The 72,089-nt window shown below is 37.7% G+C and overlaps 3 protein-coding genes, 1 long non-coding RNA gene and 1 other non-coding gene across 6 annotated transcripts; 3 read left to right on the top strand and 2 right to left on the bottom strand.

Annotated features, from left to right (window-relative positions):
- Positions 1–35,064: 35,064 nt before the first annotated feature.
- LOC103724004 (F-box protein At5g07610-like) lies at positions 35,065–43,150 on the top strand. Its single transcript, XM_008815120.4, has 2 exons — positions 35,065–35,194; positions 36,495–43,150. The coding sequence occupies exon 2, from the start codon at positions 36,501–36,503 to the stop codon at positions 37,608–37,610; it is 1,110 nt and encodes a 369-aa protein (XP_008813342.2). The 5' UTR covers positions 35,065–35,194; positions 36,495–36,500; the 3' UTR covers positions 37,611–43,150.
- LOC103724003 (UPF0426 protein At1g28150, chloroplastic) lies at positions 43,106–44,243 on the bottom strand. The gene is made up of 3 exons (XM_008815119.3): positions 43,987–44,243; positions 43,724–43,888; positions 43,106–43,504 (listed from the first exon to the last, which is right to left on the bottom strand). The coding sequence occupies exons 1-3, from the start codon at positions 44,020–44,022 to the stop codon at positions 43,316–43,318; spliced, it is 390 nt and encodes a 129-aa protein (XP_008813341.1). The 5' UTR covers positions 44,023–44,243; the 3' UTR covers positions 43,106–43,315.
- Positions 44,244–44,620: 377 nt separating this feature from the next.
- Positions 44,621–50,071, top strand: LOC120104944. Of its 2 annotated transcripts, XR_005507326.1 has the most exons (4): positions 44,621–44,991; positions 45,129–45,212; positions 47,020–49,861; positions 49,961–50,071. It is a non-coding gene; the product is annotated as an uncharacterized LOC120104944 (long non-coding RNA). The 2 variants fall into 2 exon arrangements; XR_005507325.1 differs by having other exon boundaries at positions 44,634–44,991; positions 47,020–50,071.
- Positions 50,072–57,107: 7,036 nt separating this feature from the next.
- Positions 57,108–58,586, top strand: LOC103724001 (probable sulfate transporter 4.2). The gene is made up of 3 exons (XM_039116916.1): positions 57,108–57,652; positions 57,751–57,905; positions 57,977–58,586. Exons 1-3 carry the CDS (start codon positions 57,583–57,585, stop codon positions 57,998–58,000), a joined length of 249 nt encoding a protein of 82 aa, XP_038972844.1. The 5' UTR covers positions 57,108–57,582; the 3' UTR covers positions 58,001–58,586.
- A 4,720-nt stretch (positions 58,587–63,306) lies between these two features.
- On the bottom strand, positions 63,307–63,380 carry TRNAD-GUC. Its single transcript has one exon. It is a non-coding gene; the product is annotated as a tRNA-Asp (tRNA).
- Positions 63,381–72,089: the final 8,709 nt, after the last annotated feature.

Genomic DNA, 72,089 nt, shown 5'->3' with positions numbered 1-72,089 from the left:
CCTCCAAACTCACCGTTGGACTCACTAGACCTAGTCTCAGTTTGGCCCGACTTGGCCTCAATTCAGTCAAGTCGGCTGAGTAAACCCAGCGACGAAACTTTCTAGTTGAGGAATTTTGAACACTTAGCTGAGTAATATGATTTCCACATGGCCAGGTTGGGTAGGCCGGCACAAGTACTTATAATGGTAGGGAGTGACCTTGCGAAAGAATTTTGAACACTTAGCTGAGTAATATGATTTCCACATGGCCAGGTTGGGTAGGCCGGCACAAGTACTTATAATGGTAGGGAGTGACCTTGCGGAAGATCCCTGCATATAAGTAGAACAGCGAGAGCGATTAGTAATGCCTTAAAGCCTCACCATTTTCTTTTTTTTCTCTGTCTCTCTCTCTCTCTCTCTTTGATAAAAAATAGGAGGGAGGGAGGAATCCATCCGCGTAGCAGCCCTCACTGAGCCCCCTCTTCCACCAAAGAATGTTTGATGCGGGTTACAAGTTTCCACATGCCCTGCCCAACCAATGGGTTCCCCATGTGTGAGTATGTCACCCTAGTGCCACTTCGGTACTGGCATACTAGATGGCGACTCCACCAGGCAAACCAGGCAGGGGACATCCGGTCTTCACATTTAATCGATGTCCATGTGTTTCGAACCTAAGTCTCTCTCTGTCTCTCTTTTGATTTTCTTCTCATCACCATGGTCCACCATCGATCCACCACCCATTCATGCTCTCTGTGTGCTCTAGAACCAGTCCTTGAAGCTTCTCCATGTCGATATTGGTGAGTAATCTGTGATCATATCCCCTTGTTTCATTTTTCCAAGCCTCTTATTTTCCAAGGTTTGGCAACTTTGCCGGAAACCCCTTCTGCTCTCCTCTCCTTGGGTCTCTCTCTCTGTGACCTATAGTGGCTTGCTACCGGCATGTTTGCCAAATCCTACAGCTCGACTGACGATCAATCCCAAGCTTAGCTCAGCGATTTTACTCCAAAATAGGGCATCCCCTATCTTAGCTAATTTAATGCTTTCTCTGGTCCTCGTTTTCTCCTCCTAGCTACACGTCTCGCCAGCATGGTGTCCGACTTTGCCCTCAACTAGGCAACAAACGGATCCTAGCCATTAATGGGACCAATTTCACCAGCTACTCGTCTCTCTTCTATCTCTCTAAACTAATTTGTCATTCTTACAGATCAAGGAGTGACTAAATCATCTGATCTTGGGGGCACCTATGATTTAGGGGGTAGAATCCCCAACCAAAATAATCATGAACCCTCTTTCTTTTTGTTTAGGTGATAGATGATACCTCCTAGAGGCTAGTTTGGGCTTGCAATCACAACCCCTGACCTAGATGGATCTTGGGTTGTGGAGTTCAGAGTGGGTCCTGCAAATTCGGGAACCCCTAGTATATCCAAGATTATAAAATAGAGTAAATTATAAAAACTCTCTCGAGGTTTACATCTATTATACTTACATCCAATTGTTTGTAAAACTTACATTTACACCCAGTTAAATTAATGGCGTTAGTGAATTCGTTTACCTTATATGAAAAGTCAAAATTATCCATGAGTGATGAGTAAATTACAAAAAGACTCTAAGATTAGCGATGAAATATACTTACATCCAATAGCTTAAAAAAACATTCATTTAACCTCCTGAGGTTTATTTTTATCTAATACTTTAACCTATAACTTAACAAAATGTTAGTCAAATCGTTAACTTAAATTGGACTTAAACGCCACATCAGAAAAAATTTAGAAAATGACCAAACTAGCCTTAAGTGATATAACATCCACCTAAGAAGGAGAACAACTGTGAGGCACCAATTTAGAACAACCGTCTAGAGCTTGATCTTGATGAATCATCAAAAAAGAGTTATGTGCCAAGAAAAAATAATCTAGATCTCTCAGGCAAGTAGATGCTTTTAAAATTTTCTATTATAGAAAACTGGTATCAAGAGTTCTGTTGCTTGAGCCAGCCTGTTCATGGTCCAGGCTAGGCCATGGAGCAGCAACTAATGCACCCTCCAAAAAGAAAAGTTCTTACATACTTACTGATTTGGATTCTTTTGATGATAGGTTGCTAGAGCTATCATAATTCTATATGTAGACATAGAAATCCTCATTCACAATGATAGTGTTAAGAAATCATATTTATGGTATTGGACAAGTAGAACTCGGAATCAGCAAATGATATTGGCATCCTTAATCTTTATGACATGGTGACTGAAGAGGTGAGAATAAAATCTAATCAGAAAGAATACTCATTGCCGAATGCTGGTCAGAAATTAAGGATGCTCGTTGCCTAGCTATGCAGCCCAAGAGAAAGGATGAATTATTTTAAAAAACTTTAGCTAATTAATGCATCGAAATTAAATGCTTAATAGATGAATATTTAAATCGGCCAATAAGCACAAGTAATATGCAAGGAATTAAAGCAAGAAAAAACAAACAAAGTAAACACAAGAAATTTATAGTAGTTTGGTGCCAATCCTGCACCTACATCCACTCTCCAAGACTTCTTAAAAATTTTACTGAAATCTATAACCCAAATTGTTGGCCCAAGTAGGTGATAGCCCAGTAATTTTTTAGGTTCACAACAAGAGCCAATTGCTTTTTTCAGATCAATCAACCAAACCCTTTACTGATTGTTTTTCGGGTTCACAACCAACCTAATTGATTTTTCAGATAATTAACCAAAAAACCTATTCTGAGCCTATCCCAAGCTCAACACAATCCAATTACAAGTTTGGATGGACCATTTTTCCATGTTTCAATCTCTGAACTTGTTACAGCAAAGAATAGAAAGAAATAAATGTTGTTATAATGAATACAACTCAAAGACAATAAATACAAAATAATAAATAGTACTATTCTCTGTTGGTTGACTTAAATGCTCTTGAAGGCATTTCACCAACTCTCTGATGTTGAAGATAAGATCTTTCAGCTTACAATGAAAGATTTTGAATGATTTGCATGTTGAAGCTCTCTCTTTTTTTCTCTTTTTCTGGCTCTAATGGATTTATCTTCTTAGTGCTTGAGCTCGCATCTTTCTTTAGTGTTTCCATGCATTTATACTCTTTGGAGAAGGATGGGATACTTTTCTAGTTATTAGACAGTTAATAGAGCCATTGTGAGATAAAAACAGCCATTTGGACTATAAAAAAACTAGTCGTTATAGTTGTCAGGTATAGAGGATCAACTCGATGTTTTTTGGCTTCGACTCATAATCTTCAGGAGTCATCTCGAGCTTGCTTCTATTTTTGCTGCACTCTGTCTTTCTTTTGTTGAATTTGTCGAGTTATCTCTTTAGGTTCAAGGGTCGACTCAAGATTTTTAGGAGTCGACTTGTTGGTTTCAGGGGTCGACTCTTCAACTAACTATCTTTTGTTACTTTCTGTCTTTCCACTGTGGCCATTCTAGGGTCGACTCTCATTTGACTATAGTCAGTTCGTGAATTTCGTGGGTCGACTTGCCATTGCAGTAATTTTCTCGGCTCTCTATCTTTTTTCTATAGCCATTTTGGGGTCGACTCACTTTTGTCTCGGGTCGACTCGTGCTAAGCTGGAGTCGGCTCGAGTACTTCACGGATCAACTCATCAATAAAACAAAATTCTTGTCTTTTTGTCTGTCCTCTGGGACTGTTCTGAGGTCGACTCACGATCTGTTAGAGTCGGCTCGTAAAGGTGTATTAGTCAGCGACAGTGTATCGGAGTTGACTCATTACAAGCTTGGGGTCGACTGTTGAGATAGCTGAAGATAAAATTTTTAGTGCTTGTCTATAAGCTTCCAAAAAATGCCTTATGGCCTTTTTAAATTAGTTTCGTAATGTGGTACTTCAGATGGATGATCTTCATTTGAGAGTAGCCGAAGGCTTTCTTCTTGCTTTCTGAAATTAATTACTTAAACTTAAAGTAAATAGATTAGCCAAGTTTTAACTCAACTGTTTTGCATCATCATAATAAACCTTTCAAGTTCAACAATCTATCCCTTTTGATGATGACAAAACTCTTGAGTTCCAAAAGAAAATAATGTAAATGATGATAACATCTTTTAGAATAAGGTGTATATTTTCAGAATTCAAATAAAAGGAATAATTATGAATAACATCTGAATTTAAGTTCACAAAACTTATGAAGTAAAAAAGATTTTATATTACTCGATACCATTCACTCTTTATGCTTGATTAAAATTTTACCAAATAATTTAAAATATTATTTTCTTCCCCTTTTTGATGTAATAACAAGCTTATTTAGAAAGAATTTCAAATTATTATTTGCAAAAAGTTTAAGTCATTCATTCTCGTTTTATTTTGCTTTTTGCAATCTTTTAGAACTTTTCTTTAGTTTCTTTCTTTTTCCCTTTTTACATTTCTCAAACTTTTCTTTAGAACTACCATCTGATGTCGTTGATCTTTTATCATTGATCATTTTTCTTTCTCATTTTTTCTTTTTCTACATATTTTTCTTCTAATATCTTCCCTCTTTTTTTTTCTCCCCCCTTTTATCATTATCAATAAGGAGGGCACAAAAGGGAGGGACCATTTCACAAGATAAGTATGATAAACATTGAAGAATACTTAAATATTCAAAATTACAAACTTGAAGCATTTTGAGGTACATGTTATAGAAACTAGATAGAGAAGCACTTATCCTTTTAAATGAAGCACAAATCCTTTGAATTTAAACTCTGATATTCATTAGATATAATTGCTAAACATATGTCACTTGAATTCAAACTATAATCTTCCAAACAAATATTACTTGAAGTAAAATGGTAACTTTTCTTAAAGAATGAAAGTTCAAATACGAGTGTGAAACTTTCAGATTGTGAGAATAAAGATGGGTTAGATATAGTTCAAAATGGCTTAGGGATCTATGCAAAAGATGTCAAAGAAAGATCCTAAGCTCTAGATTTATTGGAAGAGCCAGATGATGATGATGATGATAAATAAGATGGGCCTTGATATGGGCAATGAATAGTAGATCTTCTTTCTCTAAACCCAGGAGGAGGTTGAGGTGGATGAGATGGACGAACTTGATGGGCTTGATTGGCTCTAAACTTCCTAGTAAGCTGCCAATTTTATCGACAAGATCAGAAGCCGAGGTAGTGAGATTCTCTCAAGTGCATTATTTCACATTATACTTCTCTGAGTATTTTCATTATTTTTTCACTGATTCTTTGTACACTTGCAATAAATTCACTGATATCTCTTCTGATGGATGCTTGCAAGTATCTAGTCTCCTCCTCAATGTCTTCCATCCTTCTGTATTGACTAGTCACCAAGAATCTAATGTGAGAGACAGTATGCCTCAATTCTACTACTATATGAGATAATGATGAAACATGAAGCTCCAATCTCTGATCAGTCGGTAGAGTGCCATGCAATGACTTAGGGGGTTGCTTTCTCTTTGACCGATGAATCCAAAGCTTATCAGTCCAGCCAATACTTTTTCAATTATTGTCTTCATCTGATCCTCGTCCAACCTGAAGGTGTGAATTGAGTAACTTTGTGGAAATGGTGGCTAGAAATCAAAAGAAGCCATGAAGTCATCACCTTCAAGCTCCTCAGTAGTGTGCATCTCCATAAGAGCAGGTGGCTTAGCATGTTCTTCTGTAGGGGCTGCAGGCTCACTTGGTCCAGCCTCTGCAGCCTCATCATGTTTGCTAGCAATAATCCTTCGCACCCAATGACCGTCGATCTTAGAGTAACCCATTTGACTCATAGACCGATCATTGTAAGTGTAAGTGTGCAGCAGCACTCTCGAGGTTTTCCTTTCAAGTAGTACTTCCGGTTCCATGAATATGAAAGACTGAATCATGTCGTAAGGTAGGAAAGTCTTCAACCTGGTTGCCACCTCATGTATATGCCGGAACATAAGAGAAGCCAGGCTCAAGAGACATTACTAGAATGTCTCTTTCTGAGATAAAAATCAGATCTTCTCATCTTGGGGAGGAATATCTGGCGGATCAAATGGTGAAGAAATCTTATTTTTATTGAGAGCTGGATTGCATTGACTTCTTCTACCTCATTCACTTCTTCTCTTCTCAACATGAGTTGCAATCCTGTCTGACGATCTTCAAGAAAATCATTCGAGGGTCTAGTGGTTGGCACATGCAGCATTCTCCCCAAATTCGAAATACCAACTAAATGTGAGTACCATTAACAATGACTCCAAATTTTCAACCCCAAACCTCACATTCTTATAAAACTCTCTAACCAGGTTGGGGTACATAGTAATGTCAAGTGAATACATGAACTCCCAATCCATCCCTTTCAACTTGCTTCCAATCGAGAAATTCTTGCTCCAAAAGTTCAAAATCATCTTTCTGTCTGGTAGTGACCACTCTAGTGGAGAGACGTACCCGCGTTGGAGTGGCTTAAGGAGGCATTCTGCCCATTCTAGCTTTTGTTCTTCTCTCTGACGGAACTAGGGTTTCCGTTCTCTTTGACTTTTGTGCAACCTGCATTTTGGGAGCCATTGAGAGACCAATCAACCCTAAAAGGACGAAAATTTAGGTCGTGGGTGAATGAATTTTGGAGGAGGAAGAGGTAGAATAGAGTGTCGAATAAAATGGAGAGACGAAATGAAATGGAATAGGGAACATGCGGATTTATCATCCATCTCCCAATGCATGGGTCGACACAAACTCATTTTCGAGTCAGCTCCTGAGAGAGGGGATCGTCTCCTCAAATTTTAGGAGTCGACTCGACCATTGCCACAGAGTTTCGAATTAACTTTCGAGTCAACTCGAAGCTCCCCCTTACTCCTAGGGGTTGGCTCCTCATAATCTGGAGTCAGCTCCTCAAGCTAAGGGTTGGCATCCAAGGGAAGGAAATTCAAGATCTTTTTAATCAAAATTGAGTAGATTCAAAAAGAATAATTAGGAGTTTAGTAGCAGATTATAACAAAAAGATTTATAAATACAAGTTCATTTCCAATCAACCAGAATTTATTTTCTTTCAAAAGTTTTGTAAAGATATCAGCAAGTAGATTTTCAGAGCAAGCAAATTCAATAATAACATCATTGTTTTAAGTATCATTGTTCTATTTAAATATTTAAATATTCTTTTAATAGCAGTTAAGAGTGATTCCTAAGGATTAGGCTTATGATTTGCATATAAGCAAAAATAAAGCATGATATCTGATGCCGCACAAGTGCGGGGAAAGAGGAGAAGAAGGAAAAACAAGAGAGGGAGAAGGAAGAAGAGGTTCTAGGGACGCAGGAAGAAGAGAAGGGGAGGAGGAGGAAGAAGAAGAATAAGATGTGGGGAAAAATAATTCTTAATCATTCATTAACCCTAATCAACATAAAAGTTTCCTATAAATAGAGCCCAATAAGAACAATAAAAATAAAACCCCTTACACAAAATAATTCTCAATAAGCCCAAACTACACAAATAAAGTCCAACAATAATAAAATTGCAAGCAAGCCTAGAAATAAAAGAAAATATAAAATGCAAATAAAATTGGGGACTAAATGACAGGGTGGTCAGCTCTGATGTCCCCATCAACTCCTCCCGGATGGGAGAAGCTCGACCCCGTCGAGTGCAGGTCTGGCCGGCTGTCTACTGCTCCGGACGGTCAAGGTCAAGGCGCTGCAACTCGGCTCGCGAAATCCATATCACATCCGATTCGGGTCGACCTTTCCATCGAACAAGGTAACGTTGGTAGCTTCCTCTCCTGGTAGATGGAACCTGCTCATCTAATATATGTTCTATGTATTCTTTGCATGCATGAAACTTTGGAGGTGGAGGTTCAATAGCAGGTGATGGGTCAAGGTGATCAACAGAGGCGGGTGTAGCAACAAAAGGGTCAGAATGAATGAATGTGGATATTTTGTATGTGACTAAATCTTCAATATTAAATATCGCACTAATCCCATAGGCTTCAGAAAAATCTACAACATAAGCATTCGAACTGATTTTCTTTAGGATTTTGAACGTCCCGCACTACGGAATTGCAACTTTTTGAATGTTTACGAAGAAAGCCGTTCAAATCTAATTCTCACCATGACAGAATCTCCTACATTCAACTCTTTATAACGTCCGTGCAAATCAGCAAGAGATTTATATTTTAAGTTATTAGAATGAATACGTTTGCTGATTTCCTGATGCAATGAATGCAGGTGTGATGCAAATGATTGTGCAGACTCAGAGACTTTATGTTAATGAGACATGGGAATCAAGTCTATGGGTTGTTTAGGTTTATATCCATTCACCACTTCGAAGGAACTCATGCCTAAGGACCTATTGACCGAACTATTATATGCAAACTCGACGGTCGGTAACACTAAATCCAAAGTCCTAACAAGCCGACGAAAATTTTAATTTAGTGCCAATCATGTGCCTAAGAATTTTCCTAAAGAAGCTCACGAATCTAACATCTCTATCATATATAATAGATTTTGGAAGGTCAGGAGGTCTAACGACTTCATTGAAATAAAGTTTAGCAAATCTAGAAGCGTTAGAAGTCCTAAGACATAGGAGAAAGGGAGCCATATTTGAAAAATGGTCCACAACCATAAATATGGAATCATGCTTGATATAGGTACTAGGAAGTCCTAACACGAAGTCCATATTGACATCTTGCCATGGGATCGTAGCACTAGACATAAAATCTAAGAGGTCGTCCAGCCTAAGAATGGAAAAATGATACTTAATTGTGATTTTATCAATGGCACGGCTATCAATGCACATCCTCCAAGAGTCATCTTTCTTGGGAGTGAAGAGTGCAGGTACAACATAGGGGCTCAAACTCTCACGAATATACCATCGGGTGTGGAGTTCGTCAACTTGGCGTTGCAATTCAGTGTGCTCGTTTGGGTTGAGCCTATGATGGGAAAGATTTGGCAAGGGTGCTCCGGGAACGAGGTCAGTCGCGTGCTGGATGTCACGCATCGAAAGAAGTGTATCTGAAAGATTCTTAGGAAAAACAGAGTGGAACTCCTCCAACAGGGGAACTACTGCTAGTGGGTGCTCAAGGTTCGACTCCATACTGATGGCTCTAGCCACAAGGGCAAACACAGATGATTGGCTTTCAATATCTTTCATTATCTCTTTTGAAGTAATGATGTGAAATGGTTCATCTTTTCATAGAGTAGCACTCTTCTTTTCAGGGACGGACTCTCTAGGAGGCAATGAGTTCAGTATAATTTTTCGATCCTGGAACATAAAACTACACGAATTCGAACGCCCATGAAGTGTGACGTCCATATCGTATAGCCAAGGCCTCCCTAGGATGACTTGACCTACATCCATCAGAATGCAATCGCACCAGATTTCATCTTTATAGGATAGAAATTGAATCGGGACGAGGCATCTTTCCGACACCGAAAGAGATGTCTTATCTACCCAAGCTACTTTATATGGATTGGGATGAGGGGTAGATTTCAGGCCGAGGCGGGAGACAACTCCGGAAGCAATGGTATTAATACAACTTCCGCTATCAAATAGGATTTTGCATGTTTTATCATTGATCTTAATGAGTGTGTAAAATAGGAAGATCCTACGCCAATCTTGTTCGGTCTTTGTCTGAGTTAGAGTGCAGCTAACCACATGAAGCCTAGGGTTTTGGTTATTTGGATCAGTGGGCTCCTTTTGGGGTTCAGCCTGGAGAAACTCTAACCCGATCTGTTCGTCTCCCAAGTCTTCTACAAAATCCTCAATGTTTGGCTCATAGACTTCTTCAACACATTTATTCGCTTGAGTCCCAACTTCTAGTTCAGTCATGAGATAAGTCTTGGAATTACACTGGGATGCTATATGGCCAAATTTTTGGCACCTAAAATATTGGGTTTGGCTTCTAGAAGGAGGATTGGGACCTAGTATGCCCTTTTATTTATCATTTGAATGGTTCTGGACAGGTATCGGGGATGTCCTAATCGGTGCTTGGCTAGGGCCGGGCTGGTTAGAAGGATTGGAAAATTGCCTGGGTTGTGGGAGGTAGTTTTGATTAGGTCGGGCTCCTGGGGCCATGGGTCGAGGGTCGGTACGCCTCACTACAGAGGCTTGTAAGAAACTATCTACATCTTGAGCCAACTGGTATGCTTGGCCAAGAGTAGTAATCTCTCGAAGGATTAGTTCTTTCTGGATCTCCTCGCGGAGTCCTGCCCGAAACCTAGAGAGAGTAACAGTCTCCTCTTCGATTACACCGCACCTCATATGAAACTCCTCAAATCGTGCAATGTAATCAGCAACGGTTGATGTCCCTTGAGTTAGTTTCTGCCACCTATCCATAAGGCGTTGTCGGTAAGAGAATGGCAGATACTTCTCATTCAGCTTTTTCTTCATATTCTCCCAGGTAGTGATACGAGGAAGCCTTTGGGTCTCACGCATATGTTCAACATTATGCCAGTACCAGTGAACTTGCCCAATAAGCTTTATTTTAGCAAATTGTACTTTTCTATCGTCAGTCATTTCGTACCACTCAAAATAGTTATCCATGGCTGCTCTCCAATCAAGGTACACACTCGGCTCTAATTGACCAGCAAATGTGGGGGCATCTACTCGTACGGTACGAAGTAGTCGCTCATCAAGATCGCGCTGGTGATCAGGAGGAGGTTGGTTCCTAGGGAAATGGGAAAAAGCTACAGGTGGTGTGGTCAAACCAAACTCGGGATAAGCTGCAATTGGGGTTGACGGTTCAGGAGTCCTAGGGTGTTGCACTAGAGCACGGATCTTTCGTTTGAATTCGTCTCGATCAGCTCGTAATGCAGCTAATTGTCCCAAAATATCTTGTAGAATGCTGGGGTCCATGGTGGGTAAAGGGGCCTGAGAGTCAGTGAGGAGGTACTCTCTACCACTACTGGTTGGCATGCAGGGACTACTCTAGTTGGTGATATGATATGCAATGCTACTAATGAACCCTAACTTACCAAATGCAATGTAAGACAACCTACTACTGCAATCTACTATAAATTTGGAAATCAGCAAATTTTCACAAAGATAACTTAAAATTAAATATTACTAATTTGTACTTTAGTTATTTTAGAGTTAAAGTAGAAAATTAATCACTATGAGAAATTAGGTTGCAAGCACGTATTATAGTCGTTCTAATCCTAAAGTAATCTGATCGACGGATGTTGAGAATTATCCTGTTGCTAAAGTATGCTAATTTAATATTTAGATTTAAATGGTGGGTATGATGGGTGTGGTAGTAAATGTTCTAGATTTTGCAATTTGACAAGAAAGTAAGTTTTCAAAATAGGATCGTCATGCACGAGAACTAGAACATAATTAGATAAACAAGCCCAAAAGAAAGAACAACCTGTTACCTGTGGTGGATATAGTCAACCGGAAGCGTCCGTTGTAGAGTCTCAAGCACGAAGTTGGCGCCGAGCGAAACTAGCTAGAGCTGTGGTCCTGGATCTGCAGCACAAGGGGCTCCTGGGCTTCTGGAATGGACTGAAAAATGGCTGGATCGGGCCTGAAACAGGGTCTGCGGTCGATTGGGCTTGGATCGCGCTACAGTACGGCGCACGGGCTGGGCTGGCGGCCTGCTGAGGACAACAGGGCCAGGCTGGTCGGGCTCGGATGTGGCCTGATGCCACCTCTCGGCTGGCAGCCTGGCACACAGGGTGTCCCTGATCGTGGATGAGAGCTGGATGGGAGCGGCTCGGACGAAGGCTCGGCGATGGGCACTGCAAGCGGTCCGTCCGGAGTAGGCAGCGGCCGACGGCGCACGGCAGCAGTGGTGGAGCATGCGGGCGTGGGGAAGGATGCAGCAGTGGTGGCAATCGGGTGGTCGCGGGAGCGGCGAGGACGGCGGAGGCGGATCTCGTCGGCGGCAGGAGGCGTCACGGGCGGAGGTAGCAAAGGCGGAGCGGCACGGGCGGAGGCGGCGAAGGGTACGCAGGTGGTGCGGCTTGGCGGGGAGGGCGTCGTCGGGGCTCGGTGGCGGTTGGCTTCGATCGTCGGCGGTCGACCGTGGGAAAGAGGCACCCGAAGGAGGCGTCGCACGGTGGCGGGCGTGGTGGCACAGCTCGGCGGAGACGCGGTGAGGGACAGCCGATCGGAGAAGATGAACAGGTAGTTTTTTTTTTTTTTATGCACGTGCAGTCACGTGCAAAGGTTTTCTTTTTTTTTCTTTTTTTTGGCGGCACGTGCGGTCACGTGCATCTTCTTTTTTTCTTTTTTTTCTCCAAAACGGATCCAGGCTAGTGGGACGGGCTAACGGGTCTGAGACTTACCCGTTGCCCCAACCTTCTTCAACCTCCCGACGGATTCGGGAGGGCGTCGATCTTCGCGGCGGCGGCTGCGGGCCGTGGCAGGGATCACGGCGGTGGCTCCGCGATCTGCGGCAGCGGCGAGATCACGGCCACGGCTTCGTGGCCTGCGGCGAAGGTCGGCGGCGGTCCCCTCTATGGACCCGACTCCGACAGTTGGTGGCAGATGCGAAGCACTCGGGGCAGCAGCGCTCTCGTGGGGATGCGACGATCTCCGGTGGCGAGTCGGTGGCGCTGCGAGGTGGGACGGCAGTTGGCGCAGACACGACGATGGACAGAAGGGGAAATCTCTGGCGGGGCCCTTCCTTTGTTCTTTGTGACAACCGAGAGGGAGGATGGGGACCTGACCTCACTTTGAGGTGGTGACCGCAGGTGGCCTGCGGCGACGAGCGGTAGTGATGGTGGTCGCGGGTGTGTCGGGCGGTGGAGGATCCCGCTGTAGGGGTTTCTTCTTTTTTTTTCTCTGGTGAATATCGATAGAGGGGAGGGAGGGGGGTTGCTGGTGAAAACCGAGAGAGAGAGTGCCTGGTGAAAACCGAGAAAGAGGGAAGAAAGGGAACGCTGGATCGTGGCTTTGGCAGCAGTGACAAAGCCGAAGCTCTGATACCAAGTTGATGCCGCACAAGTGTGGGGAAAGAGGAGAAGAAGGAAGAACAAGAGAGGGAGAAGGAAGAAGAGGTTCTAGGGACGTAGGAAGAAGAGAAGGGGAGGAGGAGGAAGAAGAAGAATAAGATGTAGGAGAAAAGAAATTCTTAATCATTCATTAACCCTAATCAACATAAAAGTCCCCTATAAATAGGGCCCAATAAGAACAATTAAAATAAAACCCCTTACACAAAATAATTTCCAATAAGCCCAAACTACACAAATAAAGTCCAACAATAATAAAATTGCAAGCAAGCCCAGAAATAAAAGAAAATATAAAATGCAAATAAAATTGGGGACTAAACGACAGGGTGGTCAGCTCTGATGTCCCCATCAATATCAGGTATACTTGGTGAAGTTTAATAAGGATCCCATATCTCAATAAATTTTACCATGCACATATTTATTTAATTTTCCAGAGGAGTTCATAGGGGTACCGATATGCTTTACATTTTTCATACCAAACTTCTTCAAAATTCTCTCTTGTATACTTGCTTTGGCTAAGAAAGGTCTCTTCTCTTATTTGTTTGGTTTGGAGACTGAGAATGAATGTAAGTTCACCCATCATGCTTATCTCAAATTCTTTCCGTATGAGTTTAGCAAAATCTTGACATAAAACTTCATAGTTGCATCAAATACAATGTTATCATTATGTTTTCCTTTTACAGACAAAGTTTTCTAAAAAGAATTTGCTTTAAACTTTCATACCAAGCTAGTCATGCAAAGTCTCATTTTTGTTTAATTTGAAGACAAGATTTGGAATTTTATAATTTTCAAACTCCACATAAACTTTCTTAGTAACAAAACTATTCAGAAAGGTACTTTTGACAATCAATGAAATATTTTAAGGTTCATTGCTGCTGGTACAAAAGTTTTATCAAAGTTAATGCCTTCCTCTTGGTTATGTCTTGCAACAACGAATCTGTCTTTGTTTCATATTACATTTTTATTTTCATTCAGATTGTTCTTGTAAACCCATTTAATTTCAAAAACAAGATAGTTCTTAGGTCTACAAACACTATTTCTCCCAAATTAGTTCAGTTCTACTTGCATAGCATTCAACTAATTATGATTTTATTCAGCTTCTTCTATTATTTTAGATTCAATTTGAGAAACAAAATCTAAATAATTATAAGTATCTCTAATGGATGATTGAGTTCTTATCTCTTATGAAGGATCACCGATAATAATTTTTTTAGAATGACTATAAACATATCTCCATTCTTTAGGTAAGCCACATCCACCTTGAGATTGCTGTTGTAGCTGTCCTTTAGGGTGAGGTCCTTTATTTCTTTACTCAGTGAACCCACATCATCATCAAAATCCATTTCCTTTCTTGAAGGTAGATTATTAGTTTCAACAAATATGACATAAGTGGACTCTTCTATAATTAAAGTTTTTTTATTGAATACTCTATATGCTTCGCTAGATGAAGAGTATCTAAGAAAAATGGCTTCATCAGATTTGGCGTCAAATTTACTTAGATTATCTTTTCCATTATTAAGCACAAGGCATTTACACCCAAAAATATGAAATATCTAATTTTAGGTTTAAAGTTTATAGGGTATTTTTTTTACTAATAGTCATATAGAAACTCTATTTAAAATATGGCATGCTGTATTGGTTGCCTCAACCCAAAAGTATTTTGATAGATGGCTTTCACACAACATAATGCTAGCCATTTTTTCAAAGGTTCTATTCTTCTTTTCTACCATCCCATTCTATTGAGGTATCTTAAGTGCAGAAAAGTTGTAGTCTATTCCATTTTTATTACAAAATTTTTCAAACTTATGATTTTCAAATTCAGTACCATGATCACTTCTTATTTTAAGAGCTTGTAAACCTTTTTCATTTGAAATTATTTTGTATAATTTCAAAAAGATAAAAAATATTTTTATTTTTGTGTGAAAGAAATAAGATCTATGTAAATCTTGAAAAATTATCAATAATAACAAAACCAAAAAGTTTACCACCAAGACTTAAAGTTCTTGTTGGCCTAAATAAATCCATATGTAACAATTCTAAAGGTCTAGATGTTGAAATTATATTTTTAGATTTAAAAAAAAAAACTTTAGTCTATTTTTTTAGTTGGCAAGCATCATAGATTTTATCTTTTTCAAAACTCAATTTCAGTAGACCTATAACTAGATCTTTTCTGGCTAATTTTGAAATCAGATCCATACTTGCATGTGCTAGTCTACGATGCCATAACCAACTAGTCTCACTGATTTTGGCATTTATGACTACCAAGTATTGCATTATTTTTATGGATAAATGGTCAAGATTGACCAAGTATACATTGCCATGCTTACTGCCTAAGAATTTAATGCTACTATCAGTGGAACTAGACACAAGGTATATAGAGGACTCAAAAGGTACTTTGAAGTCTTTATCGCACAGTTGATGAATACTAAGTAAGTTATGTTAAAGGTTATCAACTAATAGAATATTATCAACAAATGAAGAGGGAGTGATACAAATTTTATCAACTCTAACAACCTTTCTTTTGCTTTGTCACCAAAGGTGACCACTCCTTCTTCTCTTTCAAGAAATATGAATTAAGATTCATCTCCAGTTATGTGTCTAAAGCACCTACTATCCAAATGCCATTTTTTATTTGCTCTATGGGTTGCTGGACACACATGCATCATAGAAATTAAGTTTTCATTTTAGATACCCAAGCTCTTTTGATTCCTTGTAGGTTAGCAATAATAGTTTCTTTTGGAACCCATATTTTTTTAATAGTATCTTTATCATTCAAGATATTTGTTCTATGATTATAGATAAAGTACTTGTGCCCAGTGTTACTACATTTGAAATATGTTATCTTTCTTGTTTGATAGCTAGAAGGTTTGGAAAACATTTTCTTTAAGGATTTCTATTTTAATAGAAGATTATAGCCAGGTCTTGCTCTATCAAAAATAGTTTGTTGGCTATCTAAAATCATGCTTTATTTTTTAGAACTCATGGTGAATTTATCTACAATTGGTTTTAACTTATTCACTTCTTTACTTAGATTCGGATTTTGTTCTAGTAATGTTTGTTTATCTTTTAATGTATCTTTATTTTTATTTATAAGAGATTGTTTTCTTAGTTTGAGTTCTCTATTCTTTTGGCTAAGCTTTATACGTTCCTCTAATAATTTATATACATTCATCTAATAAATTATAAAAAGCATCCTGAAGTTTATCAAAAGCAAAATCATTTAATGTTTCAGGATTTACTTCATCCTCATAAACTATGAGATATAAGTTGGATGTTTCTCGGGTTTCTTCATCCAAGCTTGATTCATCGCTGTTACTCCAAGTAGTACCCATTGCTTTTTTTTAATCTTTTTTAGGATTTTCTTCAACAAAGGGCAGTCTGTTCTGAAATGCCCTGGTTTCTTACATTCATAACATACTAGCAGCTGCTCTTTATATTTCTCTCTACTCGGCTCCTCCTTAGCCAAAGGTTTTATTCCTTGCCATTTTTTTCTTATAAACCTTCTGAACTTCCTTGTTATCAAAGCCATCCTCTCGTCACCTTATGTAATGTCAGAATCCTCGTTCTTATCTTCTTCTTGAGCATTTGACTGGAGAATGATAATCCTTCTTTTCTTTGACTCATTCTTTTTCAGGTTCTATTTCATAGTTAACCTGTGAGTCATTACTAAACCCAGCATTCTTCTAGAGGAAGGGTATTAAAGTTCTTTGCTTCTTGGATGGTAGTGACTTTGGCTTTTCACACTCTTGGTAATGATCTAAGAATCTTTCTCACTAAATAACTATTAGAATATGATTTACTAAAGCTTTTGAGACCATTTATGATATTTGTAAAGTGAATAAACATATCAAAAATAGATTCACCAAATTTCATTTTAAAAAACTCATAGTTATGTATGTGCATATTTATTTTAGATTCTTTAATCTGATTAGTGCCTTCGTAGTTATCTCCAGCCTATCTCAGATTTCTTTAGTAGATAAACAGGTTAAAATCTAATTAAATTCATTAGAATCTAATGAGCAATATAAAATATTCATAGCCTTAGCATTCAGCTGAGCCATCTTTTTGTCTAATTCATCCCATTCTCCTTCAAGTTTGACAAGAGATACACCATCAATAATCTTTATGAGTGTGTGAGGTCCATCAACTGTGACTCTCCACATGTCATAATCTAGTGCTTGAATAAAGATGCCTATGCGAACATTTCAAAAAGTATAGTTGGTGTCATTAAACAAAGAAGCTCTGTTTGTGGACTGAGCCTCGAGAAGAGAGTTACCAACAGAGGCTGCTAGAGATCTTTAACTCTTGACGGTTAGGCCAATGAGTGACTTGGGTATCAGGCTCTAATTTCACTTGTTGCCCAGGTATACAGCCCAAGAGAAGAGGTGAATTGGGCTTTTCAAAAACTTTAACTAATTAATGCATCGAAACTAAATGCTTAATAGAAGAATATTTAAATCAACAGATAAGAACTAAGTAATATGCAAGAAATTAAAGCAAGAAAAAACAAACAAAGCAAACACAAGAAATTTATAGGGTTCGGTACTAATCCGACACCTACATTCACTCTCCAAGACTTCTTGAATATTTCACTGCAATCAATAACCTAGATGATAGCCTTGTTATTTTTTAGGTTTACAACAAATCTAGTTGATTTTTTAAGATCAATTAACCAAAATCTTTATCGATTGTTTTTCGGGTTCACAACCAATCAAGCTGATTTTTTAGGCAATTAACCAAAATCTACCCCGAGCCTATCCCAAGCTAGCACAATCCAATTACAAGATTGGATGGATCATTATCCCATGTTTCAATTCGTAAAACTTGTTATAGCAAAGAATAAAAAGAAGTAAATGTTGTTACAATAAATACAGCTCCAAGATAATAAATACAAAATAATAAATAGAACTACACTCTGTTGGTTGACTTGAATGCTTTTGAAAGTGCTTCACCAACTCTCTAATATTGAAGATGTGATCTTTCAGTTCACAATAAAAGCTTTTGAATAATTTGCTTACTGAAGCTCTGTCTTTTTTTTCTTTTTTGGCTACAATAGATTTGTCTTTGTAGTGCTTGAGCTCGCATCTTTATTTAGTATTTCAATATATTTATACTCTTTGGAGAAGATTGAAATATTTTTCTAGTCGTTAGATAATTAATAGAGCCATTGTGAGATGAGAACAATCATTTAGATTTGGAGAAAAACTAGTTGTTATAGTTGTCAGACATAGAGGGGTTGTTTTGCCATTTTTTTGGGGTCGATTCAAGATTTTCAGAAGTCAACTTGGGATCTTCAGTAGTCATCTTGTGCTTGCTTTTATTTCTGTTGCGCTCTATCTTTCTTCTATAGCACTTGGAGAGTCGGCTCTTTTATGACACTCGAGATTTTCAAGAGTCAACAGGATTACCTTAACTATTGGCGGGGGATCATTTCGTTAGTATTAGGGGTCGACTCTTTAACAGACTATCTTTTACTACTTTGTTTCTTTCTACTATTCCTATTCTGGGGTCGACTCGACTGTTTTTAGGGCCAACTCTAGTTTGACTGGACTTAGTTCGTGAATTTTATGGGTCGACTCGCTAATACAATAATTTTTTTATATCTCTATCTTTTCTCTATATCCATTCTGAGTTTGACCACTTTTGTCTGGGGTCAACTCATACTAAGCTGGAGTTAGCTCTAGTGCTTCATTAGTCGACTTGTCAATGAAATATTCTTTTTTGGCTTTTTGTCTGACCTCTGAGACTGTTATGGGGTCGACTCGTAATCTATTAGAGTTAGCTTGTGAAGGTGTATTAGTCAGCGACAGAGTATTGACATCGACTCGTTGCAAGCTTAGGGTTGACTCTTGCTGTAGCGTAGGATGAAATTTTTAGTGCTTGTTTGTTAGCTTCTAAGAAATGTATCCATGGTTTTTGAGAGTTAGCTTCTTGATATGGTGCTTTAGATGGATGATGTTCATTTAAGAGTGGCTAAAAACTTTCTTCTTACTTTCTGAAATTAATTACTTAAACTCAAAGCACATAGATTAGTCAACTTTTGACTCAACAATTTTGCATCATCAAAATCAACCATTTAGGTTCAACAATGCTCATCGCCGAGTGCCGATTAGGAAGAAAGCTTATCGTTGGCCTCTCATTGGGAAGGGATGCTTATGGTGGGGTGGCGAAGCGAGAAAAAAACTCTACCCACTCAATCTCAAAGGAAAGAAGATATTTTAAAGACGAAAGACTTCGAAGAGATCAAGTAGTTAGAAAAGTGAAAGAGAAGCCTTATTATTTTTATAGGGATAATTTTGACTTTTTATAATAGATAAATAGTTTTACTAATTTTATCAATTTAACTATGTATAATTATAGATTTTATAGAATATTGGGTGTAAGTGTAATAAACATAAACTTTGAAGGGTTTTGTAGGTTATTTTGGTCATTTTAAAAAAATTTCTGATGTGGCACTTGGGTTCTCATTAAAAGTTAACGGTTTCACCATCGTTTTGTTAAATTATGGGCTAAAGTATTGGATAAAAATAAATCTTAAGGGGTAAGCTTGGTTTTTCATACTATTAGGTATAATAAATATAATTTACCCCTAATCTCCATAAGGTTTTTGTAATTTGCTCTAGAAAATAATTACCAAGTTGCTTTAGTTCGGTTCAAGAGATTTTTGTTTTCATGAGTTGAGATGTGAGCATCTTTACTTTTAGGTTTTTATTATGCATGCCTCATGATTTGTGTGGAAATATAATTTGTGTAGATATAATTTATGAAAATGAATACTTAATTTGTAGAAAAATTATAAAAATAATTGCTAGATTTTTACATGTTATTGATAAAGATTTTAATTTATTTGAAATAAAAAAATATGAAACTTATTTATGGATAACTATATTTATGTTCAGCATAACTACTATAACTTATTGCATGAAAATAAATTTTAAATTATGGATCAAGCATAAAATACCTTACTTGAGCATGTCACTGAATTATACTGTGTCAAAATTTGTGATGGTCTATTTTGCCATGACTATACTGTTGGGAACCCGCCCATGCCGCTGATATTTCAAAAATTTTTCAGATGGCAGCGGAATCGGCATGCACGGGTTCGACGTTCATCGCATGAATGCTTGTTTCGAGACCTTTCGTAATTAGGTAAGAATTAAAACTTTTAAAACTATTAGGAAGATCAAATCTTCACCTTGCGCGGGTAGATGATCACCGCAAATCTGAATTCGTGGTTTTGGAAGAGGGTTCGCTTGAAGCCGTTCAAACGTCCGGCCTCTACGGGTATCCACACGAAGCAGAGGACCGATCCAATCGCTCTAATCTCCCCGGGGTGCTAGCTCCCTTGCAGAGATATGTTTTGATGGATGAAATTCTTTCTCCTTGCAGCAAACAACACCTTGATTGCTCTCTCTTGAGGAAGAAGAATAGGAGAAAGAAGGATCAAAAGAAGCACGCTTGCTGCCTTTTGATTTGGTGGAAGAATGATGAATGAAAGATGCCAACACCACTCCCTTATTTTTGTTTTCCCTTGCGGCTGAAAGACAAGGAGGGAGAGAGAGGTTGCTTGCAGCTTCCAAGAGGGAGTTAATGCTCCTTTACGGCTGGGAGAGGGGAAAAAAAATAATCACCTAGGGCGTACCCCCTAGGTCTCCTTTTATAAAACCGTGTGGAGCTCCTTTTAGGAAAGGGGAGGGGCCCTCTTATTTCTCACGCCGAGAGTTAAGGGCCCCCCTCCTTTTTCTTTAGCCGAGAGCCAAGGGAGGGGCGTACGCCCCTCCCCTATTTTCCTATTTTCCCTCTTATCTCATACCCCCCACTTAATCATATTAAGTAAGGGGGATGTAGCCACATGGATGGGAACCCAATCCTTTTCTAAAGAGGATTAGGTGAACCCAATCTATCTTTCATTCAAAATCCCAATCTAATTAGGATTTAATTGAATCATGACTCAATTGAACTCTTCAATCCTAATCCAATTAGGAGTCATGTTGATTCATTAGATTATTAATTAATTTAGACTTAAGGAATCCTAATCCAATTAGGATTTTAGTCCTAATCCAATTAGGATTCTATTTGAATCCGAAGTCCTAATCCAATTAGGATTTCTAGGAATCCTACTCCAAGTAGGAATCCGATTTTGATTCAAAATTTCTAATCTTATTAGGATTGTAGGAATCCTATTCCAAGTAGGAATCCTAGTCCTACTCCAACTAGGATTCCTAGTCCTAATCCAATTAGGACTCTAGGGATCCTACCCGAAGTAGGACTCTTGTTTCAAGTCCAATTATTTAATCCCCTTTGTTCCTTCTTCAACTTCTTATCAATCAAATTGATTACTCGTGATTCATAATCACTTTTCAACCATCGGATCGGTCAATACTTCTAGTGTGTGTGACCCCATAGGTTCTATTCTGACTGGTAGTGAGATATATTGTGATCTCTATCACTATATCATTGAAAACTCCTTTCAATGGATTGGAACGATTCCAACTCAACTCATTAGGGTTTATCGATCATCAAGATAATCCCTATGAGTCCCACCATCCACCAGTGACACCTAGCAGCATGTAGTGGCTACCCAGTAGAATAGAAAGATGAACCTCTAGGTGCAGTTAACGTGTGATACAGTCCTACTATCGTGGATCCCTACAGGACGGAGGTCATGGACAACTCGTCAAACCCCATCGTCTGTCATATGTCAAGATTTATTCGACTCGAGTTCGATAGTGAAAAACTCTTTCTCCACTGTGTATACTGCCCCGGCCGAGGTCTTACGAACTCAGTTTTATAAATCACATAGGATCTCTCCTTATCTATCAAGGTCGATAGATTCCATATAGGTGCATACCCTACTCCTACAGTGAACTTACTGCAGCCAATCTACACTGCATGGACCCATATGGCTAGAGACCATGTATGTGTGCAGTCAAACTACAATAACCTCACTGTGAGTAGCCGAAGCACCGCAGGTCAAAGGACCAGTCACACTACTGCAACATCAAGCAAGTCACTGACGAGTGGATAGACATCCAAGTGACTTCTTGTATTGGTCACGCTCAGTACCCTTGTTCTCTAACAAGCACCTGCACTATCACTTCAGTGTCCCTACACTGTGGACTCAAGTCTCGTCCATCCAGAAGAAAAGTGATCTGTGCACTGATCGGATCGATCACCGTCCTCGTGATGATCCATTGATCAGGAGCATTTAGAAATTAATCACCAATGATACATAGCTCAAATTCTCAACTCTTGAGAATATGTATCATCATCTTATTAATTTCTTGGACGATTCATAGACACATAAACAATATGAATGAAAAGATGCCTTTTATTTATTCAATAATAAATAGTCAAGTACAAAATTATGTCCCTAGAATCAACAATGTGTCAGCCAAATTGGCTTCTAGGGCATACATCTAACAATCTCCCACTTGCACTAAAGCCAATTGGTCATATATCTTAGGCCCATCTTCTCAAGGTGGGCTTCAGTCTTTTGCTGACTCAGCTGCTTAGTGAAAGGGTCTGCCACGTTATCCGCGGAGTCTACTCTCTGCACCTCTACATATTTCTTCTCCACATAGTCGCGTATGAGGTGAAAGCGCCGCTCTATATGCTTAGACTTCTGATGAGACCTTGGCTCCTTAGCAAGGGCTATGGCGCCATTGTTATCGCAGTAGAGTGTTATGGCATCTGATGTCATCACATCCAGCTCTGCAATGAATTTCTTGAACCAGAAGCCTTCCTTAGCAGCTTCAGAGGCGGCGATGTATTCGGCTTCCATAGTCGAATCAGCAATGATCGGTTGTTTAGAACTCTTCCAATTCACCGTACCACCATTGCACAAGAACACGTATCCAGATGTTGACTTCCTGTCATCGACATCAGTCATGAAGTCTGAATCTGTGTACCCTTCTACCTTTAACTCTGATGATCCTCCAAAAACCAAGAATAAATCTTTAGTTCTTCTCAAGTACTTAAGAATATTCTTCACAGCTGTCCAGTGTTCTTCACCTGGATTCGACTGATATCTGCTTGTGACACTCACAGCAAGAGCTATATCAGGTCGTGTACATAGCATGGCATACATGAGGCTTCCTATTGCCGATGCATAAGGAATCTTGCTCATGCGTTGAATCTCCTCAGGTGTGTTGGGGCACATCTTCTTGGAGAGATGAATTCCATGCCTTAGGGGTAAGAGACCCCTCTTGGAGTTTTCCATGCTGAACCTCTTCAGCACCTCCTCTATGTACATTTTCTGTGACAGGCCAAGCATCCTTTTAGATCTATCTCTATAGACCTTTATTCCCAAAATATAGGATGCTTCCCCAAGGTCTTTCATGGAGAATTCTTTTGACAACCAGACCTTGACCGAGGTTAGCATGGGAATATCATTCCCAATCAGGAGAATGTCATCTACGTACAGTACGAGAAAAACGACAGCACTCCCACTAACCTTTTTATAAACACATGGTTCCTCCTCGTTTTTGATGAAATCAAACGTTTTGATTGCATCATCGAAACGAGTGTTCCAACTCCGAGAGGCTTGCTTTAGTCCATAGATGGATCTTTGCAGCTTGCAGACCTTGTGATCTCCATCACTGGAAGTGAAACCCAAAGGCTGTTTCATATAGATATCTTCATCAAGATATCCATTCAGGAAAGCAGTTTTCACATCCATCTGCCAGATTTCATAATCATGAAATGCTGCAATGGCAAGCAATGTTCGGATGGATTTTAGCATGGCTACCGGTGAAAAGGTCTCCTGATAGTCAATGCCTTCGCGCTGACTATACCCTTTCGCCACAAGCCTTGCCTTATAGGTCTCTACCTCTCCATCCGAACCTATCTTCCTTTTGTAGATCCATTTGCATCCAATAGGTACAATACCTTCTGGTGGATCTACTAAGGTCCAGACTTGGTTGGAATGCATGGAGTCTATCTCTGACTTCATAGCTTCCAGCCATTTCTCGGAATCGATATCAGATATCGCCTCCAGGGCCTAGTTAGTTGGAGCTGATATCTGGCTTCTAGGGCATGTTTTTCGTGTTACTTAGAGCTAGTCTCCTTTTGGGCCTAGTTAGTTGGAGCTGATATCTGGCATATGCTGATTGAGGGAATGTTTTACATTTAGGAGCTACTCTCTTTCGGAACTTGTTAAGAAACCAATTGTAGCCGTAGTTGCAAAGACTAAGCGAGAGCATATGAATTTTATCTTTTTTAATTGGATATTTATTTCTTCACTAGATGCATTAAGTATTTTGAAAATTTTGTTGGTACGTACATTTTTATAAAAAATTTATTCCATGTTGACAAGGTATCTCATTCATGGTTGAAAGTTTCTATTCCATAAAAAATTAGTAATTTTTTGGATATGATATGCTTGATCAAACTAGAGGTTGGAGGTGATTTGCTGGGCTTTAGCACACTCTTCTTCTTTTGGTTCTTTGTCCGATGCCAGGGAGCAGCTTGGATGGGATTCATAGTCCAAGGGGAAAGAAAATTGGGGCTAGTTGATTTCTTATGTATCCAGCTCGAATAAATAAACTGATAAGAGATATGTAAGGTTTTCTTAGTTTACTGTTAGAATAATTTAAAATATTATGCTAAGTTTAGTGTTGTCGTGCCACTGTCTGAAATTTATATATATATATATATATATATATATATATATATATATATATATATATATATATATATATATATAAAGGTAGGCCTTGCATGTCGTATAAGAAGAAAACCTATGGAAGGGTAGTTGTCTGTCACATGCTTAGCTCTTGCCTTCAAAGTTGGGGCGTGATAGGTAAAACGACTGAGCTCCATCTATTGCCGAGGGCAAGGTCGGCCACAATGCTGGTGAGACGAGGAACAGCCGGGTGGAGAAAAGAGGATTAGAGAAGGCCTCAAATTAGCTGAAATAGAGTTTCCTGTCTTCGAGAAGTCGAAAGAGTGAGAAAGACCAGGCGAAAAGGATGAAAGAGGGGAGGGTTTCGAGGGTTACCACCCAGCCTCGCCGTTACGAGCACATTCGTTGTCTTTCCTTTCCCAGCTTGGCCGAGCGAAAATCATGTTGCCGTTCAAACTCTCCCAACTCGATTGACTCGAGGCGAGTCGAGTGGAGTTAAGGCCGGGTCTGGACTCTGGAGAGTCTAACCACCGAGTTCCATTGCAGAAGAGACGAGTGCAGTGACAACTTTTAGATGCAGTAACGTAGGGGGCTACACTCTAGCCACCGATTTCCATGCAGACGAGTGTTGAGACAACTTACAGATGCTTCGCAATTGCAACTCATGTGACGAACTATGTTTTTTTTTTCTTTTTTCTGGTAACTACGCGACGAATTTTGTTGACACATAATGCGGTAGAGCCGAAGTACGTACAAGTGTCATTCTCACTTCATTGCCGTCGTCTCCAGTAGGTTATTAAAGGGGGAAGGAGTGAAGAACGCTACCACAACCTGCACTTCCGATTCAGGTGACGGACGGAGGAGTTCAATTCCAATGAGGAGCAACGTTGTGGTGGTCGTCCTGGCTCTCTTGGCCTCGGTGGTGGGCCTTGCCTCTGCCCATGCGAAGCCCCACGGACGCCTCCTTACACTAGATAGTAACCTCAACAGCCACACACTTCTCTACCTCTCTATAGCATCATATACATAGATTTTTCATTTCATTTTGATTAGAAGTTAAGGCTTAAAAGCTAGTTTTGATGCTCTCTCCTTCTACGTGGAACATTGCTTGCATGTGGTTAGGCTACTACAATGGAGGGATGGTTGAGAAGAGGCCGTGGGCATGCTGCGATAAGTGCAAGTGCATCTTGTCCATCCCGCTGCGGTACTGCAGGTGCCAGGACGTGATGAGATCGCCATGCCATCCCAACTGCAAGAGCTGTGCGAGGTTATCGCAGGACGAGACGGATCGGCCATTCTACCGGTGCGATGATGTGATCCTGTTCAACTGTGGCCCGCTCTGCCATCCGGGGCAGGCTTAAGAATAATATAAATGGCAGCAGGAAATAATAAGAGCGAAATGTAGTGAAGCTTTCTATCTATCTACCCTTCTGCTTGTCGATCTGAATGGCTTTTCAAATGTTATTGTGTTTGGTTTGATGGTTGCCTCTGGTCAGTCGTGCCTGAATGGTCTGATGCACTTCGTTTGCTTCACCCACCATTTTTCGCCCAGGGTACATGGTTAGCAGCTTCAAATACTGTGCAACATTCGATGGCAGCAATTAATAGAAGGATAGCCATAAAAAAACGTATCATATATACGACATGTAATAATATCTTGTCTGATGGATGTCCAGTACTGCATCGTATTCTTTGCCGTACCTATTATTTTGGGTCACGTCATGAAGGTTTATTTTTTTTATAATGCTACCAGACGTCACGAAGCCTTGTTTTCTTTGTAAGGCTACCAGAACGGGGCATGTCATGCACGGGCTCAGTTTTTTTAATAACGCTACCAGAACTGGGCATGTCATGCGCGCAGAGCCCAGCAAATTCTGGGGCCCACATGACCGTTTCCCTCATGAAAAAGTACAAGAAAAGCTAGTATATATCCTTTGCTACCCCCTTTATATTATCGCCAGCTGTTATACTCTACAGCGCCATCCTATGCCAGCCGAAGATCGTGGTACAAATGGTCGTATGACCGGGTCAAACCCTTTTCTAGACTTAATTTTGAACCGAGGCCCAATCTAATAAAAAAATCAAACCGAATCGGATCGTTATAATTTTTGACCCAACAGATCATTCGGATCGAATTGGATCCATATATAACTCGGATCCAACCTAAAAAATTCGAATTTGGTTCAAATCCGAGTTGGATCCAGTTTATATCAATCCATCCATAGCTTCAGAACTTGTTTGCACTGTCGTTGACCTAAATAATTTTGCAGATTCGGATCAAGTCGCACAGGTCGGGTTGTAAGATTAAAAATTCGAAATTATCAAAATTTCAAATGAATCGGGTTAGATCGGATCTGAATTCAATAAACCTAGATCTGGCCTAGAAAATAGAACTAGTTCAATTTTAGGATCTGACTCGTCTCCACAAGTCTTCCAAAATAGACCGGATCAAATCTAAGAGGGTCATAAATCAATGTGAACAAGAATTTGTTTGTTATATATGATAAGAGTAGCATGCAATTAATCTATCCATCCATCTACATTCATATTTTAATAGTCATCGATTTATAAAGAGTTGTTGGCCTTGGTTTGTCGATTATGACTACTTACGATTCACAATTGCATGGAAGTGGCTTGACTAACGTCAAAGCATTTCAACTTGTAATGGTGCTGGAACTAACTCATACTAGTAGAGGCAATATTAGTAATAAATAGACGTTACAAATTAAAAGTTAGAAATATTTAACAACAAAAATACATAAAATAATTTATAATATTAAACAACATAATTGCAACTCGTGATTCGTAATGTAGATCATTAGTTAGTTGAACCGAATGTCTCTAAAAGGTTCTTTCTTTTTTTTTTCTCTTGAGCTAATAATTTTTATCATATTTTACAAAAAATTATAATAATTCATATATATTCTCTTACAATTATGGTTGTAATGTTATAATTTTATTTAAAATATTTTTGTACATATAATATGCAACGATTCCTCCCATAATATCTCATACACCAAAGTTTCTAAAAAATAAAAATAAAAAAACACCGTCCAACAATCAATGCCTAAACCCCGTGACTTTGGCATTTAATGCATGAAGGGGTTTGGGCACAGAGTATTACTCATAATTGATCCCGTTTTTTGCTAGGTGCAACCAAACATATTTGACCATTGTTGACTCAGAGGTTAAGTTGACCATCACGACGCACTTTAGCGTCGTCTGCTCTTCATACCTTAAAGCATCGGCAAAATTTGGCACCTGAGCCAAAATTGCCAACGCTTCTATCTAGCACCAGCAACGAAAAGTCGAAAAAAACTTCTTTTATTGTAGTGCCATAACTTCCTTCCATCCTTGATCCAACTTTCACTTATCACCAAGCGAATGCAGATTCATCACAGAAATCGTTGATATTTATATTTTAATTTCTAAAGTACTATATCTCACTGTTTATAAATTCATCACGTTAATTTTAATTTGAGTTAAAAATAATCATCTATAATTAAAATTCTGAATTCTTGCATGACCAGCGCTTGTTTTAGGGCTCCACCAAGTTTGAAGGTTTTTGATTGGAGGATTGGACCGTGACTCCCTGCTTGCTAAGCAAAGTCCTCTCTTGGGCATCAAGTGAAGGTTAGGGTGTTGATGATATTAAATACAAAATAGAACTTACATATAAAAATGAAAGGTTTGAATTTGCAAAATAGAAAAACCTAACAAAATATTTTGATAATTTTTTCTTATTAGAAAGAGAAGAACAAGATGAGATACTAGCAGCTCTCCCGTCTTATAAAGATAATAAAGTGTTACAAAACCAAGATGCACAAAAGAAGTAAAGTGGAGGGTAAAGGGAAAGGGCAACATGATTGTTTCTTCCGCTCAATCATTGTGGTCAGGTAGGCCAATGGTCGCATATGCTTTGAGATATGTGCAGATGCAATCCAACAATCCACGTTGCGGAGAAAAAAAAACATCAATTATTCTTTCGTGTCTAGGGTGCAAATGGATCAGGTTGGACCAGGTCATACGTAACCCTGATCAAACCTAGTTGCTTGTTCGAATCCTAATGTTGGACCCAAATCCAACCCAATAGAAGATCGGGTTGGGTCGGGTTAGGTTGGATCCACGGCTAAAATTGTTGACCCAATGGGTCATTTGGGTCGGGTCGGGTTCACGTATAACCTGGATCTAACCTAAAAAAATCGGGTTCGTGTCGAGTCTGGTTAGGTCTAGATCGAATTTCTATACTTTTCATTTTTTGTCCTTGATTTCTTTTGTAATGAGTGAACAAGGCCGGTTTGAGTCTTAGGTGACCGAGGCAGTCGCTTAAAGCCTCGGGCCAATAAAAGGCCTCCAGAAGATGAAGGAAGCAAAGAGTTAGAGAGAGAGAACTTTCTTGTGTCCCACCGTGACCAAAAGGAAGGAAAGGCCTCATATAAAAGGGGAACAGGAGCTGGCTACGAGCCTTCCTCCTTGATGGAAGGGAGGTGGAGGGTTTCCTAGCCTGCAGAGGGGCAATTTGGGAAGTTGGGGATAGTAGTTCTGTTTTGGGTGGAGAGAGAGAGAGAGAGAGAGAGAGAGGAGGGATTTGGTTGGCTTGATACACGCCTGAAGCCACCCTTATCTTTCATCCCTTCTCTTTTTTGGTTTTGGTCTTGGTTTTCCTTCCCCCACATTACTCCTGATCCAGCTGGGCCATCAGGAAGAAAGGGGGATTGGAAATAGACTCCTTGGAGGGTGGAGACTCTTTTAATTTTATCCTCTTGGTTTCTTCTCCCCTCCTGGGTGGTAGAGAGAGAAAAGGAGAGAGGGGGTTGAATGGTCGCTGTGCTGTGATGTTGCAGTTGCTGCTTGGGTACTCACTTGAAGGGGGAGATGGTGGGATGGGACTTTTATTAATTAGATGGAGTAAATTTTCCATAATGCCCCTACTTTCTCTTATAGCGAGGTTCCTTCTGGACAAATTCTTTTTTTTTTACCTTCACCATGAAGTGCCGTGGGATGACCTTTTCCTATTCTGCTCTTGCTTGACATGGTAAACAGTATTGCCAAGCATTATCTCAGTTATTTAATCAGTTTCATAGCCCTAATTTTAGGGTAATTATTTTTATGTGCTTCCATTCAAAAATTGTATTAAATTGAAAAAACTTCTTATCTATCTTTGTTAGATTCATGCATCTTTGTTGAAATAATGTACTTGATAGCTACCTATTTTCATATCATTTTTTTAAATATTTTATATTTATTAAAAAAAATTATTATTATAAAAAAAGCCCTCATTTATTGGATTCGCCTTGGCCCCCGAATGTATTGGGCCGCCCCTATGAGTGAAAACTATAGAAAGTAGGTTATGTAAGACCATACAAGTGAAAGTGCGCGAGCATCAAAGATTTTTGCCATTACAAACTAACCTAATAATGATAGACTCAACCTTGTTAGCTACAAGAAAAAATTTCTGCTCATGCATGCAATACTTTTTTTTGAGTAGAAAAGAATTACATCCATTTTAATCCTTTTTATTCAGTAGTGATATCCCGTGAATTTATTAGAATGCATTTACTACTATTTTTTCTTAATATACTACTAGAAAAGCATACATGAGTTAAAACGAGAAATATAGTTTTGCTAATGGCACATAAAAAAAATTCAGCAGCTGCAAATGGCTCATTAAGAACTTTTTCCACACGGCAAAATTATACTATATTTTAGCTTCATTAGTCTGAACTTTTTTCTTAAGAAACAGTATTTTCATTTAATGTAGCCAACCTAAGTCGTAATATAAAATTAATGGCATTCGATAGTACGATAGTTTCTTCCAACGCCCTCTCTCTCAGCTCTTTCCCTCCCTCGGACTCCATCAACCACCTCACCTTCTTCTCCACCTCCGCCGCCCTAACCACCCCCTCCTCGTACCCCTTCACCGCCACGGCCGGCCTCATTTCTTCTACCAAGAAAACTTTATTCATCCTCTGCTCACTGTACAGCGGCCACCCGATCATCGGCACACCGGCGGCAGCATCGAGTTCCACCGCAGTGCGTCACGAACCCGCCGACAGCCGGGTGAGCCAGCATCTCCACCTGTGGAAGGTGCAGAAGAAATCGAGGATGACAGCGCAGGGGGAGGCGAAGCGGACGAAGTCGGGGTTGGAGCAGCGGCGAGGGCATCAACGTTAACGGCGACGAGGGGAGGCGGTGCAAGGTGAGAGAGGGGAGGACGGCCGAGACGCGGGCGATGAAGGGGTCCGTGGCGCCGGTGCTGTAAGGGGGCTCGACGATGATGACCGTGACGGCGAGGCCGTGGTGGAGGAAGAGCATGCCCAGCTGATCCGTCCTCGACCATCTTTTTGGTGGGCCCCTGTTTAGATGATCCACAACTGCGGCTGGTTTTCATGGGGATTCCATGTGCATGCCTTTCTTGCCGAACTTTTATTTTATTTTATTTTATTTTATTTTAGAGTTAGAGATACAGAGGTACACCCGGCAATGTATCACTGTAGATTCAAGATGAAATAAAACTATCTAAATAATTTTACTTTAAGGGCACGTTGAATAGGACCAGCTCAACTCTTAGGCGATCGCCTAAAGCTCTGGCCTAAAGAAGGCCCCTGGGCGTGCCACGAGTTTGGGGACGCCGGCAAGATTTTCCCTGCAGAAGGGGATGGTGGACGAGGAAAGGATGTGGGGAAAGAATCGATGGGCGGGGAAAGGAGATGGGGAGGAGGTGGACGAGAAGGAAGATGCGGAGATGGAGGAGGATTGTGTCTGGCGGTGGATTAGATAGAGAGATCTGGCTGCTGAATCTACCGAAGTCATGGGAGGCGGCACTGTCGTTTCCTTCATCACTCGGATCTCCCATGCTTTTCTATTTTTATTTTTATTTTTATTTTTATTTTTTTGATACAATGGTTGCTCACAATAATCTAGTGTGAGTGTAACCAGCAACATCAAAAAAAATAAAATGGCTCAGAGGTGGGGGCGCAGTATCAAACCTTGTCCATAGGACCTCTCCTGAATGATAAGTAGCGAAAGAGGCAATTCAGTCTGCAGCCTTATTCGCCTCCCAGTATGCATGGGTAGCCGGAAAGGAATGGCAATCTCTCACCAGACTCTGGATATCCTAAGCAAAGAGTGCTTGTCGCCCTGCCATTCTACATCCTGGATCCACTCGATCACCATGGCTGAATCACCTTTCAGAAGGATATTGTTAGCCTCTAGGGTACTCCTCATATATATGATGCCCTCTCATGTTGTCTTGAGCTCCACTCCTATAACGGTTATGTCACAGGTGCGCTACCCACATGTAGCAACCAACCTAGAGTGGTGATTCTAGATCACAAAGCATGTCCCTCCTCTGTCTCCTCCTACCGAGACATTGTAATCGAAGTTCACCTTAAGAAAACTAGGGGATGGGGGCTCCCAAATGACAAAAGTAACTCTGAGCGCTATGACAGCGATATGGGAACCCCATATGTCCCTAGACCTCCTAGGTAAAGTCTCTCTGGTAGATGTGATGATCTTGGTCACTTGACTGATGGCTTTGTCCATTACGACCCTCAAAAGTGCCCTCCTACCTTCAAAGATGCAAGCATTCTTATCCAGCCAAATATAATACGCCAAGTAGGATTTATTGGCTTGGTGCACCGCACCTGTTCGATAAAATTTTTTGTAGTGAATATTATTTAAGGGGTCATCTGATTTTATTTTTCAGATGGTTATCTAGATACTCTTGGTTAATAGAAAATAAGTACTCTAAATTTCTAACAGATTATTAGTTTTAATGATGCTAACTTTGGCGAGTGAAATATTGTGAAAGCATTATTTCTATAATTACTGATATTATTTGTATATTGTGCAGGAGGAATTCAAGTACCATCATGCAGAGCAAACATATGTAATATTAACATATTGGATTCCTGAAGGACCTTGCTTGCTTCCTGCCAACGCATCACATCAGGTTTGGGTTGGGGATTTTGTAATCAATGATAAAAATGAGGAAACCTTAGTATAAGGATTAATGTAAGATTTATAATTCCAAAATAATGTAACCCAAGCTTCTTTCATCTAAAATGTTAGAAAAAGTATTGCAATTCGTATGTGTGTGTATTGCTTTATATTGCACGTTTAGCACGCAGTCTGCTAATCTATTCTTTGATTCATTGTACTTATTGATCTAAATACTATAGTTTGTACAAGGGCTTATACATACCTTTTTCAGTAGGTTGGCCTGTTTATAGGGTGGAAATGCTCTGAAACTGTACATATCTGGCCTACATATAACATATGTCAGGAGTGCAAATGTTTTTAACTTTTTGTTTAATTTTAGAAAGTTAAAAGCTTTGGATGAAGAGGATTTAAAAAAGTGTTTTCTTTATCTTGAAACTGTTTTAAAGCACGGTGAATATTCTAATATTGATGGTCTTAATCTGTTTTCAAAGTTAAAAGTTTTAAAAAAAGTTTTACAAACAGAAACTAGTACCCCTATTGATATTTTAAGTTTTATAAAAAAAAAATTCCAAATGCATGCATTGCTTACAGGATATTGTTAATAATACCTGTAACAGTTGTTTCTGCTGAAAGAAGTTTTTCAAAATTAAAGTTGATAAAATCTTATTTGCGGTCAACTATGTTACAAGAAAAACTAAATGGATTAGCTATATTATCGATTGAAAATAATATTTTAATGAATCTTGGGTAAAAAATATAATTTTGCATATAAAAAAACTAGGCAAATTATTTTTAAATAATTTTTTAAAAATATTTTGTACTTATTAAATTTTTTTATTATTTTTTTAAAAAAAGCGTCTCTTAGTGGGTTCATCTTAAGTCTCCAAATGCATCGAGCCGCCCCTACGATGAATCTGATTTAACTAATAATTTTTCAGCTTGATGAGAAGAACTATGTTAGCTCATTTCTCTATTGCTGGAAATGCTTCACCTTTTTCAGCTTCGATCTCTTGTTTTGGTTGGAAAACTCGAACTCCATTATCTGTATCAGAGGATTCTGATTTTGTTTTTTTTTTTTTTTCCCAATGTGTTGTCTAAGCTTCTGGGAACACTTCCTCTTTGAATTTCCCGGTTCTTGATCAATAAAAGCCGGATGATTTACGCCTTCCAATCACAAAAAAAAAAAAAAGGGATTTGAGAGCCTTGTGAATTACATTGCTCTGTAGGTGTGATTTGTGGAATGGTGCGGTACACGAGGGACGTTGAGTCTTGCCCTTCCATCGACGGTCACGATGTGCGGAGAGAATTACACCAATTAATGTGTTAAGATTTGTGGGACTGGTGATAGAATTGGGCCCCAAAGAAATACTCAAAAAATGAAAACAATAGTCTCATCTAAAACCCTGTATAGAAGGGTCTTGCAGGAAACTATAAATATCAATGATGTATGAATTATGATTGATGCTGGTATTTGGATGATTAGATATAGTTATAATCTAAGAAAGATTTTTGGCATATATATATATCCTTACAAATACCGGAAATTGCATGTATACTTTTGCAAATTCACTATTCACATATATACCCCTGTAAATATTTTTGTGTGTGTGTACATATTATCATAAATTTGCTATTTGTATGTGTATGCTTATAAATTATTCTTTTTGCATATCTGTCTTTATTAAGTTAAGTGCACATAAGCACAAAAATATTATAAAGGTATACATATAGAAAATAATTTATAAAAATATACATGTTAAAAAGATTATTTATAAAGATATATATACAAAAGGAAATAATTTATAAGAGTATACATGTAAGTAGTAAATTTGCAAGGATATACATACCATGTCTCCTACTCATAAAATTTTCTATAACTTAGGTTGGAGTATACCACTCTAGATTTAGTTGCAGATTAAAAACATCAATTACAATTTGCTAAAAATGGTAGAAAAGGTTCATTATAATTCCATAAGACTAATATAAAAAACATGAACCCAAAATTCTTGCATTGAATGTGCAAATATCTGGAACAAGTTTCTTTAGATTGTCGAAATCTATAACAAATTTATGTAAATATAATCATCATGAAGACATGCGTGTTCTTTCTTGCTTTAGTGCATTATGCTAGTTTCATTATTTTGTTTGCTTTTTATAATTTCCTAGAGACCCTTCTCTTATTTGTTGAGGTGTTCACTAAGACTATTGTTGTTCTTATTGCCATTACTATTTTTAAGTTTTATCCTAAAAACATACCAATTTTGGCATGCACAAGCTGTACGCCTAAATACTAACTAGTTTCTTAAAATTTATTTAATTTTGAGACATCATTTCCTTATTGGGAGGGGCTTGATAAATACACACTATGTTTCAGACAGTGTACTTCCTCTAAGTCATATGTTAAAGTATGTATGAAGGAGTGTATTTATTAAAAGAAGAGTATATTTATAAGCAAAAAAGTAAGATACATTGCCTAGTGCCCAAATGTCTTTCAATGCTATATGCTTTTAATTTATATATAGCAATGGTCATGACAAGTGAAATATATTTGTCAAATAATTAGTTTATATATCTTGCACTTTGTTTAACCTAATGCTAACCCAACTTTTCTTTTTTCTTCTCTTTTATTCTCCTTTTCGCCGCCGCCATCACCTCGTTGAGGTCGCAAGTTGTTGCTTGCTACCATTGTTTCGATCAATTCTTGAATTTGCTTTTCTCACCTATCTAAAAGCCTCTACTATGGTTGCAGCCTCTGCTATAGCTACTACTTAAGCAGGTATCTCTTTTCCCCCCCTCCGTTTGTATGTCATTTGGTCCTTTTCTTCATGTTTCTTCCCCTCCTCCCCTTGTTGTTCTAGGATATCTTTGACATTTTAAGAGCTCATATACATTTGATTCCTTAAATCAATCTTGATTAGACATGCTCGGGTGATTACTTTAATTTCTAGCCCTACTCTTGATCATGGCGATTCTTCTTGTGGTTTTTCTCATTCTAATATATCTTTCATGGGTCTCTAAATCTTTACTATCTGAAAGATATGATTTCATCCTTTAATTTTGATCCGGGATTAATATAGATGAATATCAATTTGTTTAGTGCAAGATATGTAATATTGTTCTATTTATGTTATATGAAGTAACAATAATCTTGTATATATAAATCAATATATCAAAATATATTGATTTGGAATAGAATGAATACATAGATTAAGATCTTTTCTAGTCTTTATTTTCTTGGAGCATTTTTTGTTTTGAGGTAGTCAATTAAAGTTTACAAGTCCATTGACCATTAAGATAATATTTCAAGGATTGTATATTAAGTGTGTCATTTTCTTTCCTTTGTTAAATACCACATGGAGATTATTTTTAATGATATAATTCGAAGAAAATTCATGATTTTTTGATTTTTTTTCACTCCTTTTTTTTAAAATGAAAGGGCCCTATGAGGGTTGCCCTCTCCAAACTTCCCCTAGACCCCCAAACCTAACGCAAGATTTGATCCCATTTCAGTTGATCCAACAACCAATTTCTTTGCCAACTTAATATGCTAGTACCTTCTTTTGTTTCCACTTCTTTGAAAGTAAGAATTTTTGTTAGTAAACGATCTTAAAATTGTTAGGATTTTTTTTTTTAAAAAAAATAAAGAACTAGAACAGGGGAATCAAAATCAATGTGAAGACCAGACTCGAAGACTAACAACTGCAGTAGTTGACATATCAAAATTTCTAAAAAAATTTAAAAAATAGTTAAGACAATGAATAGGTGTTGCAGAACATATTATTTACTCTTGTCAAATTTTTTTTCTGATTTGTGTAAACAAAAACAATTTGTAAAAAATTAACAAATTGGCCCTTGCTCTTCCTTTTGTGTCAACAACTTACCAAAGTATATAACTGAGAGATCAAGGGACCATCACCCAGAGTCATAAGTCATCATGAGCTTATCTTGTAGAAGAAAAACAGACTGCAGATTGCCTCCAATAAATAGCAAGGCCACCAATGATGCTCCCTTTTCCTATCATATCTTAGTATTTCCTTGATCAAAAAAATATTCTAAATAATTCCTCCTTTTTGCAGCAGAAGATGGTTCATACCACCACGAAGCCTCTTCCAACCAAACTAGTTGATGACCTAGTGGTGGAAATCCTCTCTCGAGTTCCTGCCAGGTCCTGGATGAGATTCCAATGCGTCTCCAAAGCATGGCTTGCTTTCACCTCCAACGTCTACTACCGGAAGAAACTTCCAGCCACCGTCTCCGGTCTCTTTTACACCGTCGGCACCTGGAACATCGATACAAGCTGGAGCACCGACGTCAAATATCTCAGCTTATCGGCGGACCAGACCGTCGATATGACTCTGAGTTTCTTGCCACGTCTTCAAAACCTAGACATCTTAGATAGCTGCAATGGGCTGCTCCTCTGCAAGTCATGGAATGCCAGGTCTGAGGGCTACTACTACTATGTCTGCAACCCTGCAATGCAAAAATGGATCACCCTCCCAAAGCCAGATGGAAGCTTAGATACTTTTTTCCTGGCTTTCGATCCTCAAGTCTCCCACCATTTCCATGTCCTTCACTTCGACGACGATGTGAAAAGAACCGGCATTAAGCTTGAGATCTTTTCATCTAAGACAGGTGAATGGGTTCGTGGTCAAGCGCACTGGGAGGATAGCATCGGATACATGCTTTCCTGGCCTGGTGTCTTCTTTGATGGAATTGTTCATATGTTGAGTATTGAAGACTATGTCCTGGGATTCGATAACAAGGGAAACATCTGCAGCAAAATCAAGCTGCCTGAATCTGATTCTTCTGGCAACAAATGGCTTGGCCACTCAGGTGGGTATTTAAATTTTGCCTGCAAATGGGAGAACAAAATAGAGTTTTGGATTCTGAAGGACTACTTTAATAATGAATGGGTCCTGAAGCATTCTATGGATGTGGATACCATTCCTCATAAAGCGCGTTCCAAGACAGTTGAGCTTGAGTTTTACCTCCAGGACTCTGACTACTTTGACATTGTGGCATTTCACCCGGACTTGGGTGTTGTTTTTCTGCAAGTAGGAGATGAGCTCCTTGCCTACCACTTGAACAGTGCTAGAACCGAAGAGCTTGTCAGCTTGAGGCGTGAATGGATAGCAAAATTTTATACTTACTCACCTTGCTTCTTAGATGTCTTTGGTGATGATGGCATCTAGCTGAATCAGGGTTGGTGAAGGTAGATTACATGCACTGTTCTTTATGTGTTCAGAACATTTTTAGGATTATCTTGTGTTCTTCCATGGCATAGTCTTATTGTGGACTGCATGGTATGTAGGGATCGAGTTTGCTTCCGAAGTTTTAATCGAAATTTGACAATTCTGTTAATTTATCAGAACTGGTCTAGCCGTAAAGATACTGGTATCCATTCAGGAGATCTATGATCTAATGTGGTGTTTCATTTTATTTCTTACTTTATTCTAGAAAATATCTTATCTCAGGCATTAAAAGCTAATATCTTATCTCAGGCATTAAAAGCTACATTGAAGTGACTCTGTTGGCATTTTCATCGAGCACCTTCAACTCTATTTCTTGTTTTTAAAGAGCACAAGTTTACTGGATGTATCTGAACCCAGTAATTTTAAACTCGATTCGAAATTACACTCAGATTAGACTCGATCAAATAATATGAAAATCAAGCTTAATCTTAAAACTTGGCTTGAACATAATTTCAAACAAAGTATGACTAGACCTAGGCACAATTAAGCTCGACTCAGTTGAATCCGTGTCTATGGCCAGCTGATAGTGAGGCTGGCCATAAGCATCAATTTCCAAAGGATCTGTGACTATTGTTGAAAAATGCAGAAAATGTCAACAAATATTTGCTTTTTATAGATATATAAATCTTGTTGTTTGCTAATATGCAGTTTGTTTTTTACCTACATAGATATATAAATCTTGTTGTCTGCTAATATGCAGTTGCTTTTTATCTATATAGATATATAAATCTTCTTGTCTGCTAATATGCAGTTGTTGTTGTTGTAGACCATATCTTTGTGTCCAAAAGAAATAGAAAAGAAAAAAAAGAAAACCAAAACAATTGTTCCCTTCACAATGTGCTTTAGAACAATTTAGTTTGCAGACCCTTTAATTGTTCTCTGATAAGCCGATAAATCAAAGATCAGGAACCCAACTCAAGAGCGCAAATAGCTTTTAGTCAGTGATGCTTACCACAACAACTGTTTTTAGTAGGATTCTCATTACATTATTCATGTCAAGTGATTTCTCACAAGCATTTCTTAGAATTGGATCCTCGAATGACTTTGAAAATTAGCTTTCTATAATCTAGAGTGCCTCTTCCATTCATCACAAAGTGACATACAAAAGACAAAAATATAGCTTCTTTGTTGCCTCGACTGCCCATCATTTCAAAATAACAGTCAATGAGAGGCCTAGGGTGGTACTATTTCTCTCCATGTAAGTGCTGGAGGTTACTTTTCCTTCCAACAAGATGGTTGTCCATGGTAGGCTACAGTTTGTTGGTGTTCATCCCCGTGAATGATGGATCCCAATCTAGATAGAATTAGCTGCTCTACACCGGAGTAATACATCTCTCCTAAGAACTGGAAGGAACCAAATTGTGGCCAAGTGGCCAAGGGAGACTGGCAAATCCTCAATGGATTTATGCATCCCATTCAACATTTCATTTCCTGTACTCTCATCACGATATTATATTTTCACTGCTGTCCTTAATTTCTTTAGAAATTGGATCCGAAACATTTTTCACAAGCCATGAAAAATCCTCACAATTTCAGTCTAAGGTTAGAGCTTTCACGAGAAAGTAAATCAAAAAAATCAAAAAAAAAAAAAAAAGTTAAGGAGAAAAATTATGCATTAAATCAGGCTAAAATATACTGTTTGGTATATTTGGGTGTCGTATGGTTTCAGTCATCTAAAACTTTTTAACTATCAAAATTTAATTAAAAAGAAAAAATGTTAGATTTAATAGGAAAATAATTTAGGAAAATAAGATAGATAAGATATCATTTTATAATTAAAAATTCCAACTTCGTTAATATCTTGTAGAAAAATGTAGACATGTAAAGGAGCAAAAGTTTATTTCTACTCTTTTTAAGAATTAAGTATTATAATACTTTAAATTTGATTATTTTGTAAAATTTCATGAAATGCAACTGTTATGTGCTTGATTCAAATAAAGATAAAAATATAAAAGAAATAGAAAAGGGTTGACTTCAAGGAAACCAACCTCCTAATATCCTCTTCAAGCAGGATCAAACTAGTCTCCCAAAGAAGAACAATTTAGATCTGAATTCTCAGCCCATTCATTCAGTCACATTAGCATAAGTAATTTTACTGCAATTACAATGTTTAACGACTCCCCGTGACTATCCATACACCATAACACATCCAATATAACAACATTACACAACTAATACAAAGAATAACTACCCAATACATCAGATTAATTCATAAATATAATCATATCTTTTAAATCTAATGTTGACTAATAAATAAGTCAATAACATTCCATCCTCCCTAAATCAACCTTGTCCTCAAGGTTGACTTTTTGGGTTTCAATGGAGGTGGCCAACCAACTTCTTTTATACTAATCTAGTGAGAGTAATCTTTCCTGCACCATAAGGATGCGCCACATATTGGGCCACCACTATAAATTTCATTGTCTCCATTTACCTCCAGAATTATTGATGAAATAAAATGGAGAAGCCTTAAATTTAGTATGATCAATCTTCCTTTTAGTACCAATTTCAAAGGTGTCCTTAAGCAATTTTTCACTAAGTCTTAGGCCTTCATCAATGTGACATAGTTCCTTCATCAAGTTCTCAAGCATTCCCTAATACCCAAATTTACTTCAATCAGTTTCTTGGCAAGTGTTTCCATATCATTCAAACCATCATGGATCTTCAATAAGGTATCCATGTTGCAGAATTGTGAGCTCTAAGATCAAATGCTATGTGCCTGATTCACATAAAAAGATAACAAAGAGAAGAAATAGAAGACAGTTCACTATGAGGGGAACCATCCTCCTAAGATCCTCTTCAAGGGAGATCAATTTTCCTAGTTCTCCAAAGGATAAACACTTCAGATCTGAATTCTCCTCGCCGTTCATGAGCAGGCACTCTGGGTTAGTGCCCAGTCTCCAGAGTAGCTTGTCCATAAAAGCTCCAGTTTACCAGGTGGAGCTACAAATAGGAGGATGGAAAGGGGCATTCATTCACATCAGTATAAATAATTTTACAACAATAACCACCCTTTAGTAAGTACCCACAACCACCCATGCATACTAACACATCCAAGACAAACTACATTGCACCACGAATACAGGGAATAACTACCCCATACACCAGATTACTTACTAAAAATAATCATATTGTTAAATATAATATCAAACATTAAAACCTTGAACGGAACCTTTTCAATCCTTTCATCAATATTTATAAATATAAAATTGAGGCAACAAAGTTTAAGATGGTGGTCCAATATGTGGCAGACATCATCCTTATGTTGCAAGAAAGATTAGTCTCACCAAATTGCTATAAAGACAAGGAAGTTCATTGGCTGCCTCCACTGAAGCCCAAAAGGTCAACCTTGAGGAGAAGGATAATTTAAGCGGGATGTAATGTTATGTACTTATTCATTAGACAATTGTAGATATAGAAATATAATTATTTTTTTTGGTATTACTATGACGTTCTGGGTAGTTATTCTTTGCATCGGTGGTGTAATGTAGTTATCTTGGATGTGTTATTGTGTAGGGGTACTTATGGATGGTTACTAAAAGGTAGTTATTACTGTAAAATTATTTATGCTGACATGAATGAATGAATGGGTACAACAATTCAGATCTAAAGCCTTCATCTTTTGAAGAACTAGGAGGATAAATCCCTCTCAAAGGGGATCTTAGGAAGTTGGTTCCACTTGAATTGAACCCTTTTCTAATTCTTTTTGATTTTATCTTTTTATTTGAATCAAGCACATAACATTTGGTATCAAAGTCGATTCTACAGATTGAAGAACATTATGGAAAATTTTAGATCTAATAGTGTTCTTTGGAGAACTAGGAGGATTGATTCCCTTAGAGAAGGATCTTAGAAGGGTTGGTTCCCCTTGATGTGAACCTTTTCAATCTTTTTATATTTCAACATCCTATTTCAATTAGGCACACATCAAGTATCAAAGCAGACAAATCTGCAGAGTGGGCATTTTATTGGAGATCCATAATGATTTGGATGACCTCAAATAGTTCTTTGGAAAGCGATTAAAAGCAAATCAGTAGATTCATGAATGCTTGAAGAGAATGGGGGGCCAACATCAATTTGATGAAGTCTTAAGATATAGAGAGGAGTTGCTTAAGAAGGCTTGCAAGGTTAAAAGCAAGAGGAAGATTGACTATGTCATAGTCAGGCTTCTCCAATCAATATCATCAAGATCTGTGAATACAATTGTAGGCATCAGAGTTCAAGATGGTGGTTTGCAAGTGTCTCTTTGATAATGCAAAGAAGAGATAAATCTCACCAGATTGCTACAAAGATAAGGAAGCACGTTTGCCACCCCCATTGAAGGCCAAAAATCAACTTTGAGGATAAGGTAGTAATAGGACAGGTGGAATGTAAAGATGTTGGATTAAAATATTGCTAGTTTTAGAAATTAATGCAGTGTATTACGTAGTTGTTTCTGTATTTTTGTTGCAGGGTTGTTCTTTTGGGTGCTTTATTGTGTATGGGTGGTAATAAGTTGTCACCGAAAGGTGGTTATTATTGTAAAATATAAATATTTATGTTCATTATAAAGAGTTATGGAGAATTTCATGTGGTTCTCTTAGGAGAACTAGAAGGACTAATTCCCTTGGTAGAGAATCTGAGTGTTTGTTCCCCTCAAACTGAACGTTTTCAATATCTTTTTCTTTTTCAGCATCTTATTACAATTAGGCACGCATCAGCAACTAAGGTCTAGATGATCTTGCTTGATTTCTAAAGATCCAAAACATTAATATAACAAAATTAACTAATTAATTTTATGTATTCTTCAAATCTGTTATAATATTAAAAGACAACTCCTGAGCAGTGCATGAAGCTCTGTTTAGGGGTCATCTTTTTAAATTGGAGACCTGGGTGCTTTCAATTCAACTTAAAACTCAAAAATGTGTTTACTTTAAAAAAAATTGATTCCTAAAAGCTCCATTCATGATCTATTAGCAAGATCACAAAGGAAAAAAGAAAACATGTAAACCACAAAATTGGCTCGTAGGCTTATGTAAATCAGTTTCGGCTGAAAGTAGATAAATGCTCGTAATGCTCCGTTGAACTCGCTCAAATCATGGAACTCAAACAGTTTTGAATTTATTTTACCCTATGCTTCAATTGAGACCAAAAATCATTAAAGTTGTAACCTTGGTCCGCTACTATATTTGTCCAAAATTATCTAATTATCAAAATTGAATTACAATAGTTCATCCTACTACCATAAATTTCACCACATTTAACTGTCAACCCTCTTGATAACAATATGTTTCATGCAAACCACAACACAGCAAAATTCATTACTAATAGCAAAAGATAGCTGGTGCATGCTGACTTAGTTTACAGTTGTTCTGTAAGAAATGGGGCACATACATGCAATTCAATCCATGCAGATTTAAAAGCAGAGATCATGTCTACTGCTACGAACACATCAATTGACTAAAATCAGCCAATATGATTGCAAATAAAAGCCTAATGATGGATACAGACAAAAAAAAGAAAGAAGAACATGATAGTTAAATATTATAGAAGAAATTCCACAATGAAACCCAATGTTATCCGTAGAAGAATCTCAAGTAGATTCTCATGCAACGGAAATATATTACAGTATATAGCCTGGCATGGTAAAGGAAGAAAAGTGGACCTCATTCGATTTCAATCTGCTGAGGAGCATCTTCTTGAGCTTCCAGCTTCAGTTCCTCTTGGACGATCTCCCCATCGGCAGCAATTCCAGAGGCATCGACAGTCCTCGTGATCCATTCCTTGAGCGGATCCTCATTCAAATCAAGCCTCAAGAGACCAGCAAACATCCCACCCATGAAGGCCACCGGCTCCTGCAAGTAAATGAGAGACAATTTTGGTTATTGCCCAAACATCGCTATAATTTTACCACGAACACTATCACTATGATCCGATCTTGCTGTTATTGTTCTCCCCAATTCATTAACAAAAAAAAGGAGAATTTTTTTTAAAAAAAAACAGTAAAGGAATTTAGGGGGAAACAATTTAGAGAAATATATAAGAAAAAAGTAATGGATTTTAGGGGGAATTACCTTAAGAGCATCTTTGATGACGGGTTGGTCTTCAAAGGGATTAAAGAAAGCTTGTACTCCCGCATTAACTCTTGCTCTCCTTCCGAGACGCGTGCCTATTTTCCTCTTAGGCTTATAACTGGAAGACGAGATGACGAGCAACGGAGCGGAAAACCTCTTCTCCCACTGGACAGAAAAGATTTTCTTGATTACATGCAAGGGAAGAGAAGAGACTAAAGATGGGGAGGGAGGGAGGAGGGGGCGGAGAGAGTTGGGGAGCTCACCGTTAAGGGGGCGGCTGCGTACAGGAAGAGAGCCATCTCTTCGGCGGCACCGTCCGCTTCGGATGAATGGAGAGCACGGCGAATCGGAGCGGAGATTGGTTAGGACTCCGGGTGTCCACCGGACAAAAATCCTAAAATCCTCCGGCGAGATGAAGAGGCCTGGGTTTTTAAAGCGTCGACCTTTTTTATCCTATCGGCCAAATTAAAAATTATTAGGCTAACGGAACCGGAAGGGTATCCGGTTCCCTTTCAAACTCTGTTATGTGCCACAGGCACGGTGTACATATATCCAAAGAGGATCAGTAATGGAGTTGAGTTCCAATAGATAATTTAGGGGCGGCAAAAAATAATCTGACCCACCAATCCGATCTATGTTTGAACCGTCTTAAATAGATTTGGATTTAGCCTAAATCGATTCGGATCGTAAAAAGATTTATCCGTTTAACCTATTTATTAATTAGGTTGGATACGGATTTTACATGTTTGACCCATTTAATCTATATAACCCGTTTAATTGTTGGGCTGTTAGAAGATAAAGGCCATAACCCACAAAGGCCTAAGGCCAGCCCAACTCCCCGCCGCATGGCTCGCATCGCGCTAAGAAGTGAAGCCCAACTCCCTTCGGCCCGATTTCAAATTTTCACCGCGAGGTATCCCTAGGGTTTGTCTAAAGCGTCGCCGAGCTCTCTTCCCGTCTTCCCTCAGTGTCCCTCTCGGCCTCTCCCCTCTCCTCTCCTCTGCCTCCACCCTCTCCTTCCCCTTGCCGACTACTTCCTCCTCCCCGTCGACGGTGACCGCGGCTACATCACGCCCCCCTAATCATGTTTCTTTTTACCCTATGATAACAAAATAAAAAAAAAAAGAAGAGGAAGAGTTAGAAGATCTCATATATTCGCTCTCCCTGGGATTTCTTTGGCTCCTGTCGCCTTCCCTCTCCCTCTTCTGTTCGAAGTCTTCCATGCATGCGAGCTATTTAGGGTTCGGGTTCGATCTCATCTACACGAGGTTGGATCCTCTGCTCTACCACATCTATTTAGGGTTCAGATGGTTGATAAAGCTTTGGCTTTTTGTCATCTTAAGCTCATTTATTTGGGATGCTTCTACTCCAGCATGAAGTTTAGCTCATTTACTTGGTGATCCAGGGGATTGTTAGGAAGGTGGTGGAGGATTCTCATTTAGTTTATTGGGGAGAATAGATCTCATCTACCGTGAGGGGATCTGCAGTTGTAAGTGCTTTTGTTGCTTCTGCTCTTTTCTTCTTCTTCTTCGTTTTTGTAATTTTTTTCCCCGTTTTTGTCTGGAGATATGGAAGGATCTAATGATGTACCGGTCATCTAGGATTTAATGATATACCTTATGTTTTCATTTCTCATTGAAGTTGATTCATATTTTCTTTTGTAATGTAGAAGACGAACAGATTTGTGTTTGTGATCCATTATAGATTAAAATAAAGGTTGGTTCACCCCCCCAATAAATAATGGATTGGAAAGGAGATCTGCTCTTCATCTTCTTCACAGCCCATCAAAATCATCTCTTTGATATTGGGAAACGAAGATATCAAGTTTAAGTATCAGCAAAAACTTTCTAACAAAAAGCTTTCTTCTTGAAAATATCAACCATTTTTCTTGAATCTGTACCATGGTATTCTCTCTGGTGAAACAGGATGTGGTTTATGTTTTCCAGTTATTTCTTTGAAATTTTTTGGGATTGTTTTTCTTCTATTTATTCTCTCTTTTGTTTTTTTTTTTTTGAACACAGAATCTTGTACTTTATGTTTGACGAGATTTTCATTGCTGTTCTCTGGAGCTAATTGATTTCTGTTTCTGAGATTTTATTTTGTGGAGTCAGTGTTGATTGCATGAATGCATCCAATGTTTTTTCTGGTGGTGTCTTTGATGTTCTTTGTCTTATCTGGTTCTATTGTCACTGTTCTTGGATGGAGCAGATTCACGTTGCTTGATTTCAGATTCACTACAGCAGCTAAAATCAGTTAGCAGAAACCATATTAGGGTTACATCAATTTTCATGCTGCTGTACTTTTTCAATTTACATAGATATTTTAGGATTTATAGTCTTATCTTTGTTTAAGAAAAACACTAAGATGTTACTGTCTCTTGATTATATATATGTCTAGTTTCTTTGTGTATTATAGTGCTATTTCAAATGATTGAAGCTCTAATTTTGTGAAAATATTACAATTTTTTGGTGTAATTTTTAATTTATTTACGTGGCATCATTATTTGGTGTATTATACTGTATAACATTTCTGAATAAAACATTATAAATTCAACCATGATCAAGAAGCTTGAAATGAATCATGATCATGGACTTGGACTATCTACTTTGTTATCTTTAGTTGTTGTAGAGTCACCGATATCCATCGTGTTTAGTTTGAACTGATGACATTGAATGATTTGTTTCTTTGCTCCTATGCAGGGACTAGACTTGGGCATCGGGCCGGGCCGGGCCGGCCCGGCCCAGGCCCACCGGGCCAGGGGTCTAAACGGGCCGTGCCTGGCCCGGCCCGCTCAACAGAAAATCGAAGCCCGGCCCGGCCCCAGGCCCGTCGATTGGCGGGCCGGGCCCGGCACGGCACGAGACGGGCCGTGCTTGGCACGGCCCGTCTCGGGCGCAAACGGGCCGTGCCTGGCACGGCCCGTCTGGAGAGGGGAGGGGAGAAAATAGTCGTTTCCAACGGCTATTTTGGGATTTTTCTAAAAATGCCCCTCCCAACAGTCCAAAAACGGCTAAATTGAGGGGTATTTTGGGCTAAATTGAGGGGTATTTTGGGTATTTCAATGGAGACGGGCCGTGCCTGGCTCGCGGGCCGTGCCCGGCCCAGGCCCTTATGGGCCGTGCCGGGCTGGCCCGCGGGCCGTGCCGTGCTTGGCCCGCGGGCCAAGAAGCGGGCCGTGCCGGGCTCGGCCCGTGGGCCAGAAAACCGTGACCCCGCACGGCCCCCTTGGCACGGCCCGCTTCGTGCGGGGCCGTGCCGGGCCATGGGCGGCCCGGCCCAGTGCCCAACTCTAGCAGGGACATCGATTGACCAAGGAACTGCATACGTCCTTATGCTAGTGGCCTTAGTCCTCACTTATCTCATCCACCCCTTGGATGCTTCATCACCCTACAATCTCTTCTAAGCCCATTCATGGACTGAATTGATGGATTTGTTAGGGAAGGGAGCGGGCATGTTTGGATTGGTTGTTCATTTTGTTTGAATCTGTTGTGGTTTGGGATTTGAACCTCTGGTTGTGGCAAGTTGGTTGTTGAAGAATATAGGCTCTTCCAGAAGATATGGAGCAATATTTTAAAGGACCAATGCAAGCTTTTGATTCTGCTACCGTTTACAGTGTGCAGTGACCTTAATGTGTTTCTTATGATTGATGCATGGCATATTTAAAAGAAATCTGTATACTTTAGAATAGAAGCTCCTGCTGACTTGGGTTGTAATGATAGTTGTTCAGTTTTCTGCTGTCTATAATATTAAGTTCCCCTGCAGTGTTTGCTTTTATAATCTAGTGATTCCAACATTTGCATGCTTTCGCTTGTCAGGATATTGCTTTCGCTGTGGATGATTGAAGTTGTTAGCTTATAGAATTATTCCACTACTGGTTCTTTTCTGCTAGCATAATCTGGCTAGAACCTTCTTTACGGCAGATCCTTGTTGCGCCTCTTTTGCATTTTGTCTTTGATTACTTAATAAATTCCTTTTGTCTAGGTGTTTGGATGTCTTTATGAAGTATGTATAAACCAAAAAACTGTTGCAAAAATTGTTTTAAAATAGTCATATAGGAGTAATTGAATGGGCAGCTTACCTGATTTTTATTCATTTATGTCTATATGAAATGGCAGCATTAATGGATGACTATTCGATTTAGAAAATAGATTAAACGGATTAAACAGGTCGGATCAGGTTGGATCAGATTACCTGTTTATTAGAAGGGTCGGGTTCAGGTTATGATTTCTGACATGTTTAATAAACAGGTCGGATTCAGATTTATGATTTTCTGACCCGATCCGTTTATATCCAATCCGACCCCATTGCCACCTCTAATAGAAATGTCCTCCAAGCTTACGTTCTTGTATGGTTAGCTACATATGCTGCCACCTAGTTCATAATATTATTGGCCTCTCGATATACGTAACATACATGAAAGAAGATAAAATCTTAGCCAACTTTTAGATATCTAATAAGAGGGTATACTCTAGTTGGGTGATGTGGCTTCCTGGTCCGTCTAACCAGTATAGTGGAATCACCATGTAGCACACTATTATTTGGTTAATCTTGAGATAAATAGAGAGTAAGGGCTCCCAACTGATGTAGATCATTTGAGATGACATCTTTGGTGGAGTTTGATATGTCTAGGGCTAGAAGTGGGCCGGACCGGGCTAGGCCAGACTCCTACCCGAACCCGGCCAAATTTTTTTTTGGGCTTCGAGTCCGTCCTAGGCCAAATTTTTTTTGGATAATGCAGGCCCTAGCCCGACTCGAGCCCTAGTTGGAGCTTGGCCCGAGCTCGATTAGGCCATCCCAAATTATCTGTTTGGGCCAAAAATAGATCCGTCTCGAACTCAGTTGAAGTTTAATATTTTATAATATTACTTCGCAAGGAAATAAGGTAGTTAAAAATTGAACGTCCTTCTATAACACAAGTAAATGATACAAGATACATTATTTTCATCTAAAGTTATTTTAATTTGTGTTTTACTTCCTCATCATTCTTTCTAAATAAAAATATACAAAAATAATTTAATTTGGGTCTGAATTCGAGCACCATTTCGAACTCTACATTTAAGCCCAAATCCAATTCAAATTCTTTCAGGCCTAGCTCGAAGCCCGACCCAAAATTGACCCAATCTAATGGGCCTCGGGCCAGCGCGAACCCATTTTCAATTCTACATATATCTAGAGGTAATAAAATACGAACCGACCCATCAATCTAACTCATGTTCAACCCGTCATAAACGGTTTGAATTTGGATAAATGAGTTAGGATCGTAAGCAGTTTGATCTATTTAACCCGTTTATTATTCGGGTTGAATCCTTGTTCTTCTCTTCTGTCCTATTTAACCCGTTAATTATGTGGGTCAGATGAGATACCAATTTCTAAACCCATTAAAGCCTAGTTTTCTGTTTGGTACCTGTGGCCCACGTGGTCTACTCAGGCGCCGTACTGCATTCTCCAGTCCACTGTCCATTCTCCATCAGTCCGTCGTTGTCCGTCTCCATTCTCTCGATCTCTTCTCCAGAGACTTCTTCCCTGGATGCTGGTTCTCTTCCCTGGTTCTCTTCCCCTGTTCCACTTACCATCCGATCTTTCATCCTTGAGGGTTTTGAGGTTCTTCGGTTCTTCGGTTCTTCCATCCACCGATCACTATAGGTACTCCATGAGTCTATCCATCTCTATTCTCTTCTCTAGCAACTTCTTCTCTGGTTCTCCGCCACATTCCATCTAGTCTTTGAGGGTTTTGAGGTTCTTCAGTTCTTCCATCCACCGACCCCCGTTCCTTAGGGTTTCCAGGTTTTCTTCTATTGACTAAACTACTAGCCTGCCCATTCACACCTTTGCCGCTTCCATCAACTGATCAACCAACTCCGAGCGGTGAGAGCCTGAAATCTTGCTGCATGGGAAAGATTGACCTCTAAGGCTCTAAATCCCTCTAGATCGACAGACTCCGAGCTTCTTTCCTCAACGATCTAGTCTTCCTCAAACCCTAACTCCCTCAAAAGTTAAAACCTCCATCAGCTTCTTCAAGATACCTCATCTCAAAGACTAAAACCCTTTCTATTCCGATTTCTCTCCTCTTTCTCTTGATTTTCCATCCTTTCAGCAAGAACTAGAGAATCTCCAAGGAAGAGAAGAAGAAGATGCACGGTAAGATCAACTTCTTTTTTATTTTTCATCTTTTTATATTTTTTCTCTCTCTCTTTTTTTTTTTCTCAATATGGTTTTGATTTGCTCGATCTACTGCAGTGTGGTGTGGATCCCTCTGCGAAGAAAGACTGGTAGAGTGGTGCTGCAGAAGCCACTGTGGCTCCTTCCATTTCCACTGCCCTGCAGCCCAAAAAACCAAAAGAAAAAGCTAAGCCACTATCTCTTTTTTTTTTTTTAGTTCGTTTTCTCTTAAAAAAAATAATCTTACTATTTATGAAAATGTTAATTAATTAATTTGAGTTTTTTACCCGATTTCGGATGGAAAAGGGGAGGGGGGCCGCCCATATCTTTAGCCGTCCCATCATCATTAAGGGAGACATGAATTTGCCACGTGTCATACGACGATCTGCTGTTGCCCTGGGGAGGCGCGATCTAGCGCTCGGGGCAAGTACTGTTTTAGCCTTTTTTTTTTTTTTTTTTGGTTTACGTGGGCAGTTTATATCACATATCTAATAAAATCGAAAAATAAAATATCTGTCAAGGCAACTCAACCTTAGTCGTCCACAGCTAGCTCCCGTGTGGTACTCTTGTAGCTAGGGCTGGAAGTGGGCTCGGGCCGGCCCGAAGCCCATCGGGTCGGGCCGCCCGCGGGCCGGGCTATGGGCTAGGCCCAATGCATTTCGGGTCGGGCTTGGGCTGAATAATTAAGCCCATTTCTATTTCGGGCCGGGCTCGGGTATCTCATTGGCCTGGCCCGGGCCCGACCCAAGCCCGAGCGGGGGAGGAGGAGGTCGGCGGGGAGAAGGGGCAGTCGGAGGCGAGGGAGAGGAGGGAGGAGCGGAGGAGGAGGAGGTCGGCGGGGGAACATGTCGACAGCGAGAGGGTCGGCGGATGGGAGGCAGGGGAGGAGTTGGAGGAAGGGGGAGGGCCAGAGGGTGGGGTACTCGAGGCGGATGAGGGCGGCGATGACCTGAGCGAGCTTATTGCGGAGGAAGGAAGGGGATGAGGGTGGGAAGGGGCAGTCGGAGGCGAGGGAGAGGAGGGAGGAGCGAAGAAGGAGGAGGTCGGCGGGGGAACATGTCGACAGCGAGGGGGTCGGGGATGGGATGCAGGGGAGGAGTTGGAGGAAGGGGGAGGGCCAGAGGGTGGGGTACTCGAAGCGGATGAGGGCGGTGATGACCTGAGCGAGTTTGTTGCGGAGGAAGGAAGAGGATGAGGGTGGGAAGGGGCAGTCGGAGGTGAGGGAGAGGAGGGAGGAGCGGAGAAGGAGGAGGTCGGTGGGGGAAAGGCAAGAGTACCGGCCTCGCACACGATGGACCTCCGCGAAGACCTGGGTCTCTCCACCGCCGTCAAGGTATTCGCCCCTTGAATACCCACCTCTGGGGAATGCGACGAGGGAGAGATTCGAAGCGAAGGAAAGAGATTTGACGGCCAGGGAGCGGAACAGGAGGCCATTGCTGGCTCCGGTGGAGTGGGCGCGAAGAGCGAAGCGCTTTAGGTTGCAAGGAAGATCGAGGCAGGAAGCAACTGCTGCCATGGCGGCTTCGTCTCCGAGCTCCAAAGTTTATCGCTTTATCCCCAGCATCGGGCGATAGACCGTAGACACGGACAGAGGAGAGTAATTTAAAGAGACCGACTCCGATCGGCCAATCACAGCCATCCGTCTGATGGATCTAATGACGATCTATGTATAAAGATTCAGGTTCCAGTTGCATCCTCTTGATTCGTGTTTAGAGTCCGATGGCTGCATAAGGTTCTAGTGGTATGACTACCGGAGGAAGTGGGCTACTCCTCGGGCTCGTGATCGGGCCTAGCGGACTTTAGTCCAATCGGGCTGGCCCAATTGGGCTCGGGCCGGGTTTCTGTAAAACTGTTCGGGCCTAGGCCCGGCCCGAAGCCCGGAAAATAATTTCGGGCTGGGCTTGGGTAGAGGTGTGGCCCGGCCCGGCCCACTTCCAGCCCTACTTGTAGCACTTCCCCCCACCTCCTTTTGCTGCTTTGCCTTCATTTGCCTTTTTTTTTTAATTAAAAACATTTTTAGCTTGGTTCTTACTAAGGTCCCCGGGTCGACCCGACCCGACCCAAATTTTAGGACCCGCAGGTTCGGGTCGGGTCGTAAAATTGGACTCGAACCATTTTCTGGGTCGGGTTTGGATTTGCTGAATCTGGAACCGACCCGACCCGACCCGATCCATTATTTTTTTGGGTCTATTTCGGGTTTTACTGAATCCCGACCCGAACCGACCCGAAGAGAATGAGCAAAACAGAAGGAAACCCAAACGTCGAGCTCTCAAGCTTTTGGTTTAACTCGGGACAGGCATAGCAGCAACCAGCAAGAAAGCCAGAGAAGCAGACCCAAGATGGTTTCTTTAATGAATGGGAGCTGTCTCAGTTATGTTCTTGTGCCAGAAGAAGAAGAAGAAGAAGACAGGAGCTCCACACAGCTGTGCTCTGCTTCAGGATCTCTTGGGCCCAGAAGAGAGAGAGAGAGAGAGAGAGAGAGAGAGAGAGAGAGAGAGAGACTGCTGGTTTGAGTTGGAAAGAAGGTGGCTTGTCTAAGGACCAGAAATGATGCTAAGTAGGTGGCTTTAACGGCACTGAGTTGGTGGTAATGGAAACAGAAAAAGAGAAACAAAATCAGGATAAAGGCTGCACAAAGCCACCTAAAATCCAGCAAAAGCTCAGAGAAATGAGTTTGCTTTGTGATAACAAGCAAGAGAGTCTCTTCTTTTTTTTTGTGTGTGGGTGGTGGTATTATTGGTCGTTTTTAAGAGAATTTATGGCGGGTTTTCAAGGCAGACAGGAAGGAGATATGGGTTTCTTAGGAGCTTGTTAGCTTGCTCCCATGGCCTTATTATTCTCTAAGGGATGGGAAATGCTAGGCAATGAGGAGGAAAAGCCCTAAGGGGAGTAGGGTTCAAGTGTGGAAGGATAGCAACAAGCATAGGTTCACAGAATCCAAAGGAACCTCGGCCCGTCAGGATTCTCTCTTGATCTATTACACTGTTGATACCTCTGGTGTCTCGGTAGCTGGCTTTTTTTTTTCCTTCTATTTTTTGGTTTTTGTTTCTTTTAACTTTTGAAGGGAGAAAGTGAGGGAACACTGAACTAAATATGGGTCATGTGCCAGTTTTCTGCAATGGAATTGGATTTTGGAAGAAGGTCTGGGATTTTTTTTGTCCTTCTGAGAGGGGAGCAGGGAGACACCAAGTTCCGTCCAATCAGTCATATAGATAAAAAATAGTGTGATATGAAATTTGGCTTGTAGACTGACTTAGTTAGAAGTTATGGCTCATCTGTCCTGACTGGAGGTCAATTGCAAGTCTTTCAAGTCGTGGGTCACCCAGCACCTCATAATTATGATATGACCAAATTAGATTTGCCCAAATTCTGCAGTTATGACATTACTTCTATGTTGTATTTAGAGGCTGGGATGATTCTTGGATGAGTTTTTGGTGATTTATGAAGCAAGAATCAGCTATTTCTGACAGTAAGCAATCTTGGATGGCCTGCTTTTGCAGGCAACCGATTGCAACCATTTTGATTTAGCTGCAAATAAAATGATGACTCTGAGCCTCCTCTTCCTCTTTCCTTCTTTGTTTTTATGTTTGTATGAAGAGGCTAGGATGATTCTTGGATCAGTTTTTGCTAATTTGTGAAGCAAGAATCAGCTATTTTTTATGCCAGGCATGCAATCTTGGATGGCCTACTTATGCAGGCACCGATTGCAAACGTTTTGATTTAGCTGAAAATTAAATGACGAGTCTGAGCCTCTTCTTCCTCTTCCCATGTTTACTTTTCTAAATGTTTGCTGGTTATGTGTGTTAGTTTCTTAAATATTTCTTTCATTTCTTTAAGATTACTAATTTCTTTAATCATGTTTGGACATATTTATAAATTACTCCTCAAAGCCAATCATTTTCTTTCTAGATTGCTCTTCTAATATAATTTTAAATTATATTATATTGATGGACAAAGTGTTCAATGTGAATGAGGAGTTGGAGAGTGACGATGATAAGTCTAATGAATTTACACCTTTAGGTTCTAATACGATTGTAGTGGGTGAATTTGCACAAAGCAAACGTAAAAGAAAACCAACTTCACCTATTTATCAGTTCTTTCATACAAACGAGGCAACTCAAAGATGTAAGTGCAAGAAGTGTGGTATAGAATATCTATATGGCAGTAAGGTTGGGACCAAAAATCTGAAATATCATATAGAGGGTTGTAGAAAGAATCGTGACATAGGACAAATAATCTTATCATAATTTGAAGGTTCCGTGTCAATGCATTCTACTAAATTTGATCTCGAAAAATTTCGTGAATTGCTAACATTTGCAATTATTAAGCATGATCTACCATTTCAATTTGTTGAGCATGAAGGCATTAGATCTTTGTTTGCTTATATCTGCGAGGATGTTAAGTTACTATTGTAAAGACCGATTTGCTAAAATTGTATAAAAAAGAGAAGAAAATATTAGTATTATGGCTACATTCAATTCTTTCTAGGATAAGTTTAACTTCAGATTTGCCCAAATTCTGCAGTTATGACATTACTTCTATGTTGTATTTAGAGGCTGGGATGATTCTTGGATGAGTTTTTGGTGATTTATGAAGCAAGAATCAGCTATTTCTGACAGTAAGCAATCTTGGATGGCCTGCTTTTGCAGGCAACCGATTGCAACCATTTTGATTTAGCTGCAAATAAAATGATGACTCTGAGCCTCCTCTTCCTCTTTCCTTCTTTGTTTTTATGTTTGTATGAAGAGGCTAGGATGATTCTTGGCTCAGTTTTTGCTAATTTGTGAAGCAAGAATCAGCTATTTTTTATGCCAGGCATGCAATCTTGGATGGCCTACTTATGCAGGCACCGATTGCAAACGTTTTGATTTAGCTGAAAATTAAATGACGAGTCTGAGCCTCTTCTTCCTCTTCCCATGTTTGCTTTTCTAAATGTTTGCTGGTTATGTGTGTTAGTTTCTTAAATATTTCTTTCATTTCTTTAAGATTACTAATTTCTTTAATCATGTTTGGACATATTTATAAATTACTCCTCAAAGCCAATCATTTTCTTTCTAGATTGCTCTTCTAATATAATTTTAAATTATATTATATTGATGGACAAAGTGTTCAATGTGAATGAGGAGTTGGAGAGTGACGATGATAAGTCTAATGAATTTACACCTTTAGGTTCTAATACGATTGTAGTGGGTGAATTTGCACAAAGCAAACGTAAAAGAAAACCAACTTCACCTATTTATCAGTTCTTTCATACAAACGAGGCAACTCAAAGATGTAAGTGCAAGAAGTGTGGTATAGAATATCTATATGGCAGTAAGGTTGGGACCAAAAATCTGAAATATCATATAGAGGGTTGTAGAAAGAATCGTGACATAGGACAAATAATCTTATCATAATTTGAAGGTTCCGTGTCAATGCATTCTACTAAATTTGATCTCGAAAAATTTCGTGAATTGCTAACATTTGCAATTATTAAGCATGATCTACCATTTCAATTTGTTGAGCATGAAGGCATTAGATCTTTGTTTGCTTATATCTGCGAGGATGTTAAGTTACTATTGTAAAGACCGATTTGCTAAAATTGTATAAAAAAGAGAAAAAAATATTAGTATTATGGCTACATTCAATTCTTTCTAGGATAAGTTTAACTTCAGATTTGTGGACCTCTATTACTACTGACGGGTATTTGTGTTTAACCTCCTATTTTATTGATGAAAAATGCATGCTGCAAAAGAAAGTTCTTAACTTCCGTTTCATGCCTCCTCCACATAATGTCATATCTTTATGTGAAACAATTTATAATTTGTTGATTGGTTGGGGCATTGAAAATTTTTTTGTATTGCATGACTTTGGATAATGCATCGATAAATGATGTTTTTGTTGACATGCTAAAGATCCAACTTAATTTGAATAATGCACTGTACTCAAATGGTGAGTTCTTTCATGTTCAATGTTGTGCTCATATTCAACTTAATTGTGCAAGAGGGATTAAATGAGATTAATGAACCTATCTTTAAGGTTTGTGAAAACATTAAATATGTGAGAGGTTCACAAGTATTTTCAGGTGTTAAATCTCCTATATCAAAGTTGTGTTTTCCTCAAGTTTTCTTGATTGAGTTTACTTTGAGGCAAGGCAAAGAATGAAACAATAGATGTATGGAAAGTTTGAAATGTATCGGTCAGATCATGGCTTAATCTTGGCTATGGCAGTCAATTTGGATCCTCGGTATAAATTTCATTTTGTGGAGTATTGGTATAAAAAGTTGAATAGATATAGTTGTACAGAGAGCATGCACATCCGTGTATGTTTACTTCTAAAGCTCCAACTACTAGCACATCAACTCTTGGAGACTTGGAGAGTGGTGCTTCATATGAGATTCCAAACCATTTAGAAAAGCAGATGCTTTTAAGGTAACTTAAATATTTTTTATCAAATTAAATGTATTGTATTTGTATATGGTATTGTTTTTGATTAATAGCTCATTTTATTTTTCCAATAATTTACGATTTTGATCCATTTGAAAGCTTTGACTTTGTGAATGCTGCATAGAAATCACAATTGGAATTATATTTGGATGAGCCTAGAGTTGATAGGAAGTCCAATATGGATATCCTTGAATTTTGGAAAGCAAATCAGTTTCAACATCCTCAACTCTCTTCTGGCGCATGATATTTTGACTATTCCAATATCTATAGTTGCCTTTGAATCTGCTTTTAGTGTTGGTGGGCGAGTACTTGATGAGTATCGCAGTGCACTTAAAGCAGATATTGCCGAGGCCTTGATTTGCACTTGAGATTGGGTGTTTGGAAAGAAAGGAATATGTTTCATTAATTCCATTGCTATAGTTTTTTGAAATAATTTATTCTTAATTATTGCAATATTCCAACATAGATATTTTGGAGCCCGAGTTAGATGAGATTGTAGAAGATGTCATGAACTCTAAGTTCCTACAATGAAGCTGAATAAACTCAATGCTTGGCTATTATTGATGCCAATGTATAGACCTCAGGGAGATTGAATTATGGTTTACTAATTAATACTTGTCATATTTTTAAGTTTCATCTTTTTCAATTATTTTTCTTTACTAATTATTGAATTTTGTCATTTTGTGCTTATAGGTTCTCCTAAATTTGGGAAGTTGAAGTAGGAAACATTGCAAGGGGAAAGTTGATCATGGTCTTGGATGGTTTTTTGGACTAATGTTACTCATTTTTTCTGGTTGGACTGGGATATATGCTCTATTGCATTTTATTTGCGATTCTTGTTTTGGTTTGACTATGAATGTTAGTTATTAATTATTAAATGGTTGATATTTGTAGTTTCTTTTGATATTTATAGCTATATGATAGTTTCTTTTTGTAGGTTCTTTTTTTGGACAGGTTAGCGTTGTAGTCATGAATAGAATTTATGTTCTTGTTTCATGAGGGATTTAATTTTATGTATGTTCTGATTGTAATTTCTGGTTATCTCTTTGTGTTATATTTATTCTATAATTAGAGCTTCCTACTGCCACTAACCATGTGTTCTATTCTTAGCAGTGCAATTCATGTTCTAGCATATCCAATAATAATTACTATTTTCTTGGAGTTTGAAATTAGTTGTGTGACTTGTGTCCTGTGTGTTGTAGCAACTGTCTTAGGGTAGCTTCCTGGGACTACCATTTACAGAAGCATTGAACAATATCCTAAAGCATTTATACATGAAGGAATTGTCATTGTTTGAATTGATGCACCAATCTATTTTGCAAATGTTAGTTACATCAGGGACAGGTGAAGGCTTAGGAATTTTAGAATGCATAAGAACCAAGAAAATTAATAAATCTGCAAACTTGCAAAACATTGAGTTGATTACAATATTTTGCTTGTAGGCTACAAGAATATCAAAACACAGTATGGATTAGAAGCCGAAAAGGTTTATTTCGTGATCATCAAAGTATGGATTGCAGCTGTTCCTTATATTGACTGTAGTGCTGTTCAAGCTCTCAAGGACCTGCATCAGGAGTACAAATCACAAGAAATCCAGGTCAACCTCTCTAAATCTCAGATTCTATTTCTTATTTTGCATTATAACTAATCCTTTGGGAACTTCTGCAGATTGCAATATCCAATCCAAACTGAAAAAGTTCTGCTCTCAAGATCAGGTCTTGTTGAAATGATTGGCAAGATCTGGTATTGTGTGAGCGTGCATGAGGGGGGAATTGGACTGCCTGTGGAAAACAAAAAGATGGAGATGGCTCCCCTCTTGGTCAAGAGCCTTCGCTGCCCGAAAGTGAAAAGGTGGTCTGAGTGTTCTCTCCACTGGCTCATTGTCTGCTGCTTCGGCCGGTGCTATCCCATGTACATGAACGGTACGAAGAATTATTTTTGGCCTACCCTCTTGGTCTTGGATGACTCCCCTCTTGGTCAAATGAATTATTGAGTGGTTTGTTGTTTGTGTTTGTCCTTCTACCTAGACGAGTGGAAGTCAAGTCTTATGGCAACTATATTTGTTGTTTGTGTACTTGCTTTGTACATTGAGATTTCATGTTATGCCCAACAATATCTAATAAACAGGTCAAACAAGTTAGGGTTGGATTGAATAAATGGGTTACATGTATATTACACAGATTAAATGGATCGGGTTGGGTTATTCGTTTGTTAAACAGCATGTTTAGGTTTCAAAATCTAATCCATTTAATAAAAAGATTGGGTTTATGTTTGTATTTGTCTGACCCGACTCAAATCTGATCTACTTGTTTATGACACTGGTCGGACTTAGTTACAATCCCTATATGTGTTCCTAGCTATCGAGGAGTCTTCAATGTTGGTTGTGTGTATTATCTCGGTAGCCTGCGTCAAGCATCGCTTTGGATGTCTTGCATCATCCTCAGAACGGAAGTCTACGTCATGCATTAATAAAGTGATTATTATGTATATACATACATTCATATGTGCAATGTACATATTGTTGATTTTAATGGGTTGATTTTGATGACTTAAAATAGTTAAGTCAAAAGTTAGATCAATCTATTTGCTTTGAATTTAAATGATAAATATGAGACAGCAAAAAAAAAAAAAAAGAAGAAAGAAAGCTATTCTCAAAGGACCACTCATTTGAAGCATTTATATTAAGAAGCTTAACTCCTATAAACATATTTTTTGGAAGTTCACATAGAAGATTGAAAATTTTATCCTCAACTATCTCAAAAGTTGACTCATGCTTGCAACGAGTTGACTCTGATACACTATAGTTAAGTGATGCACCTTCACGAGTCGGCTCCAATTGATTGCGAGTCAACTATAGAACAATCTAAGAAGACAGACAAAAAATCAAAAAATTCATCACATTGACGAGTTGACTCATGAAGTACTCGAACTGATTCTAGCTTAGCGGAGTCGACTCCGACAAAAGAGAGTCGGCCCCATAATGCTACAGAGAGAAGAAAATTATTATATTGACGAGTCGATCCATAAAATTCATGATCTGACTCCAGTCAAACTAGAATCGATCCTAAAATGACCACAGTAGAAAGACAGAGAGCGATAAAACTTAGTCGGTTGAAGAGTCGACTCCTAAAAGCAATGAGTTGATCTTAGTCATCTGACGAGTCAACTCCTAAATTGAGAGGGCCGACTCTACAAATGCCACAGCTGAAAGACAGAGCGTAGCCACAATGTATAGGTTGTATATCATAAATATCATATTTCTACATTAAATAATTATCATAGCAATAAATTTAGTAACGCATAAGCAATGTATATTAAATGCAAGTCTCGGGTTGTTTAAAACTCTTGCCAATTATTGCATTGTCTTAGTTGTTAGAAATAAAAAAAATGCAAGTCATGATAACTAACTGTAACAAACTTTGTAATGCATAATTTATAGAACAGTGATGTAAGAATGACAAAATTTTTTTGTAGTGTATATAGGTGGCAAATCTTTAACTATTATTAGTAATGCATAAACAATATATAAAAGGCATATGCCATAGTTGTCTTAAACTATTACCAATGGTTGTATTGCCTTAGTTAAGCAATAAAGATATGTTGATCACCACAGCTCATGACAATAAACTCAATAATGCATGATGACAAAGTGATACATGAATGACAAAACTTCTTACACATAATTTCTTATCATATATATTATGTTAATATAACTTTTGGTAACAAACTTTGGTATATTTTCAATGACATGTATGAAACAAATATCTCTAGTGCTGAAAACAATTATTTTAGCTGAGAACTTATCCTTTTTAATTTTGATTATATATCTTTTTGGATTTTTCACTCAATTCCTTGTATGTTTAGGTTTATTAAAAGATCCTTATCTCATCTTCTCTTATCTGTTAACTTATAAGTTTTTCAATTGACTCATTATTTTCATCCCCTTCTTGCTCTTTTTTAATCATATCTCACTAAACATAACACTTCTAGCTAATTGTCATCTTTATATTTCCAAAAACCTTTTGTCCTTATGGTAATCTCGAGCATGCAGGTGGTCTAGGTTCCATCTTTACAAAATATTACAACAATGCAATACCATCCATTTCTATGAGATGATATAATAAATAATCACAAATTATGCCATATCTAACAAGAAAAAATAAACCTTGATATAGTGAACATAAGGTTTTGCCTCTAAAAAAAAGGATCAATATATAGTTGATGATTATTCACATGTCGAAGAACATAAACAATTCTTCTCAAACACCTTCTGTAAAAATATTAGGGGACTGCTAAGATTTTTTTTTTTCCGAAATTTTCTAAAAAATAAAAGTTTAAATGATTTTGCTGAATTTAACGTCATAGATATCCTCCAAGCATCATTAAGAAATTTATTCAAAATGATGATGCAAAACTTAGAAACAAGGTAGGAGGAAGGCACAAAGGCAAGAATATAGCCAAAGCAATGTGCATAATTGGTGCATGAAGTAGGTGAGGGATGTTACATGCAGGTTGCAGTGTCAAATATATAGTCTTCAAAATGAGTGCACCTTATAGGAAGATGTGGAATACGTAAATAAAATATCAGATCATGACCCAATTAAATTGCCTTAACAAAAGGATATTTAGTTTATGAGAGCTTATGGGGCTTCCTACAAACTCAAGAATTAGCGAAAATTACCCCCAAATATATGCTGAAGCATCTCTAACTAAGATAGCAGAGTGAATCTTTCTTTTTTCGGGAGCATTAAAATTAGCTGAACCACCATCCTGGTAGTGAATAGATTTATTGAATTGAAAGTTGTATGATCCATTTAATTGGTTCATTTGATAAAGGTCATTTCCAACTATCGTCATCACCAATCACTAAAGCTTACACTGCATCCAAATCTTGATTTCTATTCGACATTTTTTTGTTATCTGCTGCTTTGGGCATGACAAATAATCTGTCCATATCGTTTTCTGTGAACTATATATTTTATGCAACCTCTTCATCTTAGAGTGGGGATCTATACAGGCTTTATCACCCTAGATCTCTAAACGACATCACACAATCCAACAAAAAACATTTTTATGCCTTTTCAATAAAAATATACAGCATGAAAAAAATAATAAATTTTTATTTGTATTCTTTTTAAATTAATATCATAAATGAATATATGCATGCTAAGAAGACTAACCCAAATAAAAGGTTTCAAAAGGTTAGAAAATCCTTGTTTCCCTTCTATATATATGCATCTGTGCCATCGGCTAAATAAATTACAGAGTATAGCAAAATATAGCCTAGACATTGTACGCCAGTAATATGACAAAAAGTCCCGCCCTAATCTTTTTCTCTTTTCTTTTGGTAAATTTATAGTAATATTTAACTTATGTTTATCCTAATACGTTATTTCATATTTCTTACATCAAAATTCTACAAAAGAGCATTATCTAATAAGTTCTTGAATTATTTTCAAAGTATATTCATAATGTTTTTCGATTGACCAAATTATTGATAATTAAGGTGTTTGCAGATACGAGCCACATATTATAATATTTAGAACTTATTAAAGAGAAGAAGACAAATTTTTAAAAAAGTGGAGATAGTTATTATTTCCTATTTTATTTTCAATGTTTATTGGCACTTCGGACAATTCTTTTGAAAGTTTCTAAGCTTTGCTTTTTAGCTAGGGCAAGCTCATGGAATAAATAGTTAGAGCTAAAGGCATGCTATAGAGTCCAATTTTGACCGTTAGAAGGTTTGAAATGCCTCATCTAATGGTGCCATCACTTATAATATACGAACCAACAACTGTCTCTCTCTCCCTCCCCCATCCCTCCCAATAAAAATATCCAACTCAAGTTCATGCGTGCATTAATTTGAAGATTGATCCGGTCAATAAAGTGAAGAACTACCACACCACATGCGTTCTACTGATCCATCATAAAAGACCTGCCCACTTCCTTCTTTCCATCACTTCTAGTGTTAGTTGTAGTACTTTATTTTTATCTTAATCTTTTAATAGTTTATGCAACAGCTATCATGGAGTACAACTTCTTTGCTACATCCTCCAAACTTTCGCTGGACGAGAATTCAATTGGTCATTTGGAGGGAAAAAAAAAATCAAGAAAATGGGCTAGATTTGAGCCTCACCCTATGTCCTCCTACAAAATCATGTACTTCTTGTGGGAGGACCGAGACTCCAATGTGGAGAAATGGTCCTGATGGACCTAAGGTAATGCTACAAATCTAAACCCATTCTTATTTTCTATGCTTTTAGTTTTATATTTTTGTTTCCTTCTTTTAGTTTAGTAAAATGATAGTTATGGTTTCATATTGTTACAGTTGCAATATTGTTTGGGATATATCAGCTTATTCATCATTTTGGATTACTAGGACTCTAAAAGGAAACTTCTTTTGGGGACCCACTCCGTGTGTAACATAAACACACTAGATTAATCTTCATATATTTAGGTGGATGATCTCAAGCCCTTCTAAAGAAAAGGAATATGAAACCCACCCTTTCTTCCTTAAAAAGTAGATAAAATTTAGGTCGAAGTCTTTGCCAATATACATGATTTTTGGGGGTTTCAAATACTTACATTGTAACCATTGAATTGATGATTTTAGATAGTCATTGGGTTGTACTCGTGTTTTCTGAAAATATTATTAGATGGATTTTACTTTTATTTTCTAATGTGGCATGGTGATCTTTTAGAAAATATGTAGGTCGAATAGTACTTTTTTCTGATGATACTACTATAAATAACATTTTAGTTTCAATCTTGAAATATTTAAAATAAAGATAAAACTAAACATGTATTTGGATAAATAAGCATTTCAAATCTTTAAGTTAACTTGGATAATAAAAAATCAACGAAGCTACGATCAGGGGATAAAAATTTTAACAAAAAGTTACGATCATGCAAGATTTTTATTCTTATTAATAAGTGAAAAGGGTATGTAAAAACCTAACCTACTAATTAAGCTTTTTCTTATTGTTATAAATCTAGTTCGGGACTGACGGGGCTCGAACCCGCAGCTTCCGCCTTGACAGGGCGGTGCTCTGACCGATTGAACTACAATCCCAGCAAGGTGTATGGCATACATATTCTTACTAGTTTTATAAGAACATTCTATTCGTTGTGTTGTAACAGAAACACGAATGATATACTGAATATCCACATGGATATGGAATATAGTGAGAGCGACACGGATTACTAGTAACGAGTGGTTATTTTATTGCCAAAAAAATGGAGAATCAATTTTTCAATGAGAAAAAGAACTATTTTTTTTTATGATACTTAATTAAGATTAACTATCATTAATCTGGATCGTTAGAAAAATCTTATCATACATAATTGGAGATTGAGATAAGATTTGGTTGTTACCGATACAGTTAGATGCACACAAGGGTCAAAAATAGTAGAGTTTATTATTATTTATAAATAAAATAAATATAAATAAATCCCAGACGTTGGTTTCCACTAACTTTGTTTATTTTGTGTTTCAAATATGACCATTTACTATTGATAGGATGGATATCAACAAAGCATCATCTTTTCTGCTTCCTGTGATAGTGTCACTCACATAGATTCTCATATAAATTGTGATCATAGATCATCATTTTTTTATTTTAAGAATCTTATGATCATGGATCTTTGTAAAAGTAATCCTGTAATATCATCCTGAATTGATAAAAAAATATCTTTGTAATTGGGAAAATTGTAATATAAACAAACCAACAAGAAATATGCATGAAATCAATTTATTTGCTCCTTGAAGAGCATGTCTAAACTTGGACTTATTATCATCATATTCTAATTCAGCTATATTACATAGTAGTTATCATTTGCATGTTGAGCAAAAGGGCTGGCTCCTACTGTAGATATCATCTATGTATATTTTTTGCTTTGTACTTTTGATACAAGCTCATTGCAATAGTAACATTATCTACAATTTATTTCCATCTTAGAATGTAATACAACAACATGTCTTTGACACTATTGTTAATGGAAAAGTTGGAGTATCTGACCATATTTCTCATTCTTTACTTTTTTAGGAAAATTGCTCATTATTTTATTGCCTTATGCTTGCTTACCTCTCATTAGATTATTAATTATGAAAGATTAAATTACATGTCTATCCTTTTCTTCTTAACTTGTACTTCAAATAGAAATTTTTCTAATCCATTTAAACGTGGTAACTCTTTATTGATTCATTCTATTGTTAATTAATTATTTGATCTTCAATTATATCTAAAGATATGTCTTTCTCCCTTGATATCACCACTAGATAGTTAGCATGTCCATCCTATTTTAGACACAAGCATATTTTCCTATCTTCATAATTTCAGAAAACATATTAATTAAAATAAAACTTTCTAGCTTTAAGCATAGAAGTTCTAACATTCACAACTTTACCAACATATATAGTGTCAATATATTACATATCAGTTGCTAAGAATAATTGCATACTAATCTCAAGTTTTTTGCTTTGACATTATGCAGACATTATGCAATGCTTGTGGCCTTCGCTACAGCAGGGAGAAAATGCGTATGGGTAGCATTTTAACTTTGGCTCCGCCAACCCCAACCAAGCTAACCAATGGTCGTCGTAGTTGAACAATGTAGATTTTAGTTGGTTTAGTATGCGGAAGTCCACATAATAATACTTAGTACATTTAGTTTTCAATTGTACTTGGAAAACTATCTCCAACCATTGCATGGTAATAATATCAATAGTTACTGCAAACTGTTTGTAAGAAGTGGGAAGAATAAATACATCAAGTTTGATGAATTTCAATAAGAGAGACTTTTGTGCAAGAAATGAATTATTATTCACATTATGCTCATACATGACCACAAAGAGAAGGATCTTTTTTGTGAGATATGGGAAGAAAGGCAAAGGACTCCATGATATAACATTGTGCAGAAGTTCCTCTGAGGAGGGTAGGGTGGAATGAGATTGGTTCAAATTAAGTTTTCCTGTTGGTAAAATGTTTCAATTATTAGTATGTTTATTTGTCTTCTACACTAATTAGTGGAATAGAAAATGTTTGCTTAACCTTCTTTATCTTATATTTCTTTTTCTTTTGTTTGGCTTCTCCTGTCCCTCCCCTCCCAACCGAGTTAAAGCACCTAAAGCAAGATCTTGTTTAGATGCATAGAGATGCACTAGATTTTCTATATGCACTGCCACCATGCATTTGTCTTTGTCGTGCTTGGAAATGCATACGCATAATAGGTGTCATGAGATTCTCAAGACAAACGTTAGACTTGTCGTTTGAGGGAAATGTTCCATGTATTGATGACTAGAGCAATTGTATTGATGCTTGATGATAAATAATTATATATGGTATATTAAATTGTGATCAAAATAAATGAGTGTACTAGATAATTTTATTAATGTAAATTATTTAATAATTTCATATGATCAATTATATAATTGTAAAGGCTAATAGTTGTCTTTAATATAACAAAATTTTGTTCATACACAATTTTTGTTTGATAACTTCCCTTTGTTTCTACATTCCATATTATGTAGCATATTTGCTACCATAGAATTTCTACTTTGTGAAGAAGTTTTGAACGTAGTTGTTTTGCTTTAGAGCCTTTTTTAATTATTTAATATGAAATGGATCTAATATTACCAAACCAACTTAGTTTGATATGTTATAAGTTGACTAGCACTTTTCTTTTTCTGAAATCTTCTTGGTGTGAATGAAAATAAACAAAATATTATGTGAAATTTCAATATATTTGATGGGTGAGAAGTTTTTTTGAATTTGGTGTCATTTCTTTGCTAATGCTAGTTTACCAAATTAGACCCCAATTATATGCGCCTGTCTTGTTTTATACTTAGTCGAATTTCGATAATATGAGGTTGGATATGGTTTTGAAGTCAAAAATCCTAACTCCTATTACAAATATAGCTCTTGCAAAAAACTTTACTAATTAAACATGACAAAAAAACTTCATGCCTACTGCACTAAATTGGAACATGCCGACATTATTTAGAAGAGGAAAACATCATCTACATCTGTTTGGTTCATCAAAAGATAAACATGCTAATTCTATCTGTTTTATGGAGGGATGTACCTCAGACCAAATAAATCATCTAATATCGGTTTCAATCAAGGAACTTATTATCTGTGAGGACCCGTGTGGGTGTGTGTTTAGGCCCATATCGATTATTGGTTGGGTAGATCTTAGGTACTTATATAGGATTCAGAAACTGAAATAAAACCTTCCGGCTAGCCACTTTGGGTGAGGTCTTGGGTGGTAACAAACGGTTTCAAAACAGTCTCAGCCCTTAGCTAATGTGGACTACGGGATACTACAGCACAGGCTCATTGAGGCTAACCGTGGGCCGATAGTGGTGCTTGTGATTAGATTTGAATGGATTTCGATTGCTAGCCTGACGAGGACGTCAAGGCTTAAATGGAGGAAGTATATGAGGACCCGTGTGGACTTGTGTTTAGTCTCATATCGGTTATTTAATGGGTAGATCTTAGATGCCTATACAGGATCTCGGAACACAAATATTCAAGTGGCTATCAAGTATTTCTACTTTTCATTTGGAACCACTTCAGCATTGTTGTTCTTCTTTTCAAGGCTTTCCTATAGTCTTTGTTAAGGTAAGCAAATTAGGTCGTCGACCTCAAATAGTTCAACCTCCTAATACCAATTGCCTTAAAGGAACTTTTTATTGATATGCCTTCTATCATGTTGAACTCCCTTAAACAATTATTAAGTATTTCTACTTTTCATCTATACCCATATTCATTATTGTTTTTTTCAAGTCAAAACATTTTGTGATCTCTATAAAATGAAGAACATTTATTCGTGGCCCTCAACTAGATCAGCTCCTAAAAATAGTTCTTTGAGAAACTCATTATTAATTCCCTCTATCATATTTGAGCTTTTTCAAACAATTTCTGCATATTATCAAGATTTTTTACAATTTATCCTTAAGGTGCTATTTCAGCTCTAGGAACATTTGTCTATAGTTGTTAATTAAATTTTCTATTTTTTTCACTTTGTTGAGAAATACAATACATTATCACCACAAGGGTTTGATATGTCCGAAAAGTTGGGTCCTAAGAGGGAGGTGCCAACAACTGGACTAAAATAGTATTGGCAACATAAATTCAAGATTATTGCTTTTACTGGCAACAACCATAGAATATGCTAAAGGATGCACAAGGAAGTTGAGAAGAATAGCTTGTAACATAAAAAATCATGCAAGAATGATAAAATTTTTTTACAATGTATAGGTTGTACGTCATAAATAGCATATTTCTACATGAAATAATTATCATAGCAATAAATTTAGTAACGCCTAAGCAATGTATATTAAATGCAAGTCTGGGGTTGTTTAAAACTCTTGCCAATTGTTGCATTGTCTTAGTTGTTAGAAATAAAAAAAATGCAAGTCATGATAACTAACTGTAACAAACTTTGTAATGCATAATTTATAGAACAGTGATGTGAGAATGACAAAATTTTTTTGTAGTGTATATAGGTGGCAAATCTTTAACTATTATTAGTAATGCATAAACAATATATAAAAGGCATATGCTATTGTTGTCTTAAACTATGACCAATGGTTGTATTGCCTTAGTTAAGCAATAAATATATGTTGATCACCACAGCTCATGATAATAAACTCAATAATGCATGATGACAAAGTGATACATGAATGACAAAACTTCTTACATATAATTTCTTGTCATATATATTATGTTAGGATAACTTTTGGTAACAAACTTGGTATATTTTCAATGACATGTATGAAACAAATATCTCTAGTGCTGATATTATTATTTTAGCTGAGAACTTATCCTTTTTAATTTTGATTATATATCTTTTCGGATTTATCACTCAATTTCTTGTATGTTTAGGTTTATTAAAAGATCCTCATCTCATCTTCTCTTATCTGTTAACTTATAAGTTTTTCATTTGACTCATTATTTTCATCCCCTTCTTGCTCTTTTTTAATCATATCTCACTAAACATAACACTTCTAGCTAATTGTCATCTTTACATTTCCAAAAACCTTTTGTCCTTATGGTAATCTCGAGCATGCAGGTGGTCTAGGTTCCATCTTTACAAAATATTACAAAAATGCAATACCATCCATTTCTAATGGATGATATAATAAATAATCACAAATCGTGCCATATCTAACAAGAAAAAATAAACCTTGATATAGTGAACATAAGGTTTTACCTCTAAAAAAAAGTATCAATATATTGTTGATGACTATTCACATGTCGAAGAACACAAACAATTCTTCTCAAACACCTTCTGTAAAAATATTAATGGATTGCTAAGATTTTTTTTCCGAAATTTTCTAAAAAATAAAAGTTTAAATGATTTTGCCGAACTTAACGTCATAGATATCCTCCAAGCATCATAAGAAATTTATTCAAAATGATGATGCAAAACTTAGAAACAAGGTAGGAGGAAGGCACAAAGGCAAGAATATAGCCAAAGCAATGTGCATAATTGGTGCATGAAGTAGGTGAGGGATGTTACAAGCAGGTTGCAGTGTCAAATATATAGTCTTCAAAATGAGTGCACCTTATAGGGAGATGTGGAATACGTAAATAAAATATCAGATCATGACCCAATTAAATTGCCTTAACAAAAGGATATTTAGTTTATGAGAGCTTATGGGGCTTCCTACAAACTCAAGAATTAGCGAAAATTACCCCCAAATATATGCTGAAGCATCTCTAACTAAGATAGCAGAGTGAATCTTTCTTTTTTCGGGAGCATTAAAATTAGCTGAACCACCATCCTGGTAGTGAATAGATTTATTGAATTGAAAGTTTTATGATCCATTTAATTGGTTCATTTGATAAAGGTCATTTCCAACTATCATCATCACCAAGCACTAAAGCTTACACTGCATCCAAATCTTGATTTCTAATCGACATTTTTTTGTTGTCTGCTGCTTTGGGCATGACAAATGATCTGTCTATGTCGTTTTCTGTGAACTATATATTTTATGCAACCTCTTCATCTTGGAGTGGGGATCTGTACAGGCTTTATCACCCTAGACCTCTAAACGACATCACACAATCCAACAAAAAACATTTTTATGCCTTTTCAATAAAAATATACAGCATGAAAAAAAATAATAAATTTTTATTTGTATTCTTTTTAAATTAATATCATAAATGAATACATGCATGCTAAGAAGACTAAGCCAAATAAAAGGTTTCAAAAGGTTAGAAAATCCTTGTTTCCCTTCTATATATGCATCTGTGCCATAGGCTAAATAAATTAGAGAGTATAGCAAAATATAGCCTAGACATTGTACGCCAGTAATATGACAAAAAGTCCCGCCCTAATCTTTTTCTCATTTCTTTTGGTAAATTTATAGTAATATTTAACTTATGTTTATCCTAATACGTTATTTTCATATTTCTTACATCAAAATTCTACAAAAGAGCATTATCTAATAAGTTCTTGAATTATTTTCAAAGTATATTCATAATGTTTTTCGATTGGCCAAATTATTGATAATTAAGGTTTTTGCAGATACGAGCCACATATTATAATATTTAGAACTTATTAAAGAGAAGATGACAAATTTTTAAAAAAGTGGAGGTAGTTATTCTTTCCTATTTTATCTTCAATGTTTATTGGCACTTCGTTTCTAAGCTTTGCTTTTTAGCTAGGGCAAGCTCATGGAATAAATAGTTAGAGCCAAAGGCATGCTATAGAGTTCAATTTTGACCGTTAGAAGGTTTGAAATGACTCATCTAATGGTGCCATCACTTATAATATACGAACCAACAACTGTCTCTCTCTCTCTTTCTCTCTCTCCCTCCCCCCTCCCTTCCAATAAAAATATCCAACTCAAGTTCATGCGTGCATTAATTTCAAGATTGATCCAGTCAATAAAGTGAAGAACTACCACACCACATGCGTTCTATTGATCCATTATAAAAGACCTGCCCACTTCCTTCTTTCCATCACTTCTAGTGTTAGTGTTAGTACTTTATTTTTATATTAATCTTTTAATAGTTTATGCAACAGCTATCATGGAGTACAACTTCTTTGCTGCATCCTCCAAACCTTCGCTGGACGAGAATTCAATAGGTCATTTGGAGGGGAAAAAAAATCAAGAAAATGGGCTAGATTTGAACCTCACCCTATGTCCTCCTACAAAATCATGTACTTCTTGTGGGAGGACCGAGACTCCAATGTGGAGAAATGGTCCTGATGGACCTAAGGTAATGCTACAAAACTAAACCCATTCTTATTTTCTATGCTTTTAGTTTTATATTTTTGTTTCCTTCTTTTAGTTTAGTAAAATGATAGGTATGGTTTCATATTGTTACAGTTGCAATATTGTTTGGGATATATCATCTTATTCATCATTTTGGATTACTAGGACTCTAAAAGGAAACTTCTTTTGGGGACCCACTTCGTGTGTAACATAAACACACTAGATTAATCTTCATATATTTAGGTGGATGATCTCAAGCCCTTCTAAAGAAAAGGAATATGAAACCCACCCTTTCTTCCTTAAAAAGTAGATAAAATTTAGGTCGAAGTCTTTGCCAATATACATGATTCTTGGGGGTTTCAAATACTTACATTGTAACCATTGAATTGATGATTTTAGATAGTCATTGGGTTGTACTCGTGTTTTCTGAAAATATTATTAGATGGATTTTACTTTTATTTTCTAATGTGGCATGGTGATCTTTTAGAAAATATGTAGGTAGAATAGTACTTTTTTCTGATGATACTACTATAAATAACATTTTAGTTTCAATCTTGAAATATTTAAAATAAAGATCAAACTAAACATGTATTTGGATAAATAAGCATTTCGAATCTTTAAGTTAACTTGGATAATAAAAAATCAACGAGGATACGATCAGGGGATAAAAATTTTAACAAAAAGTTACGATTGATGATCATGCAAGATTTTTATTCTTATTAATAAGTGAAATGGGTATGTAAAAACCTAACCTACTAATTAAGCTTGTTCTTATTGTTATAAATCTTATCATACATAATTGGAGATTGAGATAAGATTTGGTTGTTATCGATACAGTTAGATGCACACAAGGGTCAAAAATAGTAGAGTTTATTATTATTTATAAATAAAATAAATATAAATAAATCCCAGACGTTGGTTTCCACTAACTACGTTTATTTTTTGTTTCAAATATGACCATTTACTACTGATAGGATGGATATCAACAAAGCATCATCTTTTCTGCTTCCTGTGATAGTGTCACTCACATAGATTCTCATATAAATTGTGATCATAGATCATCATTATTTTATTTTAAGAATCCTATGATCATGGATCTTGCTAAAAGTAATCTTATATTACAATTGGGAAAATTGTAATATAAAGAAACCAACAAGAAATATGCATGAAATCAATTTATTTGCTCCTTGAAGAGCATGTCTAAACTTGGACTTATTATCATCATATTCTAATTCAGCTATATTACATAGTAGTTATCATTTGCATGTTGAGCAAAAGGGCTGGCTCCTACTGTAGATATCTTCTGTGTATATTTTTTGCTTTGTACTTTTGATACAAGCTCATTGCAATAGTAACATTATCTACAATTTATTTCCATCTTAGAATGTAATACAACAACATGTCTTTGACACTATTGTTAATGGAAAAGTTGGAGTATCTGACCATATTTCTCATTCTTTATTTTTTTAGGAAAATTGCTCATTATTTTGCTGCCTTATGCTTGCTTACCTCTCATTAGGTTATTAATTATGAAAGATTACATTACATGTC

This window comes from Phoenix dactylifera, unplaced genomic scaffold (genome assembly GCF_009389715.1).
Source record: "Phoenix dactylifera cultivar Barhee BC4 unplaced genomic scaffold, palm_55x_up_171113_PBpolish2nd_filt_p 000144F, whole genome shotgun sequence".
Lineage (NCBI taxonomy): Eukaryota > Viridiplantae > Streptophyta > Magnoliopsida > Arecales > Arecaceae > Phoenix > Phoenix dactylifera.
The sequence above is the reverse complement of the archived record's forward strand: the minus strand, read 5'-3'. Positions and strand labels throughout refer to the sequence as shown.

What these genes read in the sequence shown, in the direction of transcription:
- LOC103724004 (XM_008815120.4), top strand. Translation starts at nt 36,501, where the DNA reads ATGGTTCATACCACCACGAAGCCTCTTCCAACCAAACTAGTTGATGAC.
- LOC103724001 (XM_039116916.1), top strand. Translation starts at nt 57,583, where the DNA reads ATGAAGGAATTGTCATTGTTTGAATTGATGCACCAATCTATTTTGCAA. An exon ending in GTTAGTTACATCAGGGACAG is followed by an intron (nt 57,653 to 57,750) that starts GTGAAGGCTTAG and finishes TTTTGCTTGTAG; the next exon opens with GCTACAAGAATATCAAAACA. An exon ending in ACAAATCACAAGAAATCCAG is followed by an intron (nt 57,906 to 57,976) that starts GTCAACCTCTCT and finishes GAACTTCTGCAG; the next exon opens with ATTGCAATATCCAATCCAAA.
- LOC103724003 (XM_008815119.3), bottom strand. Translation starts at nt 44,022, where the DNA reads ATGGCTCTCTTCCTGTACGCAGCCGCCCCCTTAACG. An exon ending in ACGCAGCCGCCCCCTTAACG is followed by an intron (nt 43,889 to 43,986) that starts GTGAGCTCCCCA and finishes TTTTCTGTCCAG; the next exon opens with TGGGAGAAGAGGTTTTCCGC. An exon ending in TCATCAAAGATGCTCTTAAG is followed by an intron (nt 43,505 to 43,723) that starts GTAATTCCCCCT and finishes ATTTACTTGCAG; the next exon opens with GAGCCGGTGGCCTTCATGGG.